Source organism: Neltuma alba, unplaced genomic scaffold, assembly GCF_004799145.2.
Source record: "Neltuma alba isolate B1F8T4 unplaced genomic scaffold, ASM479914v2 tig00013403_pilon, whole genome shotgun sequence".
Lineage (NCBI taxonomy): Eukaryota > Viridiplantae > Streptophyta > Magnoliopsida > Fabales > Fabaceae > Neltuma > Neltuma alba.
Window position 1 is genome coordinate 82,698 of NW_021637661.1, and position 66,653 is coordinate 149,350.

A 66,653-nucleotide genomic window follows, 5' to 3' on the forward strand; every position below is an offset into this window, starting at 1 on the left:
GGGCATATCAGGGGAAAACAAAGAAAAAAGTGGCGTCAAAGGATGCATGATAAGGCGTTCACATCAGAAACTTGAACGATTATAATTTATATCCAATTAATGCATTTATTTTAGAATATAATAATGAAATGAAATGTTTACTTATCCCAGTTTATTTTATCTTTTTTCATAGGTAAAGCGGCTCTAATGCCACCCTCTCTTAATACCCATTGCAATGCTTACGTCTCAAATATTTTTTTTTCTTTTTTTTTATCATTAATTAAATTTTATATCAAAGAAGTGACACTTTAATATCTTGCGGGTATAAAATGGTATAATCTTAAAATTTTTTATAATTTAAAAAAGAGTCTAAGATTATGCAATTTTGATTTATTTTTTAAAGTCCTAAAAATTTTAAATTACAACTGTATCGGAGTTTTGCTCTACACTGGATGACAAAAGAATGATTCAATAAACTTTTGTTTATAATAATAATAATAAAAAAGACAAATCTTTCATGCTCTCACAAAGGACAAGCTAAGATCCTAAAATATCGGGAATTCTTTCATTTTTCTTTGCCTTGTTTTATTTTGGTGATTTTGAGTGATGAAAAATTATAAAATACAAATATCCACTGTAAAAGAGGGGGAAAAAAATCCTAACGCTACTTAGATAAATTATTTGTTGACCAAGACTTCGTTGCCAGTGGATAAAATTACAAATAAAAGAAATCTTCACCGCTCGACAGGATAGCACTCTTCTGATAACGCAAATTAATTGGATAAACTTAAAAAGCTCCTCACATCTACAGATCATTTTAATGAACTTGACCATTTTTCTTGGGGCAGTAAAATATTAATTAGACGTGACCTATATTTATAACAAGAAAGAATATCTAACACATATAACTCAGATCAATTGCCATTATTAAGTAAAGGGGCCATAGAACTTTGATTGGCATGTAACGTCGCCATGTAAACCTTCAATTAATTAATGGATCCAGATTAATAATTTTTTTTTCAACAACCTGTAGTCCTGTTATAGGACTATTTTAATATCTTTCCGCCTAAATTAATTAATATGGGTTAATCAAAGATATTTATGTAAAACATACGGTAATAATTTTAATATACTAGACCATTTAAAAGAAGTCTTATTAAAAAGACTTGGACAGGTCCTCTTGGGATATATTCCTTTGATCTTATTTATAAGTTATTTCCAACATATTTTACACAGATCAAAGAAAACCTTAAATTTCATTAACTCTCATTTAATATTCAACAACTTTTCAACTTTATCTCTATTTAATATGCATTATATCTCATGTAAACAAAGTCAACACAATAATAAATGAAGGGTAAAATTATACATCCATACAAAATTTTCTCTCAGTGTCCTATAAATAGGATTAAAAAAACGTCTTCTCTCTCTACCCTATAAATAGGACCAGAAGAGTATTTCCTAAGTTATCTGGAAATCTAGGTGCACTAAGCTCTTCAATGAAAAAGAATCCCAGCAGGAGTGATGTAAATAGTTTCTTTAGAGCTTGTTTGGATCATGATGATCTAGCAAGTAACTTGTGTTTTTCACAGGCTTATATGTCTGTTATGAGAAATGAAGACAGTGGATGCAGCGAAGTGATTCGAGTCAATATTATTAATAGATGGGCTTGTGCATGGCTTCAGCTGTAAGCTCACAAATGTTCCTCCAGTTATTGCAGAGCTTATTGGTTTCTTATTGCATGGACTTAATTTCTGTTGGACTAAAGGGATTAGAAAAATGTGTTTATATTTAGACTGTATAGAAGCAGTCAACCTTGCTTTTAGAGGTTGTGATAGCGAACATCCTTTTATAGCTGATAATATCAGGTTAGTAGCTAAGAAGGACTGGTGGTAGGTGATATTTTGCCATGCTAACAAGGAATTCATTTCCTCTGCGAAATTTTTTTCTAGGCGTAAAGTTGACTTTCGTTTACTTGATCACTCTTCACCTTTTGAATAGGAATGGACGGTGATGAAGAAGAGTAGTCTTGTTCTCTTTTATTGTAATCTCTGTTTTGATACATTGAATTTCAGTTTTCATTTAAAAAAACTTGGACGCTCGGTGTAATTAAAGAAGGGAGTATCGAATTAATAAAATCAGTGAATTCACACTATCTAAATGTTGCTAGGTGGGATATAGAGATGATTGTGACGGAGCAACGCTTTAAGTATTTAATTATTATTCAATTAATGAGGTGAAATACTCTACTCAAAAAAAGGGTGAAATACTTGATTGGGATTTGGGAGTGCGGGGACACATTTGTGGACAACTTTTTGTTGCTAATACCTTGTCGCTGCTGCTGAAAGACCTTTTAGTGGCTACTAATATGTTGCAGCTGAAAGTCATTTTCAGCAACAACAAAGAAGACGCCGTTGAAAGTTTCGTTGGACAAAAATAGGACTACTGCTGAAGGTCGCCATGTCATCACCAATTGGCAAGTGTCACACGTCTCTCGCCACTTCGCTTGTGCCACGTGTCATCGCTAAAATTTAAAATAAACTTTTTGCAGTGATAAAAGAACATTGCCGCAACATTAGGTCACTGCTGAAAGGACCCTTAAGTGGGTTGTGTCGCCACTGAAAGTGCCATTGAGCAGTGACATTAGGTGTCGCTACTGAGAGTTTGATTTTCAAAAATTGACTGTCAACAGTGATTTTTCAAAATCACTTCTAACACACATTTAAATGGCAACATTGAGGATCTCTGCTAAAAGTAAAACTTCCAGCAGCAACATTTTGAGTCGTCACTTAAAGTCATTTTTTTAGTGATATATGACCTCCTATATATAATATACATTATTTGATAATAATATTAATATTAAACGACCATTTATGTATGTATTATTTTCATGCCAAGCCAACAAAGTCTTCTTCTTTTTTTAAATAAAATCTATTTAAAAATAAAAGTTGACCAATTTTAATTGACAAATTGTAAGGAAAGTTGGTATAGCAAAAAATGAATGCATTCTTGAAATGAATAAATAAATAACACGCTAGTTACAACATCGTCAACTTATTTTCAGACATTTTCAAAGTACAACTTATATTAAAAAAAGGATTATATCCATTAAAAAATTTAAAAATTAAGTTGAAAAAAATAAAGGGATAATTAATCTCTGGGTCCTTATAGTTTTATCTGATTTTTAATCAGGTCCCTATAAATTTTTTTTGAGAAAAGAGCAAATAAAGACTCATCAATATGTGAACTTGCAATTTGGAACCCTCAATTTGGAAAATGACAAACAAAGATCCGGTCCCATATAGCGAATGTGAAATCTTAGGAAAATATCTAAAATGTCTCTCAGTTAAGTTGTAATTTGATCTACTGAAATTGTCATTTGCTAAAGTAAACTTATCATTTTTCATAGTCAACTTGTCATTTAGCATACCCTCAATCAAGTTGTGATTTGGTCTACTAAAATTATCATTCGCTAAAGTAAACTTGTTATTTCCTATAGTCAACTTGTCACTTGGCCGAGAGGCATTTCAGACATTTCACCAAGATTTTATATTTGCAATATGAGACTGAGTCTTTATTTGCCATTTTCCAAATTAAGAATCCCAAATCGTAATTATACATATTGAGGGGTCTTTATTTGCCATTTTCTCTTTTTTTTATCAGATCCTTTCACTTTCATGTATTTTTAATTAGGCCCCTTCATTTTTTTAATCATATCCTTATAGTTTTACTTATTTTTTAATGAGGTCCTTTATAGTTTTAAAAAAATTATTTATTAAATTAATTCTTTAAAATTAATAATTTTATAATTGGACAAAATAATTAATATAATCATTTAGTAATTAATAATTAATCAAATTAATCAATTAAACTTAACTATAAATTATTTATAATTATATTCTAATCTCAGAAATTTTATTATTATAATTTGAATTTTATAATTATAAAAACTGGAATTGAAAAATAAATAATATATATGTTTAACTAAAAATTTAAAAGAATATTAACATAAGATTATTATAATAATGTATTATTATGAAATATTATTATTTATAGAATCAAGAATAAGAAGTAGAAGGACCTAATTAAAAATAAAGTAAAACAATAAGAACCTGATAAAAAAAATTATAAGGACCTAATTAAAAATATGTGAAATTATAAAGACTTGATAAAAAGAAAAAAAAAATGTAGGAACCTAATTAAAAAACAGTTGAAACTGTAAAGATTTTCATATTAATTATCCCAAAAATAAATAAAGGGGAATGGAGATATGAGATTAATCAACAATGCAACAAGTATACATGATATTTGTATAGTGCAAAGATTAGTAAAGGCTGCAAGAGACGGAGACGTTAACAAACTGCACAACGTATTGAAGGAGGATTTTCAAATACTAGAGAAAACATGTTTAGTTTATTTTGCAGAGTCACCTCTTCATGTTGCAGCACTATCAGGGAAAACAGATTTTGTGAACCACATTGTGGCTCGAATGCCTTCATTAGCCACAGAAACAAACCAGCAAGGTATGATAAATAAATCCCACTGCACTTGGCTTCTTTAGAAGGTCATCTTGAGACCGTTAGGGACCTGTTGAAGGCGAAGCTTGATGATGATGGGGTGAATCAATGCCTTTTGAAAGACGATGAAGACTGGACTGCGCTGCACCGTGCATCACAGAAAGGCAAAAGCCGGGTGATGGCGCAAGAGTTAATCAGCAAATGTCCTCAGTGCCGAGAACAAGTGACAACAAAAGGAGAGGCTAATCGATTTGAAGCAGTGAAATTGCCGGCGGAGAGGATTAAAAGGCTTCCAAATTTCCTAACACAGTTGAAGGCCTAGGACCAAAAAAGAAACCTATCAGCTTGCAGCAATAGCAAAGAACAACTCGCAGGTGTATTGAAGAACGAAGGCCATCTGATCAATATAAAAAACAAAGCGTTTAGAAAGCGGCCATGTCATTAAACTGGAAAACTCAAACTACAGATATCAATAATGGGCTCGATCTATTCTGTACACTAGAGGCCCTATTTATAGACTGACAACATGCTAACAGCCCAAAACAAGAATTTCAAGTTCAAGCTGTAATTGAAACTATCACCTAATACAAAACTGGAAACAGCCAAATGTTCACATGATTTTACATAATACCTCATTACTTACACTCCCCCTCAAGTTGGGGATCGAACAGATTGACTGTCCCTAACTTGCCCAAGAGCCTTCTCTGGGTTTCTCCTTAAGATAGCCTTTGTGAGTAGATCAGCTTGTTGATTGCTTGACTTAATATGCTTCATATCAATTTGTCTGGATTGCCACTTTTCTCTAATGAAGTGGCAGTCCACCTCAATATGTTTTGTCCGCTCATGGTAAACTGGGTTGGCAGCAATGTGAATAGCTGCCTGACTATCACAAAAGACATTTACAGCTTGTGAATGTTCAATATCCAAATCCTTTAGCAGCCCCAATGCCCATACTATTTCTGAAGTTGCCATACTTAACGCCCTATATTCCACCTCTGTAGATGACTTTGAGATAGTGTTTTGTTTCCTTGTTTCCCACACGACCAATGAACCTCCAAGTTTCAGTAAATATCTTGTAACTGAACGGCTGGTAATTGCACAAGATGCCCAACCTAAGTCACAAAAACATTCCATCTCCAGCTTCCCTTCTGAGCTTAAAAATATTCCTAATCCTGGAGCTCCCTTTAAGTATCTCACCACTGCTTTAGCTACTGCCATGTGAGCCTTGGTAGGAGTTTGCATAAATTAACTCAAAGTTTGCACAAAAAAAGATATATCAAGGCGAGTCATTGTTAGGTAAATTAGCTTACCAATCAACTGTCTATATCTATCAGGCTTGCTTAAAAGATCTTCCTTCTTTGTCTTTCCTTCCTCATAAGGCATCAGTTTTAAATTTTGTGGCATGGGAATTGACAATGGCTTACAGCCACTCATTCCTGTTTGAGATAATAAATCCAAAACATATTTCCTTTAAAATAGAACTATCCCTTTTTCAGATTTAGATATCTCTATTCCAAGAAAGTATTTCATGTGACCAATGTCTTTGATTCTAAAGTTATTATGCAAAAAAAGTTTTTGTGAATTTAATGCCATTTTCAGAACTACCTGCCAATAGTAAATGATCAACATAAACCAAAATGATTACCACACCATCTGTCAAATGCTTCACAAACAAGGAATAGTCACTTTTACTCTGTCTAAAGCGTCCACTAGTTAAGGTCTTTGAAAGCTTTTGGTCCATTGTCTGGAAGCTTGTTTCAACCCATAAAGTGATTTCTTTAACCTACAAACCATACTCTCCCCTTTGCTTTCAAAGCCTTGATGGATCTTCATGTAGACCTCCTCATTGAGGTCTCCCTTTAAAAAAAGCATTATGCACATCCATCCGGTATAGATTCCATCTATTTACAGCAGCAAATTTAAGCACTAAACGTACAGTAAACATTTTTACAACAAGGAAAAAAGTCTCATGATAGTCTATTCCTTGCTTTTGGTTGTAACCTTTTGCTACTAACCTAGCCTTATATTTATCTATACTCCCATCTGAATTATACTTAATTTTGTAGGCCCATTTACATCCTATAGGTCTCTTACCTTTGGGTAAAGGAACAATGTCCCATGTTCTATTGCTTTCAAGGGCTTCCATTTCATTTTTTTATTGCATTTACCCATCTTTTATCTGTCACAGCCTCTTCATATTTAGTTGGTTCAATATGAGAATCAATAGAGCAAAGAAAATTCATGTAATCAGGGGAAACATTTGAATAGGATATGTAGTTAGCAATGGGATATTAACATTTACTTCCTTGACTTGTTTCTATCTCAAAGGAAAGTAAGGAACAAACATAATCCTTTGACCATATGGAAGGTCTTCTCTTCCTAACTGGTCTATGTTGATTAAGTTCAGTTTCATTACCATTTCCATTTACCTGTTGAGTATCATTCTAAACATTTTCTTGTTCTGGCTGAACATCTCTCGCATTTGTTTGATCTGTCCTGATATGACTTTGGTCTGATTTATACCAGAACATCTCCTTTAACATAGGGCTTACTCCCCCTGGCTCAATGCTCATAGAATCCTTATAAGGAAACCTATCTTCAAAAAAGCTTACATGTCTACTAACCATTATAGCTTTGTTTTTCAGGTCAAGAAGTATGAAACCCTTCTGATTATCAGGGTATCCTAAGAAAACACATGGAATTGCTTTAGGCTTAAATTTATCATACACTCTAAAGATCTGTAGCATAAGCTAGACATCCAAAAACTCTTAGGTTATTCAAATCAAATTTATGCCCGTATACCCTCTCATAAGGAGTCTTGTATCCTATTACCTTAGAGGGAATTCTATTAACTAAGTAAATTTTCATTTTCACACATTCCCCCCAGTATTCAGTAGGTATATTAGACTGCAACATTAGACCCCTAGTTAACTGCATTATAGTTCTGTGTTTTTTTTTTTCCACTACCCCATTTTCCTTAGGAGTATAAGGAAAAGAGGTCTCATGAATTATTCCTTTTTCCTGCAAAAATTCTTTTAACTCTGTGTTTTTTAATTCAGTTCCGTTGTCACTTCTTATCCTTTTTAAGTGTTTATGAAATTAAGTGAAAATGTAAGAAATGAAGTTTTTAATATGAGTAATAGCTTCTAATTCATTCCTCATCATAAAAGCCCAAGTTTCTCTTGAAAAATTATCAACTATAGTAAGGAAATATCTAAAACCTTGATGTGTTGGGGTCCTGTAGGGTCCCCAAATGTCAATATGCAGAAGTTCAAAAGAATTCTTTGTCTTTATACAGCTAGAATTGAAGGGAAACTTGGTCTGTTTAGATTGAACACAAACATCACGTTTTATTTGCAAGAATATTGTCATTGATTAAAAAGTCTAAATGCTGCATTATAAAGAGAGGGGCATGGCCCAACCTTTTGTGCCATAAAGCAATATCAAAAAAATTTTCAAGTTTATAGAGGTTGCCAGCAATATGAACAGAATGAAAACTCTTGCTATTCTTAAGATGTATAAACTGTCCACAACTCTACCAATCAGCTTCATCTTCCCACCTTGAAGGGCATGCACCAAACAAAGATCAAGAAAGAAGGAAGCCATACAGTTATGTTCTTTTGTGAGTCTGGATATTGAGATCAAATTGCATTTAAGTCGGGGGGTCAAATAAAACATTTTCTAGGATAATCTCTTCTAAAATTTTAACTCTACCTATATGAGTTATGGGAGCTCTACTTCCATAAGGTATTTTAATAGCTTGAATTGGCCTATCATAAACTCTATAGTCCAATAACAAATTTAAATTTCTTATCATATGTGTCGTTGCCCTAGAATCCAAAATCCAAGTCACGAAAGAAACATTATAAGTGGAAGGAATTGTCAAACTTGTACCAGTTAATGCATGAGTAGTAACTCTTGTATCCTTCTATATCAGCTCCAAGATCTTTTGGTATTGCTCCTGAGTGAAGCTAGGCGCCATGGTGTTTGTTGAATTTGCAAATATTTCAGATTCATGGTTAGTGTCAAAAGTTTCTTGAGTTGTCTCTTTATTCTACTTCACTCTGTTGCCTTTGAAATTCACTGGATATCCAATTATTTGATAACATTCTCTCAGCTATGCCCTTTTTTTGTGGCAATGGGAACATTCCAAGCCATTCTTACCACATCCGCGGCCTCTGCCTCGTCTATGACCCCTTATCACCATAGCGATTCTTTCACCAAGCGAATTCTTTTCTGCACCGGTGATATATTTTTGAGCTTCATCTTGAATGATCATTAAGAAGGCCTCATTGACTGAGGGCAGAGGATTCATCAACAATATTTGACTCTGGGCTTGTAAGCAGGATTCGTTTAATCCCATCAGGAATTGTAAGAGCTTTTGTTCTTGTATAACCTCTGCATAAGTCCGAGAAGTGGCACAGGTACAAGATGGAAGGATCATCAGTGCTGATTGCTCTTCCCAAAGTTCTTTCAATTTCGAATAATAAGCAGACACAGAAAATTCTGGCCCCATTGTTCTTGTCAAATCTTTCCTTTAAGTCGATCCACACAACATGCGCACTTTGAAAGAAAATTACACCATTAGCGAGCTCCTTAGATATCAAATTTAGGATCCATGAGAGAACGATCGCATTGCATTGTTCCCATTGCTCTTGTAACAAAGCATCTTGATCCTCCTTCTTACAGATTCCAGTGACAAACCCCAATTTGTTTTTCCCCATCAGTGCTATCCTCATTGCTCTGCTCCACAAGTTATAATTTTTCATTGCGGTGAGTAGATGATGCACAATTGAGGTCCCTAGCATGTCTGACAGGTGCAAGAACAATGGATGAGAAAACGGTAGACTCTCTACGGTTGATTTCTCCTCTCCTATGATGCTTCTTGCTGCAGATCACAGAAGTTCTTCGTCTGGTCAAAAAGATTGAACAAGAACAAGGAAAACCCTAGGCTTTGATGCCATGAAGATTGAAGGCCATCTGATCAATATCAAAAACACAGCGTTTGGAAAGGGGCCATTTCATTAAACTGGAAAACTCAAACTATAGATATCAATAATGGGCTCGACCCATTCTGTACACCAGAAGCCCTATTTATAGACTGACAATATGCTAACAGGCCCAAAACAAGAATTTCAGGCCCAAGCCATAACTAAAACTATCACCTAATACAAAACCAAAAACAGCCAAATATTTACATGATTTTACATAACCCCTTATTTCTTACATGTGTGTGTGTGTGTGTGTGTGTGTGAAGAGAAGCATAATATATATGTGCATGTAATTAATGAATATATTTGAATGTTTATATATTCATGCATGGTGATTGGAATATATGAGTGTGGCAGGCAGTAGAGGTTCTAAGGGTAGAAAATAAGGGAGATGAAATAAGCATGAATGTAGAAGGGCAGGGGAGTGAGATTGAAGAATCTGAAAAAAGATGATTATATACCAAGCTTGGGCAAGTCCTCCATCAACCTTTCTCAAAGAAGGCAGCACTAGAATAGACTGGGACTGCCTTAATCAAAGATCACATCAAGCACTGCCTTAATCTGAAGGATCACAGCGACATAGCCAATGAATGCAAAAAAGAAATGTGTTAAAATAAGATGTAATTGAATGCTGTGATGTCTTTCTTTGTATTTCCTGGCCATTTACTAATCATTCATAAGTGATGAGAGTGACTAGATTGGTTTGACACAAATCAGAGAGTTCCTATCTTATACAAATGACTAGAAAATATTATAACATTAGTTCTGAATTTACTGACATGAAATTGTTAATTCTGATAAGGTAGTTGTTAATAGAGTTATTGACAAAAACAAAACGCTTTCCTTTGTCTTTTTACCAGTTATAAAAGACTAATAAATTTCATGAGGCTAAGTTGGAAAATTTGTGTCATTTTATGATGCAGGCACATGCATGTTTGATGGATGCATAAACATACGTGAGTGGAGTTTTGATTTAGTCCAACCTAATTTGTCCTAGCAAATTTTTTGAAGTCTAATGTTGGAACTTATTTCGATTTATTTTATTTTTGAGTCTAGTCTGCATGACGTTGTTTAATTGAATCACTTATTCTGGCTGTTAATATATTCACAAATCATTTGTTTAAAATGGTTATCTATTGACCAAGACTTTATTGCTTGCGTGGTTTATATATCATAGTATCACTAAACCTATAGTTATACTCCTCTGGTCCTTAATATAAGACCTATTTAACTAATTTGATTAGATTAAAGAAGTTAAATTAGTTAGCTAATTATAAGAAATATAACATGTTTTTCCTAAAACACCAAATTATCTTCCTTAATATCATCTCTCCCTCTTCTATTTGATTATAGTTTAGGGGATTCATAGGAATAATTTAGAAAAAAATGATAAATATGAGAAATAGGTATTATATTTAAGATCAAAATTAACTCAATAATTAGGTCCTATATTAAGGACCAGAGTAGTATTAATTTGATCAGGTTTGTAAAGTTGATATACACACTTTAGATTAATTAATGGAGCCCATCTCTATTAAAATTTTTTATATAATACTACCTCCAGTCCTTAATATAAGAGCTAGTTGACTAATTTGAGTATATTAAAAAAAATTAGTTAAACTAGTTATTTGTAATAAATAGATATGTCTTTCTTATAATATCTTTATTAATTTAGTGTATTAGCTACAACTATTATTATTACAAAAATTATCTTAGAAAAAAAATGAATAAATATAAGAGAAAAGTGGATTAAGATCTTATATTTAAGATCAAAATAGAAGCCATATGAGGATTTATATTAAAGAACGGAGGTAGTATTAATCAAGTCAATGACCTCACACCATGTAAGCTCAATCAATTTTCTTTTTTAAATCAAATTAGTTTCTTATCATTTATCAGGTCAGTGAGTTCACACCGTGATGACAATGGTTACATAAAATATATCAATATAAAAAGTTAAGCCAATGAGTTAATATCTTCATCCTAAAATGAACAAATAATTAACACGGTAACGCCGCAAGAGCTGCTGAAAGGTGATGGATCAGATGTTGGTGAAAGCCGCAAGAGATGGAGATGTTAACAGACTGCTCAACCTGTTGGAAGGAGATCCTGAGATACTGGAGAGAGCATCTTCGGGTCATTTTGTAGATTCAGCGCTTCATGTCGCAGCGCTATACGGAAAAGCAGAATTTGTTAAGCAGATTGTGATTCGAATGCCTTCCTTAGCCACAGATCCTAACCAGCAGGGTATGATCCCACTGCACTTGGCTTCTTTGAAAGGTCACGTTCAGACAGTGAGGGAACTTTTGAAGGCAAAGCTTGACGACGATGATGGAGTGAATCAATGCCTTGCGAAGGATGACGAAGGCTGGACTGCGCTGCACTGTGCATCACGGAAAGGCAAAATGAGAGTGATGGAAGAGTTAATGAGCGCATGTCCTGAGTGCTTGGAACAAGTGACAGCAAAAGGAGAGACTGTTCTTCATTTAGCGGTGAAGGCCAATCAATTTGAAGCAGTGAAGAAAGTGCTAGCGGAGAGGATCAAAATGCTTCCAAATTTCCAGGAACTGGTAAAAGCCAGGGACATCAACGGCAAGACCGTCTATGACCTTGCTGCCGCAAAGAAAGAGTTGCAGGTATGTTTGTGTGTGTTGAGTGAAGTATAATTTGCTTATCTCGTCCATGGGCAAAGGGCCTCTAATACCCCACTCTCCAATGCCCCTTGAAATGTACCACACTCTCTAATGCCCCTTGAAATGTTCCAACCTCCTAAATGTCTTTTTCTCTCTCTTTTTTTTTTTTATCATTAGATTCTACTTAAAATGATGATATTTTGATATCTTATGGGCAAAAAATGGCAAAGTTTTGAATTTTATAGGATTTTTTAAAGAAAAATACCCTAAAATAGTGCATTATTTATTTATTTTTTGGAAAAATCATAAAAAAATTCAAAACTTCACTATTTTTTGCTCATAAAATATCCAAATGTTACTTATTTTATGTAGAGTCTGATGATAAAAAGAAAAGAGGAAAAAAAAAAAAAAAGAAGCAAAAGGTTGGGGCATTTCAATGGGCATTAGAGACCCCTTGCCCCTCATGTGGACTGTTTCTGTATGTTGATTGGGAGGTGAGTGTGGCAGGTGCTAGAGATACTGAAAGAAGATGAGGAGGAGGGAGATGAAATAAGAGAGGAAAGTCGTATAAACATGAAGGGGGAGGGGGAGGGGAGTGGCAGTAAAGCATCTGAAGAAGAGCAGAGCAATCCATCTCAACTGCAGGAGGATGCAATACTAGTAGTGGCCACCTTGATCATAACATTGACATACCAAGCTATGGCAAATCCTCCATCACTGGTTTTCAAAGATGGCACTGCAATAGAATGGGGCTGCCTTCGCCTTGGCCTGATATTTGGTCGGACATCTCCAGACAACCTCAAGGACTGTCCAGCCCTGTTGGCTTTTTGGTTCTTGCTTCTCAACACCATCATCTTCGTGACATCAATCATCATCGTGGTTTCCACTTTCCGAGGCCGAGAAACAATCCATTTGCAACTGCTTACGCTGTACTTTGTCTTATGTTATAGTACCTTGCTCACGGCGGTCAACTATAATCTCATATCTTATGTATTTCCCCTTGGAATTATAATGATTGTAGCCTTTGCTTTCTTCAAAATTGTAAAAACCCTAAAATCTACGCAATAATATTTTAATCATTTCGGGGTAAAAATGCAATAAAAGTGAATGGTGGTCTAGTGGGAACTAGTCTCGTTACTCATTTTTATATCTTGGGTTCCATTCCTTCCTTTGTAAACAGAATAATTTTATTTCTTTTTAAATTGTGAAATTTTATCTGAGTTGGGGATCTGAGTCGTGAATGCTTATTCGTCGATTGCCTTCCCTTGTCTGAACTGGGACGTTTGTTGTTTGGGGAATGCTTGAAAGGAAGGCACCGCTTTTCTTATTTGAGTTGGGGATCTAAGTTGAATGATTGCTCGTCTACCGCCTTCCTGATCTGAGCTAGGGCGTTTGGTGTTTGAGGAATGCTTGAAATGAAGGCACCATGCTGGTTTTGTTGCTCAAAGCTCTACCGGTGATGATCATTCTGAGCACTCCATGGCTGTGGGTGGCCCACCGAGAGATGGAAGGAGATCAGGGGAAGAACCTTTGTTTTTTACCCCCGCAAAAAGAGAAAATCAAGGAGAGAGAAAGAAGAGGAAGAGAATGAGGTGATGTGAAGCTGAGTTGGAAAACCCTGAATACATATGGCTATAATGTAGCCCCATATGGTCAATATCAACCGTCAATGTTGGGATGGTTAAATAGGACATTTTTGTTACCAAAATACTCCTCCGGTCCTAATTATAAGACCTAATTGACTTATTTGAGGAGATTAAAGAAGTAAGTTAAGTTGGTTATTTATAATAAATAAGTGTTGTCATTCCTAAAATATCCTTGCTAATTAAGTATATTAGTTAAAACTATCATTATTAAAAGGATTATCTTGGGAAAAAATGCATAAATATAAAAGAGAAAATAGATTGGGTCTTATAATTAGGACCAAATAAAAGGTCAAATTGGGTCTTATAATAAGGACCGGAGGAGTAATTTTTTGTGACATATAAGAACTAAAAAAATTTTTGGATATTGAATGTTCCTAAGTGTAACTTTTAAGATATTTTAGTACCTTATTTCAATAATAAATAAATACATCCTATCAGATCTTTTCCTTAGAAGGTCATGTTGAGACAAAGAGGGAGCTAAAAATAATAATAATAAATATATCCTATCAGATTTCTTCTTTTCCATTCAATGAATCTAAAGGAAAGGAAGACCGACCAAATAAGCTTTGGGAAGAAACAGGGAAAAAATGAAGAGCATCCATCTCCATCTTCCTTTCCGGCATCATTTTTTTCTGTTCGTCTCCAGCACGTGCATGTGAGTTTCCGATCGCTGTGTGGGTGCTGCAGCCGTTGAATTTCTTTTCCTCCTCCCCTGTTTTGACTGACGCTGGATTTACAAATAATCAATGTGATGCCTTGTAAAAAGAACTACAAAACTCCCCAACTAAAAGACTGGAGTACATTGCGTATTATCAACATAGCTGATGCATCATAAAAGGAATCTAATTATAGGGCAGTTTGTAAAAAGTAATAAATATGGGAAATAACCGAATAAGGGAGGCTGAGGTCTTACAGTTTAAACCAAACCAACCCCACCATCTACCTCCTCCATGTAGCACTGGAGGGAGCAACTTCTTTAATATACAGAGATATGCGAGGAAAATCACTTCTTCTTTTTTCTAACAGTGGTTATTAAACAATTAATGTGTATAGTGAATACAATATGGTGGCAGGTAAGAGTAGACAGAGCGAAAGAAGAGGAGAAGGATGAGGCAAAGGAAGAAACTAATATAACCGTGGAGGTGGAACATGGTAGTGATTCTTGTGATGAAGCACCTGAAAATAAAGAGTAGCAGAGTTTCAGAATACAATATTGGTAGTGGCAACGTCAATTATAACGTTGTCATACCAACGTTTGACAAATCCTCCATCAACGCTGTTTCAGACAAGCGCGAAAATAGATTGGAGCTGCATGTCTCGGAGCTATGTTCCACCAAAGTATATGTTATATCCCACCGACAGTACAGACAAGAGCTGTTCACCTTATTTAGCTTTATTGTTCTTGGTGTTTATCTCCATCATCTTCACCCAATCAATCTTCCTTCTGCTTTCGAGCTTTAAGTGGGTCTCATGGGTTCCTCTTGATTCTGCGATTGCTCGCTTTAGTCCTCTCATACAATCACTTTGTTACTGGAGGCTTTAACCTCCTATGCTAAATATTTTACTGCTGCAATTTACTGGCTTTCTACTGTCTTCCTCCTCTACTTACTGTTCAACGAACCTAAGATCAAAGAAAAGCTACGGCAGATCTGGAGGAAACTCAATGCTAAAGGCCTAAAGTTACTTAAGCCCTTTTATCAGAAAAGTTTCAGTTTAGAAAGTAGGTACATTCATAATAAAAAGTTATAACTGTGATAAGAAACGAACTGAAATGTGCTTTTCTTTTTTATTTTCCTCAATTTGATTTGTTTGTTTTTAATTCCACTTAGCTTGTATGCATATCTTAAAAGTTATTTGTTACAGGTTTCTTGTTATTCAAAAATCGAGTTTAAAATGGAAGTTGGTTTATAGTCTTCGTCGTCCCACATTTTTTATTGGAAAATTGATATTTGAGCGTAATTTTTCAGAAGTACAGATTTGACAGAATAAACAAAAACCAGTTGGGTCAAGCAGGAAGAATCTCTCGAGCCTTTTTATGCAATGAAAATAGAGTTGAAAACAGAAATGGAAGCGGAAATCAGGTGGGAATGGTTTTCTAAAATATGTTTGGTGTGTTTACGAAAATTAGACATAATTTTTAATAAAGACCTATATATTTTTATTATCAAAAGACTATAAAGCCCTTGTCAAAATTTTCTCTAAACAATTCATATGAAACTAGTTTTTCTCATTATCAAATAGGAAAATTTCATTTAAGGATCACTGTAGCCAATTAATATCATTCAACCCCCAAAAGATTATGAAATGTCACTACAAGACCAAGGAACCAAATTGAAATTAAATTTTCATTGTAAATACTAAATTTTACTTGTAAATTGTCGAATTTTACTTGTAAATCCATAAATTTCTGTTATAAATCTTTAAATTTCACTTGGTCATTTACACTTAAACACTTGTATTTGGGATTGTGAATTTCATTGTTATTTATAAATTGTCAAATTTTTGTTTTAAATTACTGAATTTCACTTGTGAATTATCGAATTTCACTTGTTCACTTATATTTGGACACTTACGTTTGTTTTGTTATATATATTTTTACTTGCACTACATGATTAAATGGCTTGCTTGGCTTAGTGGTTATCTCACTTTTGGTGTACCAAGGGGTCATGAGTTCAAACCTTCCCTTGGCTACCTTGTTTTAAAAACAAAAAAAACTTTCGGCTATCAGAGCTACAGTAACAGCCACCGGAGGTCCAACCTCTGGCGTGGTCGAAACTCTGACAACCATTAATATTTATTTTTAAAAAAAAATAAAAATGAGAGGTATTATTGTAATTTCACTCTTAAATTTAATTTCAGTTTGATCCCTTGATCCTGCAATGATATTTCAGAATCTTTTGAGGATTGACTGATATTAATTTGTTATAGTGGTCCTTAAATGAAATTTTCTCTCGTCAAATTCAATCAATGCAACAGAGCAGTTCGGGCAAGACAAGCTGAGATAATATCCTTCCCATCACAAGAATTAGATAGAAAGAAACTCCATTGAAATTCTATATGAGGTTCGCATCTCCTTTGTACAACTTTTCTCTTTTGTACATATAAATATATATATATATATATATTTGGGTTTATATATCTTGTCAAATACAAATACAGTGAGCGGGCATAAAATAGCTCTCCTCAATCCCCAGAGGATCCTAATTTAAAAGAATTCGAAGCACAGTTTTAGGATGATACCAAGAGGCACACGGATTATATCCTGGCAAACTCAATAGTTTTCTTCCCATCATGAGGCTTACTGAAGAAATACTTGAAGTAGTCTGAGTACACAACTTGCTTATACTTTGGCTCTTCTCCCTTCTCCAGAACTTCTGGTAAACAGGTAAAGGACCAATAACGGCATCGGGCGCTGGGTTCACAAAAATCGGGATTGAGATCCTGGTTTTGGCTCTGTTTGCAACAGCTTGGTGCTCAATGCTTTTGTACCTCTCATTGCTCATTATTTGCAGCACATCTCCAACGTTGATTACCAATGCACCATCAACAGGAGGTACAAATATCCAGTTATCACCATCACTGGCTTTTACATAAAGCCCACCTATCTCATCTTGGAGTAGGACGGTGATCGATGATATATCAGAATGCCGACCTACACCAACTACAGCCTCAGCATCAGGGCAAGGAGGATAGTAATTGAAGTCAAGTATCATAGCCCCCATTAAGGCATGTTCTCTTTCGTTGTCCATGTCCTTCACGTTGAGGCCTTTAAGGAGCACTTTTAACAGCCTTCTGATGAGAACTTCAGCATGTTTCATATATTCCAGGGATTGTTCTCTGCAAGAATGATAATCAATTTAGGTTGATTTAGACACTAGTTATCATTTCTTGGTAAGCAAACCTATGCAATTATAGCATTATCCAATAGCTATTGAGCCATGTATAAACACAGCAAGCTACATTTGGGATCCTTATGGATATATGACCTTAAAAAACAAAATGCATTCAATGCATTCTATGTTTACACCACTGCAGTACAACAGTTCAAAAGTTTGTGCCCACTTACGCAATATGACACTAAATTACATATGTACATTTCATATTTTGTCATGTTGCAATATCCGTGCCATTTTTTGCAACCATTGACGCTTCCTAAGTTCCTAGCCACTTTTTCAGAAAATCAGTGGGTTCAAATGTGAATTCATGTACAAGACTGACTTCTGGCATGAAGAATAATGCGTTTATTTTCTGTGTTCAAAATTATTTTCAGCAATAAGTTCAACTAATATTTTCTCACTGTCAGCTAGGTCTAAGAAGACTAGGATGCATCAAATGATTCCTTTTGATGAAATGAAATATTAAATCTTCATTATTTACTTTATTCCTTGTTATAGCAAAAACATTATCCTGCGCAAAAACAAGTCAAAACATAAGAGTAAGTTCCTCTATGGCCATGTTGGACTCCTAGAAATACCGTCCCATTCTTGAGCAGCAGGTGAATCTGATACCAACGGCGAAACAGGACATTTTTGGCTAAAGAATTTGAGCATTCGTTGGACTCAAAATACCTTCCTAACTCAAGCCACGCCCCAAATAAACCAGAGAATAAGAACCATGAAAACCGCACACTATGCAGCATTGTATTCACCAGTAATTTAAACAGCCACAATATATTTAACACAAAGGTTCAACCAAATTAAATTCCCACATGCCACATTCACCCAAATTATGATGAAGATAAATTCCAAATTCAAAAAATGAGCTTTTTGTCTCATTTCTATTTCATAGCTCTAAGAATGTCTAACTTTCTCACATGGTATTACAAGCATATTCAGGATTCAACATGTATCTGATGCTTCAAAGAATATAGATTACAAGAACTGTCTCTTACTTGCATATGGCAGGCCAGTGTGCCTGAATTTTCTCCTCCGACGCATACACAAGTTGCAGATAATCTTTCCATTCCAATACTGACTCAGCATGAGGACTAAAACTGGTAGCTAATCGCACAACTTCACTGGGAGAGCTCTCTTTGATATGCTTCTTCTCTTCTGCCGGCAATTCAAAGAACCTATGAACCGAAGCCTTCAGGTCCTCAATAACCTTCATCGGTATACCATGATTAACGATTTGAAAGAACCCCCACTTGATTGCAGCATTGGAAATTGATTCTGCGACATCTGGGTCATCCCAGTTCGTGACATCGATGACGGGTATGGATTCCTGGGAGACCACTTTGCGATTGTCAAACCTCTGGTCGAGGGGTTGGATATATTGATCGGGAACAGCTCGTATGCCCAGATCAGAAAGACCCTTTACTCCATGGCCTCGGCTCACAACGAAATCGATTAGATCGGAGGGGATGGACATGGTTGGAAGTTTGATTCTAGAATTTGAAGAAATAACAACAGCTGGTATAAGAAGAACAGAAGCAAAAATAAAAGATCAGATAAAAGGGAAAACCATTATCGCAGATGGATGAAACAAAGATGCACTGAGGTTTTACCACTTTCCGCTTCCTGCTACAGCTTACTGTATTCGACGCTTACCGTTGAAATTTTCGTTGAAACAATTCAGGGCAAAATTAAACTTGTGACCCTAAGCTTTCTTGATTTGTAATTAAGTCTCTAAAATTTGTTTTGAAAATATGTATGTCACAAAGCTATCGTAAGATAAGAATTTGTTTTAAATAAATGAACTTTTATCAAAATTTTGTAACTTCACTTCTACCGTAAGATAAGAATTTGCAAAAATAGAAATTAACAATCAAGCTCTATTTGTAGAATTAGAAAAATATGATAATCCAAAATTGTTTCCAAATATCATCAACTGCATATCTTAAATTAGACTCTCCAAAGATTAACTCTCTGAAAGTTTAATAATTAATTTTAAATAAATAAAGAATATTAATTCCAAGCCAAGAAATAGGAACAACAAAATATTTATATCTTTATTCTAAAATTTAAATTTTTATGAAAATTTTTAAGAGTAAGTAATTTATGCATAAAAATCTATTTAACTTCCAAATTATCATTTTAAATTTAGATTAACTCGATATAAAATATATATAAAAAATGTTTATCATTCATCCTCATACCCAATAAGGGTAAAGCATGCGCCGCCAAAATGACGTGTGAGTCCATCACGGAATCATCGGCGAGGAATGTTTCCATTGCACATTGTCTCCATTTCCTCTCCATTTAAATGAAACGACGCTGTTTTGTACCCTCCTACCAATCCAAGATATTTTATTCTTTCAGTGATCCCGTTTTGTTGCAAAAAGGTCTGATTCCTACCCTGAAGGTTGAAGCCATGAAATAACGCACTTGAACCTGGGGAAGTGATTTTGTTATATGAGGATTAAGCAGAGAAGGGATATGACAACGAAAGAGTGAAAACAAGGGAAGGTGAGAAAAAAACCCAACTTCCTTGTTGGGGTTCACGGGCTGGGAGTGAGTATCGTGAGTGGAATCTCACCTCTCCAAATGATGATGAGATCTAGGTGAGGACGAGGAGGACCACGTGGTTGACGGCAGTGAATTTCTTTCTTTTTTTTAAATATATAACATCAGACCTGTCTACTACAAAACGGCATCACCGCATGCATAAAAGATGTTGGATTGCTAAAATGTTGCAAAACGGCGTCATTTTATTCAAATGGAGACAAAGTGGAGACAACATGCAATGGAGACATTCCGCTCCGAAACAAAAGCCTTAATGTGAGGTTGGTTTTTTTCTCCCCCTTTTGTTGTGGAAAATACAAAATATTTTTGCTTAAAAGAGCCTTTCTTTTCAACAGTGTCAAACTCAGGACTTTTTAATTTCTGAGTATTAAAGCATTTTAATTTAGTTTTTTTTAATTCCAACGTTTTAGAAATGGACTCGTTCAACTACCATTAATCACATTCGCTTGATTTATCTACCTCTCTTAGCCAACGTCCTTGGCATGTTTGAGTACGCTGCAGGCTCTGAGATTTCGAACTTTTCTCTTTGAGAAAATTACTGTAGAGTCCCACAGAAGAGAATTTACTACCGGAAGGTCCCATGAAATCATAAAATGTATATGAGGTCCCAAGGGACTTTATAGCAAAAAATTTGAAACATGTAATTACTTTCTTGCCCTTTTGATTAAAGAAAGAAACTGAAGCACACGATTGAGAAAAAAACTCCTTTTGGTTGTTATGTTCATGAAATCCGGCACCTGCTCACACTCCACCGCCGTCTCGTTCGTGCTCCATCCTTGTGTGCTCCGATAGCTTGAATCTCCGGCGAGGTCTGTTAGTGTCTACTCAGTACATTGTTGCTCGCTGCTCCGCACTCCGTCACTGTCTGGTCCGATGCCTTCAATCTCCTGCGCGGTCCGTCGGTCTGTGGTCCGTACTCTGTCGGTCTCTGGTCTGCACTCTGTCGGTCTCTGGTCTGCACTCTGTCGGTCTTTAGTCCGCACTCGGTTGGTCTCTGGTCCGCCCTCCGTCGCCATCTGCTCCGACGCATTGAACGCCTTCAATCTCTAGCACGGTCCGGCCGACTCTGCTCCACACTCTGTTGCTGTCTGCTCGGACGCTGTCAATACCTTCAATCTCGGTACGGTCCGGTGGTCTCTCTACTAACGCCCTCAATCTGCAGACAAGTAGTCTCTCTCGGTTAGAATATTTAACAATTTCAAGCTTCTTGCTTATATATTGAAAGATGTTTGGTTTTGAATGTTTGAACATTTAAATTGTTGATTGTTCGTAAATAGATGCTCGATGACCTGAAGTGTGTTAGAATATTTAACAATTTCAAGCTTCTTGCTTATCTTGTTCTTTCGTGTGTTTATATATGGAACCAGTGATAATCTTGACTTGTATTTTCACTCTGATATTAGAAATGTGAAGTGTGTTGATATTACAATGATCTGACATGCGAATCAAAGTTAGGGGCAAAAGTTGGGACTGGCTGGTATTAAGTTATATTAGAGATCAGTTTGAAGAACACCACTTAGAATTGTCAAAAATTTGATTTGCTAGAGCTTTTTAAATGCAGCAATCAGTTATTGTTAATATTGCTGAATAAAAAGAGAAAACTTTATGTAGTTGATTTATTCGGCAATAAAATAATAAAGGTTTTGTTTGGCTTTTTATGGTGGGCTCCATGGTGGAATGTCCCAATAATTTGGCGATGACAGTATTTTTTTTTCCTTTTTGCAGTTGAACAAAATGACTAAAAAAAGTAAGATCAAAGATGGATAAAGGGCTAGGAATTTCTCCGGATACATATTATTTACTGAAGAGTTTTATGAGCAGAACAAGAAGAAGTTTAAGTCTTTTGAAGAGGGCACTGACTCTGTGAAAAAGGCTTGGGGGAAGTTAACAAAAGAGGAGAAAGAACAATATGGTGAGAGGGCTAAAGAAATGAGAGTCCCACCAAAAGAGAAGAATTATATTGTTCCCTTTCACACACGGTGTGCTCCAGGACAATTTATGGAAGTTTGCAAGCAGTTAAAGAAAAGTAAAGATAAGATGGAAAGACTGAAAAGAATTGGTTTTGATAAATTGGTTGACATATGCTGCTCACAAATCTATAGAGATTTTTGTGGTGAATTGATCCATGTGTTTGACCCCGTAAGTAGGCAAATTTCAATTCGAGAGAAGACGTATAAAATGGGGCTCGAAGATGTAAATTAATTTATGGGTCTACCATTTAAGGGGGAAGATATTAAAATAAATGTGGAGAATGAAGATGAAACATTCAAGAAATTAAGGAGTGACTACGGGAAATTGTCATACAAAACAATAGGAAGATGGTTGATTGAAGGAAAAGAGGAAGAAAAGTTTGAATTCCTTTTTGTTATGTAGGCACTAGGAGTCCTCTTGTGTCCTGGCTCTAGTGTATGGATGAGTGATAAAGTGTTGAAAGTCATGGTGGTGACAAAGGATAGTTTAGGACACTATGATTGGAGCAACTTAATTTTCAAAGAACTCTGCAACTCAATTGGAGAGTTCAAGAAAGGAAATAAGAAAGGAAAAGCTGATGGGACGAAAAATGTAGGAGGTTGCTTGTACTTCTTAATGGTAAGTGTGGGTATGATTCATTTACTTTGATGTTAATTGTATTGTCAATGTGCTGTGTATGTTGTCATTGGTTGCTCTGTATGTTATTATTTACTACTCTGTTGTCAATTAGAGAAATGTACGTTGTCAATTGCTTATGTATATGTTGTGATTGGCTGGTGTGAAGGTTGTTATTGTCCTGTGTGCAGGTTGTCATTGGACTGTATTGGTTTGTCACTTGGTTATGTATAGGTTGTAATTGCCTTCTGTTTATGTTGTCATTCAGTTTATCATGGGTTGTCATTGGCTGCTATGCATGTTGTGAATGCCGCAAACATAAGTTGTGATAGGCTTATGTGTAGGTTGTGATTAGACACTGTGTATGTTGTTATTTACTACTCTATGTTGTCAATTAGAGAAATGTACGTTGTGAACTGGTTATGTATATGTTGTGACTAGCTGGTGTGAAGGTTGTTATTGTCCTGTGTGCAGGTTGTCATTGGCCCGTGTTGGTTTGTCACTTGGTTATGTATAGGTTGTAATTGCCTTCTTTTCATGTTGTCATTCGGTTTAGCGTGGGTTGTCATTGGCTGCTGTGCATGTTGTGAATGGTGCAAACGTAGGTTGTGATAGACTTATGTGTAGGTTATGATTGGACACTGTGTATATTGTTATTTACTACTCTGTTGTCAATTGGAGAAATGTACGCTGTGAATTGGTTATGTATATGTTGTGACTGGCTGGTGTGAAGGTTGTTATTGTCCTGTGTGCAGGTTGTCATTGGCCCGTGTTGGTTTGTCACTTGGTTATGTATAGGTTGTAATTGCCTTCTTTTTATGTTGTCATTCGGTTGTGTAGGGGTTGTCATTAGCTGCTATGCATGTTGTGAATGGCGCAAATGTAGGTTGTGATAGGCTTATGTGTAGGTTGTGATTGGACACTGTGTATGTTGTTATTGGACGCTGTGTAGGTTGTGATTGGCTGCTGCTTATGTTGTCAGTGGCCTCTCTGCATGTTGTTATTGTTGTATATCTAAGTTATCGTTTACTTCATATGCAGATTTATTTCCTACAACACTTTCCTCTCAGAAAAGAAAAGGCCGCAAAAAATGAGAATGACATTAGTTATTGGGATGAGGAAAAAGTGAAGGCAAGAGTAAAATCGGAAAAGAATAGTGACAGAGGCATACTACATGGCGTTCCGAGTATCAGTAGGGCTTCAACAAGTGCATCTAACATAGAAATAAAGCTAATCACCCTGTAAGTAAATCATGTCAAGCTTATTTTGGTGCTGTGTACAATTTGGAGTAATGATAACTTTCATTATTGTTGTTTTGTAGGAAATCAAGAGAACGTATGAAAGGTTGATGACCATGGTTGAAGGGTTCGTGTTGACAATTGGAGAAGAGTTGGTTTCCCTGCAGTTGAGGTTAACAGATGAGATTGAGAAGGAAGATGTGGTGGAAGCAGTAAGTAGCGAAGATGAGAAAGAGAAGGCAACTGAAGATGAAGAAACTAGTCAAGAAGGTAAAGGAAGCCCAAAAGATTCAATTCTGTCACAAGAGGAACAACAGAGTGAACCAGAAAGAGATGATAAAGAGAGTCAATCTCAGCCTAAGGAGAAAGGAGAAGGGAGTCACTCTGGATCAGAGGATGATGGAGAAGAAAAAACTGAAGACAAGTCTAGTGATGCAGTAGCAGAAGAGGATAAGGGTGTAGGCGATGATATGGAGGGAAATGATGAAATGGACCAGGAAGCACAAGGGCAAATGGATGTAAGAAAATCAACACGGGTGAGAAGCCGTGCAATCAAATCTCCATGGTTAGAGGAGGTGAAAAAAGCCCGTGGCAAGAGAAAACTTAATGAGAAAGAGGAATTATTCCAAATGTGCACAAGAAGATGTGATCAAGATGAAGGTGCCAAGTAAGTGTTTGGACTGATTGTAATTGGGACAATTTGACTGACAACAATTTTACACATACAACTCTTGTGCTCATTGTTCTTTTTGCTGCAGGTATATTGTAGAGATGTATGGGTACTTCTTGACACGTGGTGAGCTTTGCTGCTTACAAGACAGGAAATGGATGAACGACAGGGTAAGACAATTGTTTATATACATAGAGAACTAGCAATGTCATTTTGATCATGACTAACTATTTGTATTTGTGATATAGTTCATGTCTATGGTGGCGAGAACCTTGGTGGGAGATGAAAAAAAAAAACCACGGTCGTGTCAGTAGGTACATTTTTTCACCCGAGTTAATGCAAACAATGGCCGCTAATCCTCTTAAGTGGAGCCTGGAAAAATATGAACATGAAATCTTGTCAGAGCATATAGGATATAACATTGGAGACTGTGACTTCATATTTGGCCCCACCCTTTTCAATTACCATTGGTTCTGTTATGTGATGGATGTAAGAACCATGCGTTTCTATGCCCTTGACTCCTTGGTGGACAATTTGACGATGTTGAGATTACAAAGAGAGGAAGAAGAAGCAATGAAAACAGGGAAGAAACCACAAAGGAAGCAAAGGAAAAGGAAAGGACAGATAGATCCTAAGCAATTCATGGCAAGAGGGATTGTATGCACAATTTCACACTCATTCTATATCTTGTTAATGCGTTATGGTTACTTGTTTGCTAACTGTCCTAGTTGTTAATGCCTACTGATTACTTGTCATTCGTTACTGTGAAGGTTGTTAATGCTTCTTGATAACTTGTCATTCACAACTGTCAAACTTGTTTCTTCTGTTTGTCTCTTTTTTGCAGAGAGATTGTTTCTGCCAAGTGCTTCATGTGCTGAAGCCATCACTGTTTGCAGAGGAGGACAAGATTGACGAGGAAGTCACATGGGCAAAAGTTCATGTGCAATCTGACACGTGAGTTATTTTTCTGCACAACAAGTACTTGTGTCTCAGCTTTTGGGAGCTAATGTTCATTGATTAAAGTACTTGTTTTTCCTTTATAGGGACTCTTGTGGGGTTCATGTGTTGAGCTAGTTACAAACATGGGACGGCACTGAGTATGGTGACGACGGCTACACAATGCCTAAGTACTCCCTTGAAGAAATCCATGACTTGCAGGTTGGATGTTTGTGGTGGCTCGTGACTCATCGAAACAACCTGCATGTCGATGAAGTGCTGTCTTTGCTGCGAGGAAACCCCCAAAGCAAGAGGAAGAAATAAATGAGGAGTATATATTGTATTTACTTTTATTTATTTGACAGCATAGTAACATCTGAACGTCAAGTTCACATTTTATTCTTTTCTTTGACCATGTAATGACAATTGGATGTTAAAATATGCTAATATGTATTGATATCCTTTACTGGTTATCAAGTTTTTGTAAAGGCATTCATATGTTTTCATCATGTCCAGAAATGCAGACTGAATAAGACTGGATAAACAAATGGTAACCATGGTGACATGATAGGCATATATCAGAGTCCTCTTTGCCACATCTATTTACAACCTCAACAGGGGTTGTTCACAACCGTAACAAAATTTATTAACAACAATGACAGTGCCCCTGACAACTCACTCGGAGGATAACACAGCTCTTAACTAAATTATATTATCAGCACATATAACGACCTTAATAACAAAAATTAGGAGCATTTTAAAGTCATTAATAGCTTTAACTGAACCAAATATGATTACAGCAGATTTTTATTGTAGCAATTCATTTACAACCTCAACAAGGATTGTTGACAACCCAAACAGAATTGGTTAACAACCTTTGCATTGCCCCTGACAACTGATGCTGGGGATACCACAACCTCCACATAACATCAAATTCTAACCAAATCATATCATGTTATGACTTTAACACAACTCGAATGTCTTAAGAAATCACTGAATACTGGAAGTAGGAGAAATTGTCACTTTATATCAGTGACATAATTGAGACTGCCAATGACAACTTGCATGGCATCTAATAACAAGTCCATTACAACCTATTGACCAATACATCAAAAATATAGAAATGAAATTATATCAGATTACAACCAGGTGTCATTTACCACTTGATATATATATGTGCAATGTAACTACACCAAATTTACAACCTATTCAAAAAAGCATACGGATTGCGTGTGTGGATAATGACGGACAACTTGAGGTGTAGGTTATGACATTTACAAAAAACTGCTGTCATAAGTATTCACAAAACGAAATATCAACAAGCCACCAGCAAAGCTCAACTTGGATTGGAGTTCTGGCAAGTCTTCACAGTGTGGCCTGGCTCATGGCATCTTCCACAGTGGTAAAGTTTTTTGCTTTGAAATTGAGATTCAATCCTTCTTTTCTTTGGCCTCCCTAAGGGTCTTTTAGTGATTGGTGGCTGTAAAAATGTTCCCGTCATCATCTGCATAACAGTGAGAGCTTCAGGACGAGAACAATCATGTGTCACAATTGGCCTCATACTACTTGCATATATCTTCTCTTGGGCTGACATCTTATAGCAATTATCTACAAATTTATAAACACTACCATGAAGTAGTTTTATCGCTGCACATGCATGAACACAAGGTACTCCGCTTATTTGCTATGCTAAACAAGTGCATTTGTGTGTTGTGAGATCAACAATGACACAAATTATTCCAGTAGGAGATGTAGTATGAACTTGAACTTGGTTATCTCCATAATATACACTATGCATATTCTTCGCTCTTACTATTTTTTCTTGCAACTTGGACTCAATATTTGGCCCAATACCATTTGTCCAATTTCTCATTGCCATTTTGCTTGCAACCATTTTCTTGGCTAATTTCTCCATATGCTCATGTATGAGAACTAATACATTGTGCTTCCTCTCCTTCAAAATCCAGGCATTAAACAACTCCACAACATTAGTGGTGATGTTATCCCATCGTTTAAACGGAAATTTACTTAAAGCCCACCGATCTACGTCTCCTTGAGTGTCAACCCAATCAACTAATTATGGACAAAATGATCTAAGTTTCCCCATTGCAGCAACATATTCATCCTCAATCCTTGCATAGGTGATTCCATCAAGCATTTTCAATGCGACGTCCTTTGAAGTACTTGAAACTCATCCCCTGCCTCAGTTAATTTTTAAATAATGTGCACTAAAATTTTCTTTCACATGCCTGTAGCAAAAACCATGTCTCTCACCACCAAATACTGTCCGCACAGCACCTATAATGGCATTATTCCGATATGAAACTATCGTTGTCTCCACTAATCTTATGATGTCTTTGACGTTCTGGAGAAACCAAGCCCAATCATCATATGTCTCCCCACTGACTATAGCATATGCTAATAGAAACAGTTCATTGTCCGCATCATATGCATTGGCTGAAATCAATGTTTCCCTGTAAGGACCACTTAGATGACATCCATCTATATAAAGTATATGTCGACACCCTTCTAAAAATCCATTAATTGAGCATCCATAAGCAATGAACACCCTCTCAAATCTGTTACTATCTAACCCTTCCCATAGAGCAATTGTGTTTGGATCAGTTTCAATAAGCCTTTCACAAATCCAGGGAATCACTATGTATGAATCATGTGCACGACCATGTATTTCCCTCAATGCTCTTTCTCTACCCCTGTATGCTTGACTATAATTCAGTCGCACCCCATATTCTTTGTACAAATCTCTTCTAATTTCATTAGCATTCTTGTCTATATTACACCTCAAAGAATCTATCATGATTGATGATGGTAAGTTTGACCTTCCAGAGTGAGATACAACCAAGCTGTCCTGTGCATAATGCACATGCTCACTTCTTAAGGTTCTAATTATTAAGAACTCAGAATTTTGTCTTTTTCCCATTGAGTATGCACCCATATACCATGGGCATCCCTCCGCCATACACTTCACAATGATCTTTTGTTGATTGTTCTTCATAAATTTGTATGAAAACTTCACAGCAATACTGTACTTATATAGTGCTTGTCTAAGGGCCACTGCATTAGGAAAAATTTGTCCTTCTCCAATAACCACACCCTTCCACTTTGTTGAATTCATTTCTGGAATTGGGGTTGGCATCATTTCTGAACCACATGGCAATGATAGTGGGTCTTCACTAACCACATTAGGTGGAGACATGGACAGTGCATCTAAACCTCCAAACAAGTCTTCCATCCTACATAACACAATAGGTCAAGGGGTCGTTAATGACAACCTTCGATCACTATAATAACAACTTATGCACAACAATTGACAATAGTTAATATTACTTCGAAATTTAAATAACACAACTTACACATGTTGCTATTCTATTACAACATCCCTTGTTAGTTGTGAATTTTGATCTCCATTTTCTCCTATATATACATGACCACTGTCACCATTGAAGTTAATCAAATGTTCTACTCCTTCATCATCTACAAGGTCCATAAATATACACTCATCAAAGGTTACTGTGAATTTCATAACCATTCCATTACTTTCTTTTCCCACAATTGATGCTACCATTGTTCTAAATTCTCCATATGATGTCCCTTCTTTTATCATTCTTATTCTCACACCACCTCCAACATACTGCGTTTCACCTTCTAGACCATTAATAAATTGTCCTCCTATATGAAGGTAACAAAACAATTGCTTCCCACTTGAAATTGCCATCCTTGATATCAACCTACCACAATCACTTGTTAATAACAAGTCATACAGTTGTATTAAAAACTTTCGATGTACCCATTAACAACACATTTAACTATTGCATTTGAGGGGTTACAATAATTAATATCTGTTATTTTGCACTCATTTTCATCAGCAACACAGCATCAATGACTGAAAAACAGAGCATCATTCACGAAAAACAGAGCATTGTTTTCTAACCCTAGCCACACAAAACCACACCTAAGATGATTAAAACTGCATATGACTAAAATGAGCCTCCCTTGATATTTCAAGTGAGTTGAACCACATCCTTAATACCCACATATCCACACCCAATCAAATTTTCAGACCAACATTAAACTTGAAACTGGTTGTTAATAACAAGTCATTTAGTTATATTAACAACCTTCGATGTACTCATTAACAACATATTTAACAATTGCATTTCAGGGGTTACAATAATAAATATATGTTATTTTGCATTCATTTTCATCAGCAACACAGCATCAATGACCGAAAAACAGAGCATCATTCACGAAAAACACAGCATTGCTTTCTAACCCTAGCCACACATAGTAAAACCACACCTAAGATGATTACAACCACATATGACTAAAATGAGCCTCTCTTGATATTTCAAGTGAGTTGAATCACATCCTTAATACCCACATATCCACACCCAATCAATTTTTCAGACCAACATTAAACTTGAGACTGGTTGTGTACAAAAGAAGAGAAATGTTGTTAATGATGAGACCTACCAAGAAGATGAAGAAATAATATAGCTTGCCTGCAATGGAGTACCAACGCATACCTCCCTTCTTTCTTTCAGAAGCTTCTCTTCCTCGTGCATGCATAACAAACAAGCGCACTAAATGAAGCCAATCAGCGTCTCTCCCTCTCTTCTTTCCTTTTTCAATGGGTGAGGGCAAGTAGGTAATATCACAATTGAAATTATTTACCCAGAGGTTCCTGGGGACTTAGGAGGAATTTGGGGATTTCATGGGACCTTCTGGTAGTAAATTCTCTTCTGTGGGACTCTACAGTAATTTTCCCTTTCTCTTTCTATTAACATGCCATACACTTTTTTTTTTTTGCTAGAGAGATTCGTTTACATTTAATTTTAAAAGTTACTTCTCCTTTGTGTATAACCTAATTGTTAAATTAATTTGGGTTACAAATATAAGATCTATTTATTATATTTATCATTTTTTTAAAATTATTTCTATTGATACTCCTTCAATCATAATCAAGTAGAAGTGAGAGGAAGATATTGAGAAAGATGATTATGGTATTTAAAAAAATATTATATTTCTTATAATTAACTAATTTATCTAATTTATTTAGTCTAATTAAATTAATTAAATGGATCTTATATTGAGAACCGAAAGAGTATTACATTATATCATTTTTTTTTTTGCTAAAGCATAAGTATCCTCCTATTAGAAGCAATCCTATTTGAGGTACTGTCAGGCACTAAATGTGGGCACCTCTCTTAGAGGGGATTCGAATCTTGATTCATCACGTTGTGAGGGATTAGCCCTTTCTGTTAGACCCAACTCACATTGGTTACGTTATATCATGTTGTTCAATGAAACCGGATATTTCACAACTTCGGCCCACAGTTGTTCAATGCAAGGGGCAAAAGGAAGAAAGTAACTTGGAGATAGCGTGTATAAATTCTTTGACCTCTCATGTAACTTGACCCAGTGTATTTTACGCACCTTCATTGGATCCGTGGCCTTTTAACTCCAAAAAGAATAAAACTCAGAAAAACAAACAATTAGAATTGCAAGAGTATTTTCAAAACAAGATCATTAATAAATCATTGCTAATTTCTCCAAAACAACATAAATTAAAAAGCATGAAATCACTCCCAAAATTTGTCCTATAAATTGAAACAAAGGGAGAGGAATATTTCAGATTTCACTAAAGTTAAGGCTCAATTTTAGCTCAAAAATTTCACGTAAAAATTATAGATATTCATAAGCTTTTTTCATGAGTCAATATCTCCACAAAAGTGTTAAAAAAAGGTGCAAATTTTAATAGTTAATGTGAGAATTTTTGCTCCTTTTTTAATACTTCTGCGATAGTATTGATTCTAAAAATTTTGAATACTTACAGCTCCTATATTTCAATATTGTTTTGTTTGCCTAAAAGAAATTCAATATTTCTTATCTCCTACCCAAAAACTATTTTTGGACTTTCGATGTTGAAATACTCTATAGCTTAGTGTTTTTCACCTTCATTCCATAAGTGTGAAAGCGAAATTTTATTTAAAGAGAAATTTTCTGTGACTTATACATAATGAACTCTTTTCAAAATTTTAGATCATATATGGGACATGGATATGATTCTTTAAAAAAAAAAAAAACAATTCCACTAGTGATGACATGGATGAGGCCCTTGTTTGGTTTGAGGGGAGCGAAAATATATGGACTTACACATACATATGCTCCCTCCACTTTGTTTGGTTAGAAATTTTAAATTTATAAAAAAAGAGTGTAAAACTTTAGAAGTGCCCATTATTTAGTACTACTCATACTTAACAAATGAAGGATATTTTGAGAATAATGTCACTAATTAATCAGTATTTCTTTACAACATTTTATATTGGAAAACTTGAAACCACTAAAAAAAATCCAGTAACAAATACTACATCCGATCCTAATTATAAAAGCTAGTTAACTAATTTGAGGAGATTAAGGAATGCAGTTAAGTTAATCATTTGTAATAAATATGTGTTGTCTTCCCTAAAATATCTTTACCAATCAAGTGTATTGGTTAGAACTACCATTGTTAGAAGGACTACCTTGGAAAAAATGTATAAATATTAGAGACAAAGTGTATTAGAATCTTATATTTATTATCAAAATAAAAGTCAAACGAGGTCTTATATTAAGGATTGAAGGTAGTATCTTGTAAATGGAAATTTATGTATTATTATCTAATATGTTAATATTGTTTTATCTGGCTAGAAGACTTCAATATTGTTGGGCTTAAAAAAAAAATTGTTGGACTTTAGATAGAGAATTACCATGTAGAATAGTTTTTTTTTTGGTCATTCATTAAGAGTGAACAAGAAATTTTTATTGGGAAAGACGCTCATATTTATTACTTTTTCAGTTCTTAATATAAGACCCATTTAATTAATTTGATTAGATTAAGGAAGTTAGATAAGTTTGTTAATTATAAGAAATGTGACACATTTTTCCTAAAACACCATAACCATCTTTCTTAATACCCTCTTTCTCTCTTTTACTTGATTATGGTTGAGGGAGTATCTATAGAGGTAATTTAGAGAAAATTGATAAATATAATAAATGAGTTTTATATTTAGAACCAAAACTAACTTAACAATTAAGTCGTATATATTAAGAACCGGAGGAGTACTTGATAGTAGCTCCAACAAAATTACGTCTAATTAGATAATACATTTTTTTTACAAAAAAAAAAAAGAAAACAAAAAATTTTATGCAAGAGATATTAATTTTTTTCCCGCAATCCAAATATCATCCTTGGCTTGAAATGAGCCTGGGATTTTGAATTCAACTTTGTATTTATCTCATATTGTGCTATCCACCATTTTATTAAAACAAATTGCAAATAGCCCCTTCTTTTTTTCCTAATCTTCAACTGATTATCCTCGTGCCCAATAATAATAAAGCACGTGCCAACAAAATGACAAGCGAATCCATCACGGAATCATCCCCTCGCTTTCCACATTCTCTATTTCTCCGCATCCACAGATTTTAGATTTCAAAAGTATGGCCCACTCTTACGTGTCCATTTCTTAAGGCCTAAGATAAAATATCCAGCTGGGAAATTTCACCTTGCGTGCTCCCTCACTTTACCCCACTAAAGTCAACGGAGACTTTTCGACTGACAATTGTGATTCTGAAATTTGATTGGCGACACGCTGGCAACTTAATGGACTATAAATATTTCCGCCTCACTCGATCCCATCCAACGCGCCAACGTTGACCACTACGAAGCGATCGATTGTACTGTCGCTACTATATAACAAGGGGAAATCAGAAAACTGAATCCACTCTGCGTATTGAATTGAAATTGAATCAAAACGAAAGGGAGATAGAGCGAGGAGAGAAATGGCGGCAATAACCGGTGGTATTCAGGACGTTCCAGGCAGCCAGAACAGCCTTGAGATCGAAAGTCTTGCTCGCTTTGCTGTTGAAGACTACAACAAAAAGGAGGTTCGTTCTTAATCTCATTATTATTGTTACTCCTCCTCCTCCTCCTGCCGATTGGGTTTTCCCTTACTGAAATTCGAGGAGGAAACTGAAATAGGGAGTTATTTTGGAACTGGGTTGGCCGTTGATTATCTGTCTCGGCGTGGATTTGATGGTGTTAAGTTCTTGTTCGAATCAAATTTCTGAATCCAGATTACTCTTGTATTATCCAATTTGTCTGATTGAAGATATTTATATTGTTGGTTCATATTTCTAGTAGCACAATTGGGATTCTCCGTTCTACATTTCACAATTGGAATAAAAGATCACGTAGGTGGAATATTCTCCATTTATATTGTTAGTCTTATTCTATTGCAGAATGCTCTTCTGGAGTTTCAAAAGGTGATAAGTGCAAAAGAGCAGGTGGTTGCTGGCACCATGTACTACATCACGCTGGTGGCAAGCGATGGTGGGAAGAAAAAGGTTTATGAAGCCAAAATTTGGGTTAAGCCATGGCTGAACTTTAAGGAAGTTCAGGAGTTTAAGCTCGTTGGTGATGCCCCTGCTGAGTCTTCTAGCTAGGTATTTGACTGCACTGCACACTGTGCTTTGGTTGGATTTAAAGCTTGAAATGTTTGCTATTATTCATGTTTGTATTCTGAGGGAACCATTTCTGGTTGTTTTCAATATTTGTAACCCTCTGATAACTAGCGTTTGAAGAAAGTTTTAAAGAACGAAAGGCTATGGAATTTGCTATTTTTTTTAATTAATGGAACTGTTATTCTAATGGAACAAACCAAAATTATGCCTTTCACTATAAAAAGTCGTGAAAGCAGAACTCTGTCCTCATACAGAAGACTTGGATGTTCATGACATCGAGAAGAATAACCTTGTCATTTATTATGCCTTTGCTCCATTAAGAACAAGGGAGTAGGATTAGATCGCTAACATACACCTATCTGTTGCATCTTTATGGAACTTGCATAACATATTTAAAATAGGCAAACTATTTTGCTGTTCTTGCTGTGCTAAAGTAGGCATAAGCCTAGAACTCGATCTTGGCATGGCCTTAAGATTGCGAAAAAGGAACAGCTTACGGGATGAATTAGTGTCTACGCCTAAAGATTAATCCTTTTGATGAAGATAAATTGGACAATATGTTTTACACCTACTTCAAATTGAAAGCCTCATTACATGCTCTTAATCACCCATACCTTTGAATGTTTTTCTGCTGCTCAATAACATGACCTGTATGATTTTGCTTTAAACAATATTAGCTCTAATGGCCTTATGTCATGATTTTTGCATTTCATTGCTTTCCTTTGTTTGATTTTCCAATGTCAAGCACTTCGTCGGCCCTTAAGATAGGATTTAATTGGGAAGTTGATATTGGTCCTGTATGTAAAACCTATTTCACATATTTATTAATATTTTTTTTTTTGAATTAACCTTGTTAATATTTCTTAACAATAATCAAGGAGGAGAGGGAGGGGGTAATTAAGAAAGATACTTAGGATACTGATTTAACTAATATCTTTAATTTATTCAAATTAATTAATTAGGTCTTACATTAAGGATCAAATAAGTATAATAATTTTGGTTTTACCATCTTAATTTTATTCATTGCACAAAGAATTTCTGGTTGTAATGGACCTCTCTTTTACATCTGAATTTGGGGTTTGATGTGCCTTCAATGCATCTTGTTTAGTAGGGTTGATTAAAAATGTGCTTTGATTTTTCCCTTTTCAGGTTAATGAAGACTCTGTGTGGCTAACTTGGCTTGAAGGTGGAGTTACCAGGATGTCAAAAGCGTGTAATGTATGGAATAAAAGTGGCTAGGTAGTTGCCTTTGGAATTTATATTCAAGTCCTTGCTTATTATGAAATATGTATGCTTTTGTAATCCTTCTATAGATTCAAGTACAAGAGATATGGTGTATTATGCTTAAATAGTTGTAATTGATGCTCCGTATGTTAGGGGCCACTTCTGTACGTACCATCCATATTATATCACCAGTGGATTTTTTTTTTTTTTGTGTGGGGAAATCCATATGGATATTCCATGTATAATCTGAAATCTTGGAAGAAGTCATATTATGTACAAGTCAGGAACAGTATTTCTCAATCTCTTTGTAGATCTTTGGACCCACTGCCTTAACATTTAAAGGATCTAAATTTAACAAAATTTATAATAAAAAGCTTTAAGAACTCTGTGATTTCTAATGAATAGAATAGACAATACTGTCATTAAACAAAAGGGACAAAGAACAGCTCAATTTTTTATAGTTAGAAAATTTGACGTTCTTGTTATGACTTTTGAGAAATTCAAGGTGTGATTTTCCAATCTCACGAGTTGAGAAGTAATGTGGCAAGAAATTTAGAATTTGTTAATGATAAGTCTAGATTTTTTTTATGGAAATTATGGAGCAAGAACTGTGAAACAATATAATTATAGTATATATTCTTGGAGTTTATGGAAGTATTCGTTTGTAACTTCCTAGTGCTAAAACGATGCAACGTGGCAAGAAACCTAAAATTTGATGGTAATAGACTAATAGATCACCGGAAAAAAAAAATTATAGTGCTAATCTTACTAGACTCTGAAGTTTTAAGATTCTAGGAAGCGTAAGAAATTACGAACTTACATTCTGACCCAAAAAAAAAAAAAGGGTCTGTTTATCCGTGTTTTTGTCCACTGATGGCTAAAATTAAGGGTACCTGGTCCTTGAAAATAATTTGGATTGTTAAGGTCCTTTATAAATTTTATGAAGTTTGGATCATGGAATGTAATTTCCTATGTTTGTCTGAGAGAAAATTTAATTATCAAGTCATTTGCTACTATGAAAGTATTCGGCTTTCTTATTTCTCTATTTGACTTAATATTTAAGCACCTACACATTCAACTTGCCTTTAAACAAGTCACACCTTGTATAATCCAAATTTTCACTGTTTTTAAAGACCTAGACCCAATTTACAGGACTGCATTTTATGAACAGACTTGCTGCTAAACTTAAATAAACACTAACAACAACAATTCTGCAATAGTAATAGTGATGTACAATCATAATCTGCAGCATATAGAATTCACCAACTCATCAAATATTCAAATATTATCCTTCATGGTTGCTCTCCTGAACTGCCAGCCGACTTATATCTCTCATATGCTAGCCTTGCTAGCTTACCAGCTCTGTCATGTGCATAACTGAACATTTTGTGAATAACCTTCTTCACCATTTCAATTGCCAGAATGCAGTAAAGGAAAATGGCCAGTGTGATTAGGTAAAGAATGAGCAAGGACAAAGCATTAGGTGACATAGAAACTGAGAGAGTTATGTAAGTTATCATCATCGAAACAAGAGCAACCGGCAGCAAAACTCTGACATAGGACCCTTTTCCGTAGAAGAATATGAGTAAGACCGCGGCGAAAAACCCGGCTGTGTTGAAAGACATGAATAAATAGTAAGTGATATCTGGACAGGAATGAGATGGGTTGGTTCTGTGGAAGATGCACTTAGGATGGTTCTTCATGTCTTCCTTCCAGATTGTTTGAGGAGGTGAAAGGCCAGCTTGGTAAGTGACTGTGGCTATTAAACTGGCCACAACTAGTACCATTTGGTCTAAACTCTCAAATATGCCCTTCTTAGATTTCTCTTCTGTTTGCCGGGAAGTCACTGTTGTTGTGTCTGCATTATTGCCGTTCTGTGTTGTGGCTTCAGGTGTCTCGAACTTAGTTTCTGATAAAAGGACCTCTAGAGTGTTATTGTCTTTGTTAGTTTTGCCTTTGAATCCCAACAACTCCAGGACCTGCCGAAGTATTTCAAAAAAAAAAAAAAATCAGGACACTGTCAATTAGAAGATGATTATCACTAAAATCACTATGTAGTCTATGTCAATAAACTTCTCAATTACCAAATACTTCCTTTAATCCTAAATATAAGAGTTATTTAAGAGGGTTTGTTTGGTTCTAAATATAAGACTTCAGTTCAATTTGTCTTTCAAATTTATAATTTTTTTCTCTAAACCACCCCTATCATTGCACATATTAAAAGAATTTCTATTAATGAGATATTTTTCAAAGCAAATGATTAAAAAGAGTTTTCCTAACATATATTTTTTTTTACAAATAACTAACTTAACAAATTTCATTAATCTTTACGAATTAGTTATCCAAATCTTATATTTGTGACCAAAGGAAGTATTTGATTATCAAAATCTCTAGCTAGGTGTACCTCCTTAATGACTTGCTATCAATAATAACAGTGTACATTTGTGTCTGTTTGTATATAACTATTTATTTAGCTGGTGCATTGACTATTAGCTGTTGACTTTAAGTTCACCAGTTAGTCAATCTATAAAAACCGAACAATTGCTTTAAGCAAATATTAGTGAGTTGTTCTTTTTGATGTTATTATGATGAAGAACATCGGCAATAAAAAGGAAAAAAATAAAATCATGAAGGTAAATTCAATTCCATATATCTGATTCAGGCCAAAAAAAAAAAATCATCATATTTGTATTATCGAGAAGCTATTTCCATGAATAAGATAGTCCTGTATGTGCTCACATAATCTTAGATTCAGAATCCTTCAATTGAAATCTCTAATTAAACTCATCTAAATTATTCAGCTATAATTTTACTGCATATGAAACAGGATGATGCGGAGCTTGAAAAGAAAAATAGCAATTTTATCATATAATCTTACTTGGAGTTGTTCCGTAGCCATAGCAATCTCCAGGGCTGTTCTTCCATCTTTGTCCCTTGAGCTCATAATCTCATCATCTTCCCCACAAAACTTCATCAAAATCCTAACTGCTTCAAACTGGTGATTCTTCACAGCAAGGTGAAGAGAAGTCTCACCTTGAGCAGTGACTTGTTTGGCTGCATCAGGACAGAAGGATACCAACTCTTGAATCACACCAACCCTTCCTCTTATGGCTGCATGATGAAGTGGGTTCATCCCAAACTTGTCCTTGAGGAGGCACAGGTTAGGCCCAAGCTTCAATGATAATAGCTCTCTCACTACCTCAGTGCTTCCTTTGGCTGCGGCTATGTGCAAAGGAGTGAAGCCATCTTTGTTCAGTTCCTCTGCAAAAGAAGGCTTTAGACTCAGAAGTTCTCTTACATAGTTGGCTCTCCCTGCAAGCGTAGCAATATGCAATGGAGTTTCTGCAATCTGAGATAAAGCAACTCTGTCCAATATCAGGGGATCGCCTTCTAGTAATTCATTAAGCGCGCCTGTGTCTCCCAGTTGAGCGGACTTTACCAATCTTGGATCCATCAGGATAAAACACAGGGAAAAAAAACTATATCTTTCAAAGAATGAGTTCTCTATATATATAATCTCTGGTATCAAGGATATTCTCGAGCTTTGTCAGAAGTTAAAAGTAGTATTTTTCAATTATCTAACAAGATTTTTTTTTTTTTTTTTATGGAGACTATGCATTTAAGATTTTGTTTCTAGAGCTTTCGGAGAAATCAATACGAAATTGATTGAGAGAAAGAAAAATATCGAGGGGGTTAACCCATCTAGATGTCATGTTCAGATTCAGATTAGATCACTGGAAAAATAATTGACTTGCTGGTTGTAGTCAATTCTGCCATTATGCAACAAACAGGCCAAACTTCCAGCAAAAACTGACTTTTTGGTATTTGTTTGTTCTACAAGCACATATTAAAACCACCCTTCAACTACTGTCATCTCCCAGTCTGTAGTTCAAAACATAACAGAAAAAAAAAATCGATATATATAACCAGAACAATTTACTAGCCTCGAATTACTACTGTTGAGTCGTTGTATATATATGTTCTCTCAAAAATGCTTGCAATTTTTATCCCATACTTTGCGAGGGATCTAGGCTTATTGGGTATGATAAGGTTAAATAACCAGAACAATTTTCATTTGTATATTTTATATTTGAAAGATTACGATATGAAATTTTGAATAAATTAAGATATTAAAAGACTAATTTAATCAAATAATACGATGAAAAATATTAGCTCACTTGTGTTACAATTGGGAAAAAAATTTTCGGGTTCAAAACTTCTACTACATTTTGTATGATGATGATCTTATCTTTTTCCTTCAACTCTCCAACGTGGCAAAAATGTTAAACAACTTTTTTTTAATGATAAACAATCAAATCCATTAATGGATGGCTAAACAGTTTATTAATTATAAATGTAACATAAAATTTAAAGAAAAAGAACTTTAACTTCGGAGGGTTACCCTTACACTTTTTGTAAATTTTTATCGTATAGTTTGAAGAAGTTTTTGGTACCAACATCCATCAATAGATTTGATTTGCGGTTTTGAAAACCTTGATATTTTTTCATTCAAATATAACTTCTTAAGTTTGATTCCATAAGAATATTTAACTATAAAATTGTCTATGTTTGACAATAAGAAACCTTCCATATTTTCCATAAATATGGAGGTTTACAAGATACACAAGTTTCAAACATGAGTGAACCACAGGCAAAGTTACACAAGAATGTATGCATGAGTTTGAAGACCCTTTTATTACATGAGCATTTGGTTTTTGCTATCATCACATGACACACAACAAAAAGTTGTACTTTTCAAATCTTAGACCTGTACTGATTATTACAAGAAAATGTACATCAAAACTCAAAGCTATACTAAATTCTATGTTGAAACTATGGAAGCATTCACAATCAGTGAAAAAAGACGATCATGGTATTGGACCTTTTGAAGTGTCCTTGTTGTTATTTGTATCTTGTGTTGTCTGTATGTTTGTGCACCTTGGATGGTGAGAGTTCAAGGATTGAGCAACTCAACGAATTCGGTTAACATTTGAGAATGGCTCAGATCTTGATTTTGGAGCAGGTTTGGTTGCTTCTGGAGCTCCAAACACATTCCAGAATCTCAATGTTTCATCTGCTGCTGCTGATGCCACTGTACAACCATCTGGGCTCTGCAGTGAGTTGAAAGATTTAACATAATCAGAGAAAGGTTTATAATAATAATAATCTTGCAAGATTGAAAAGGATAAAAGTTTTGTGCTTCAAGAAAACCACTATCTGCAAACCCACCTGAGCCAAATAAAGAACTCTAGAAGTATGACCATTGAGCTCAGCCAATTTGACCATTGATGGGTATTTCCAAAGTGTCAGCTGATTCTGAGTAAATCCATGAGAGCTTAGCAACTCCTTCTCATTCTTGTTCCACAACAAGGCACAAACCTGAGACCCAGTGTCAACTGAGTTCAAGCAAGCACCAGTGTGGGTATTCCAGAACTTAATGCATCTATCTCCACTTCCCCCACCAGTAGCGAGCAAGTTTCCTTGGAAAGGGCACCAAGCAAGAGCTTTTACTGCAGATGTGTGTTCTTCTAGTCTGTGAAGCCATTGTGTAGCTGAGTTAGAAGAGGCCATAGCTCTGTCCCATATGAAAAGCAGATTGTCATTTCCTCCGCTGGCTAATTGTTGACCTGATGCTGACCATTTCAGCCCACAAACCTCTTGTTCATGTCCTCTGTAGGTTTCGACAATGTGCGATCTAATTCTTACATCGTTGTTCACAATTCTACCATCCATTCCTCCTGTAGTAAGTATGTGATTGTTCCATGCCAGAGACCCTACTCGCTGCCTATGACCACCTCTCAGAGTTCTCAACTGCAGAAACAAACAAGTGATAACAAGAAAGAAAGTTAGGCCAAGAACAGATATAACATACGAATATGTTATACAAACAAGTGAGATTCTTATTAAGACAAAAACCTGTCGATTTGAAGCGGTGTCCCAAAGTTGCACCTCGGAATTGTTCAAGCCAACAGCGATATGCCTTCCATCTGGAGCCCAGCTAATGCTGGTGATAGGCCCGTTTTCATCATCAGCAGTGACAAGTTCGGAAGTAGATCCGGTACTAGCGTCCCATAAGTACACTGTGTTTCCGAGTGCTATTGCTAGAACATTGCTGCTTCCCCATTCAAGTAAATTCAGGTAATAATCATCCACAAGGTCTGGAGCATCCAATGTCCTCTCGGAACTCTGCATAACCAATAAATATGTCAGAACAGAAACGTGGAATGTGGTTCAGAAAACTCAGACCATCAAATCCACACAACTTGAATAGTATTGAAATACATCCTTTCTCAGGCCCAAAGAACTAGCCCCTTTAACTAGTGAAACGCAAAATTGAGTCTAATAAGTTGCTAGTGTTTCAAAACGAATTGAACTTTTCTGAGGGAGTTTATTCAAGACATACGAGCTCAATTGAAATCTATTGTAGAATAATCAGATCTTAGGAATGTACCTGAGGAATAAACCGTCTGGGCTTAGCGGATTTATCATGAAGAGTTGTGGTGGACTCGCGTGGGATTAATTCAACTGGTTCAGGCGGCTTGTTCTTGAAAGCTAAAATTCGCGTCCGGTTCATGTTCATGGCTTCTGCAAGCTGCTTCTTGTAGGCTGAGGGTGAGGTCGCGCAGGGATTTTCCTTACCTTTTGCCCCTTCTGTGAGCATGTAGTGTGCGTAATCGAAGTCCATGGCTGAACGGTTTGGTATAAATCTATCCAACTGGTGATATTTGCATTAACAAGAAAGCAAAATAAAAAAGCCATTAGAGACTAGAGTTTAACGACAGAAACCCCAGTTTCTTCAAAATCAAACCCTTGATTTAGCGATCGAAAGAAAAACCAAAACAGTTGGTTGAAATTTGGCATCGCAGGAAAAGCAAATGATTCACGGAAAATAACATGTAAAGAAACCCCCAAAATGCGGGAAAGAAGGTTTCTTACATTTTCTCGGGAATTCTTTCTCTGAATAAACTGCTCCTGAAGAGGGCAACGAGATTGTGTTTTTAAATTTGCGGAAGAACTCAAAGATCCTGCATCCATTATTCAAAACACAAAACGAAGCGCAACAAAAACCAAACAGAATATACAATAGAAAAACAAAATAATAAGCAAAAGAAAAAAGAGATCACAAAGATCACGAATCTAGAAGGAGTCCCTGCAAAAACGATGGTTAGAGGAGAAATAACAATAGAAAATGAGAAAAATTGCGAGAACTGATCAAGTGCTGAGAGCGCTGCAGTGAAGAGGGCTGAGAGAAGAATGAATGTGAGAGATGAGAAGGATTCAGTGGGATTATATAGTGAGTGTTTCTGCGTTTCGAGGGAAAAAAAAAAAGACTACTTCCGCAGGCTAGGAAGCTTGATAACGGCTATGTTTCAAGAAAGTAGCCGTTATAATTTGTAATGACCTAAATGTCTTTTTTCTTTTTTCTTTTTTTCCCGAACACACACTCTCTCTCCCAGATTTTGAGATTTCTCCACACAAAAAATTCCAGCTGGAACTTCGGAAAACAATATTATTTTTTCTATTAATTTTTTGAGTTATTTATTATTTTTTATCCTCAGAAAATATCTTGTTTATAATTTTTTTAGTTACAATTTATATCTTCCTCTCCCAGCTTTTGAGATTTTTTTTTTCAATAAAACTCGAGTTGGAACTTTCGAGTTTGGACGGAGATCTCGAAAGCAATATTATGTTTTATACTATTTTTTGTTTGTTGAAGTTAATTCTGCTTTGCTTAAAGTGTAAGACAATAATATAAAAAGCTGTTTCTTCTAAGGAAGTGAGAAAATGAAGAGAATGGACGGGAGCTATTAGCCTATTACATTCAAACGTTCACGGTGAGGGCTGATAAAAAAAGACTTTGGACCTGTTTGACTTATAAGTATATTTCACGTAATTGAGATAAAATTATTCTCACATACTTATATAGTATTCAGTAAATCACGATTGAAAAGTTACTTATAAATTATTCTAAATCAACCATTTGTCTTAAACTTTTAACTACTAATTCTCATCCTTAAGAACTAATTGAATTTGATTCTAAATATAAAACTTCAATCCACTTTTATCGTTCATATTTATTATTGTTTTCCTAAACGATTTTTATTGGTTGTACATGTTCAAAGAGGTGAGTCTCAATACAAATGATTTAAAAGACATTTTAAAGAAAACCAATATACATTTTTTATAAATAACTAAATTAATTTATTTTTTAAATTTATTTAAATTATTTAAGTAGAATTTATATTAAAAATGTGAAGAGGTAGTAGTTTGTAATCTTCTTTTATTAATAGATCTGTTTGTCATTTTTAAAAAAATCCTCAAACATATTATGTCAAAAGCCTTTTCACTAGCTAGTAATTGAAACTAAGTTATTTAGTTTTGTTTATGAGAGGGAGCCTCGCACACACCACTGTCTCTAAGTTGATGCCTTGTTAAAACCATTCTGGGACCAAAGACAAAATATTTGGAGGCTTAAATGTGTTACTATATCTTATCCTTAATATAGATCACTAATTTCACACTTTTAAAAAAATTAATTAAGTTATTTATTTTTAATAAATAAATATTGTTTTTTTTTCAACATACTTTTATTAATCATGTGCATATGTGCATTAAAATTACTTTTTGATGGAAACTTTTTAACATGTGTAGTCACCATATAGATTATTTTGGGAGCCAATGGATAAATACTTGAGACCAAATAAATTGAAGTCTTATATTTATGATGAAATTGAATTCCTGACTAGTTCTTTTTTTTTTTTTAATAAGTCTCAACTAATTCTTATATTAACGATTGGATATAGTATAATCATTATATTCTTATATCAATTCTTTGGTTTTTTTAAGCTGCAAAATTATGATTCACATTGATATTTTAAGAACGATAATACACATAAACTAACATAATTTTTTTTAATATTCACAAATTAATTATATAGTACTTATATTAATAACCAGAGCTAGTATTATTTATTTTATCCATCCTACCTAGATTATTTTTTAAGGATTGATTCTATATCTTCGTTATCCAAACTTTTGTACCTTTTTTTAAAATAGATCCCTTTATGTTTATCATTTATTAATACGCCGTTTTACGAATTTAAATGATGGATAGATAACTAGAGCCAACAAAGCGAGATGAGCCTGTCAAAGGCAGACCTGTTTAAGTAGGTTTATTTTTAGAAATTATTATCAAATCTGAAAAAAAAAATATTAATACTACAAATACTAAAATGTATCAATAAGAAAACTTATTGTCGTTTCTTAGTTTAGAAAATATAACTTGTCATTCACCAGTTTCATGACGTTAGTAATCATATTCCTTTCTTGATACCACATTGTAGATCCCTCCTTTCTTTTTTTTGGGTATTTGACATATGTTATAGCCATTTTGACAATTATACTTAATCAAAATTGTTTACATCCTTTATAAATAACATAAACATAGTGTAGGATTAGCAAGATATTTATGCAACTATGAATATTTCTTCTAGGGACAAATCTAAACTAGAGCATTGTTTGGAAGATCCAATACTTCAACGTGATAATTTTAAAAAAAACATGGTCATTTATGTGGGACATAGTCAACATTGATTTTCAATTTTTTAAGGATAACAACTAATATTTAGTATTGTAATCACTGCAATAGCCGGTGAACCACTTTTTAGCACTGGTTCACATGCTCTTACAAAAAAGAGAAGTTTCCTACTTTCGATTGATGCTTAGGTTCTTATTGATGCTCGTAACTTGTTGAATGATTTTACTATGTAAGGGTAATTTATACTCCTCCAGTCCTTAATATAGGACTCAATTGTTGAGTTGGTTTTGGTCCTAAATATAAGATTCATTTATCATATTTATCAATTTTTTCTAAATTATCCTTATAGATACTCCCTCAACTATAATCAAGTAGAAGAGGGAGATGGGGTATTAAGAAAGATGATTATGGTGTTTTAGGAAAAATGTGTCACTTTTCTTATAATCAACTAACTTACCTAACTTCCTTAATCTAATCAAATTAGTTAAATGGGTCTTATATTAAAGACCAGAGGAGTATTTATTTTGTTATACGCCTGTTACCATGACTACATGATAATTATGGTGAGACACTGTGAGTATGAGATTTTGATTTACTGTTTGTTATAGATTTGGTTTGCTTTTGGATATTTTGATAATAGCTAGCTCAGCACTTTCATTTATTAACATTTAATTATGATTATGATTTGAATTATAAATCTTATAAAATTTATTGTTTCGTTTTTATTTATTTAAAAAGAAGTAAAAATATTGGAAATTTTTAAGAAGGTCTAAAGCCTAAGGGCTAGACTCCAACTATGAGGATGCTTTATGCATAGCTTGGTAGCATGGAATTGAAAAGAGAGGAAGTGGAATTGGAAGGGAAACTTAGCCTTGTGATTGTTTGGCGCGTTAGAAGTGGGTTCTTGATGGAACTCATTTCCATCAAAATCGATGGAAGTCAATTCCATCACTCACCCCATGGAAGGCTTTTTCCCCTCCTCAACTTCTTGCCCTTCAATGCTAACATTTGTTATCAAACCATTTATACAAATTTAAAAATTTTGGAGGTATTTATTATTAATATGCTTTTTTGATTAGATCATATTTGAATATTGTTAAGTTCAATTGATGGTGATCCTCTCATACGCGCATCTTGCATTCACACAAACTCACATTTGGAACGTCATACTTAAGGGTCAAAGCCTCTTCCATTAGGAATTTTTATATAATTTAAAGTTTAAGAGAATTCTGTTTTTAATTTTACTGTTCTTTTTTTGGTTAAGCCTAAGGTATTCACCACTGGTAGTAGTAACTAGTTCTCTCACACTGTAAACTTTCTAAATGGGTTTTAGTACTGACCACAAAATCTTCTCTATACATACCACTAGAAACTGAAACCTTGACTAAATGTTTAAGGAACCCATCAAAGTACCAACTATGTTAGGTTCGTGGCTTTTAATTTTACCGCTAAGAACGAAACCTATTCTTTATTGAGAAATTTAAGAAATAATCTCAATAACGCTCCATGTTCGTGTGAGGCTGCCTATTAGACCTTTTTCCTTTTTGGTTCCAAAAGACCACATATTATTTAGTGAAACTTGGAAATAACGTGTCACGTAAACCAATGTAGCACATGGCCTTCCCACTTAGGCGGCTGATTTTTTTTTTTCTTTTGAACATCTGAGCTCATTAATTCTTCTGTTGCTATTTATGCAATCAATTACTTTTTAGGGTAAAAAACCTCCAGGTGAAGATAATATTTGAGTTGTCTATTTGTGAATATTATTTTGCAGAAGAAAATCTTTTTTTTTTTTAAAAAAGAAAAGCCAACCTTTAAAATAAGGATGAAAGTTGGATACTTCTGTTCTTTCTTCGCGAATGTTCTTCGTGGACACAGATGCTCATTATACGCATAAATTTATACCCAAAAAAACTCTGATTTTTTTTTTATTAAGATAGTTTCAAAAGATAAAAATCTTTTTGAATAAATAGAGCAATATATGAGGGATTGTATACAAAATTTAAAAGCATATTTGGCTTTTGGTAGTTAAAAACCAAGCTAACAATCAGTGATTAGACTACATTCAGTGATTATTGTCCATGTGATTAGACTTGGAGCTTCATTTGCAAGTTATTGCGTAGTGAGACATTAATTAAATATCATATCGATTTCTACTTACCAGGAAAAAAAATATGTTTAGCTACTCTAAGGGGAAAAAAAATATCGATTTTGGGAAAAAAGAGCATGCTCCAATTACTAACAATCATGGGTAAATTAATGCGTTGAAATAAATTAAATAAAATTTACATTGTGCTGATTTATACTAACCAGAAAAAAAATTATGCTTAGTTCTTAAAAAAACTTGATTGTGAAAAAAAAGGAGCATGGACTTGGACCCTTGGTTGAGCGTCATATATGATCCGATACGTAGTATAGGTAGGCATTTCTTTGTTTCTTTTCTATATATATAACATTATATATTCAATAAATTGAAAGGTAATTTAGAAATTCAGAAAGCATATAAATAAAAAGACAAAGTAATTTAGAGGTCCTTGAAGTTTATTTCAGTTTTAAATTAGGTCCCTAAATTTGTTTTTCTTTTTACTGGGTCTTTTCACTTTTTACTGTCAGAGTTGTTAGTCCTTGCCGTTTAAGGGTGTGTTTGGATTAGCAATAAAATGAGTAACTCTTTTTAATATAACTTTTACAAAAGTGAGATTAAATGAAAATCAGATAGTGTAATGTGATTTATGTTTGAATTGTCTTTTGTTAAAAAATCAGTTTGTAAAAATAAAAATTGTTTGGGTTGTTATGGAAAAAGTAACTTTAGTTGTAAAATAACTAAAAAGACATAAATTTTATTAAATAATACATTTATTTTTATTTTTGATATAATATATATTATATTTATTGTCAAAATATATATACTATTATATATATTGTATTTACATAATGTGAAAATTTTAAGAGAAATATGAAAAAAAAACAATAATAGAAAATGGGAAAATCTTCTAGCAGCCACGCACGGTAAATGCCTCTTTATTCCTATCGGTCTCCCTCATCAACATTTTTTTTTGGAAGTAAAAATTATGCAATATTAACATTATCAATTTCAACAAAAAAGGTGCCAGCTAAGATACTACTAATCACCGGGGTTTTTTTCCCCCCGGGGGGGGGGGAGATAGAAGGGCAGCTCCTGTAAATTAATTTTCATAGCGCACTGAATGTTGATAAAATATCTCACCGCACTGTGCCGCGCTCAAAAGCAGGAATATTTGGCTTCATCTTTAAACCGAGCTCTTAGAACAAAAGTCCTTTATTAGCAACACCATCCCAAACATGCAGCTGCTACCTAAAGTAGCTTTTGGAGGGGAACAAGTCAGTTTGCGGCTTTCTAAGGTGATCCCATACACACTGTAAATTTATTAAATAAGTATTGCTACCTTTGAGAATTTCCGTTCAAAGACACGACCGCTTAATAATAAGGAGCCTCCTCTCTCTTTTTGCTCACTCCTCCTCTTCTCTTCCATTCTCTCAACCTGTAAATGGCTCACAATTTCTTCTCATCCCACCATAACACCTCCATGCGGTCACGTCTCTTTCTCCATCCAACTTGAGGCCATTTGAAGCTTCTTTTATTGAATAATGGATGCAACCTCATGAAATTTATTGGAGATCCTTTAACCAAACTAAATAGTATTGTCATAGGAAAGCAAAAAATAGGACCCAAAATCTTGGCCATGCCATGTAGTTGCTTAACAGAATGTTTAAGCACAAAAGTAAAGATGCACTGGTTCTTGGCAACTCTTTGATGCTTCTGAAGGTATTGATGTTTAAATGGCCAAAAGTTGTATGCAACAAAAAAAAAACAACAAGTCTATTTTTATTCAAGCCCCTGTTTTAGTAATAGAAAAACAGAGATCAAGAAGCAATCAAATACTTCTCCAAAGGTAAACTAGACTAAATTCTCAACGAGGTTTAAGTCATTGCCAAGTCAACCACGGTAACCTTTATTAATGAAGAGAATAAATAAAATATACAATAAATGAATAAAAAAGAAAAGGAATATATGAGGGGGATAAAATTAAAAAAACTCATTAAATACTTAGACAAAAATAAATATTATCTTATAAAAGAAATCAAATCCCTCCAACAAAATTTAGTTTACATATTAAACCGGAGGAAGTATTTCACAGATTTAAACTACAGGAACTAACAACTCTAACAGTGAAAAATTAAACAACCCAATAAACAAAATTCAAGGAAGTAAATTATAAGGACTTTCAAATTAATTTTTCCTAAATAAAAATATGTTAAAATGATATCATATAACATAATAAATAAAATCCTGTTATCTTTTATAATTTAGAAATTTAAACAGCACAATTTATTATTACAATTAACTAAAAACAATTTATTTTATTAGAATTTAAAAAGAGAAAAATATTTATTAAATAAAAAAAATAAAAAATAGTGGCCAAAATAGGAGTGAAAGGAAAAACAATAACCCAAACTAAAATAAAAAAGTAAAAACAAAATGCACTTTATTTCCCGTCAATGTGTAAATTTATTTATAAAGTGCTTATAGGTATAAATTTACTTTACACCAAAACCTTTTCTTTTTTAGCGCAAAAATGTATATAAAATTTTTAAAATAATACAAAATATCATGACTGTTAAATAAGTTGATATTGATTATTTAACAAAAATGTTAATAAAAAATTGTGTAAAAATACACGTAAAATTTTTAAAATAATGTAAAAATATCACGCTGATTAAATCAATCAACATTAACTGCTCAACAAATAGTGTTTACAGGCTTTCATGTGTTACATAACATTTTTGCTTCTAGCAGCTCTATCTCCTATTATGCGGTCTTTCACAAGACGTAATGGATGCATCTCGTTACTACTGAAGCTATCCCTTCCCCAGCCAACTCCTCCATTATCATTTTCTTCTTTATTTGTTGTTGATGGTTTTGCTTTAGAACTAACAAGTTGCCAATTAAAGATAACGTCATTATAAATTAGCCAAACACTAGAAGGAGATGAATGGTAGAATGACAAAGAGGAAGTCGAAAATTACTTGTCTATCATCACAAAAATTGACGTGTCCAATTCATTTGACAATATTTATCGATGGTGAAGCAACCAAAGAAAATGAGAGGGTTGTGCGGCTAACGTGTCTTGCAGAGAACCTCACATTCACAGACTGGGCAGCGGGAGCGAAAACGTTATGCAACATATGTGTGTGCTCTTTGCTAAATGGTCAACATAAGATGATTCAACAATCACGGTATTTTTATACCATTTTGAAAATTTCATGTTTATCTTGCACCATTTTCTTGACTAACTTGTTTGTTAGTTCTTGACTAACTTGTTTGTTAAATAGTTAATGTTTAATTTAATAGTTATGATATTTTTACAATATTTTAAAAAATTCATGTACATTTTTGTATCCAAATTAAAGAAAATTTATGATATTAAGTCACCATAACAAAAATACTTTATGGGTATATTTGCATGGTAATCCTTAATTTTATATAAGTTTACACTTTGGCTTTTTAATTTTATAAACTATTTTTCAATCATTTAATTTGTTATTGTTCATCGCATCCTAATCTTGAGATTGACAATTGACAATGGATTACTTTCAGATATTTCGAAACTCCTATGAAAATAAGAAAGGTTGATGTCTAGAATTATATAAATTACAGAAAGGAAATAATTTTCTCCAGATAAAAAAGAGTAAAACATATTAATACACTCATCTTTTTTTTTTTACTAGGCACATGCATGCTCTTATTGAAAGTAATCCTATTAGAGAGACTGTTGAGTGTTAAATATGAGTACTTCTTATATATTAGAGATTCGAATTTTGATTCATATACTCATTTTATTTTTAAAACCCGCAAAAACCTTCATGAAACTCAACAGTTTTTTTGCCGGAGAAAATCAGCAGTTGTGAGTCTGTGTGCGTGTATTGGCCAACCAACAGTTATCTATGTCGTAAATATTTAATCTTTCATTTCTATCCGCCTAATGATTCATTAACTTTGACCCCAAAAAAAATCATTCATTAATTTTTTTGGTATAAATCATTAATTGACTTTTAAATAAATTCACTGCATATGAGAAATGGAAGTGTAATAAACAAAAATTTTTATAATGGAAAATCGCCAAAAAAAAAAACGTTGACAAAAAAATCATTCATTAACTTTTTTTGGGGTTTAAATCATTAATTGACTTTTGAGAAATGGAAGTGTAATAAACAAAAATTATTTAAAATGGGAAAAATGGGAAAAAGAAGGGGAAGGTATTATTAAGACCGGAAATGTATATCTTCCGTTAATAAGACAGTCTGGTGTTTTTTCTCGCAGATCTCCCTTTTCTTCAAAACCCTAATTCTACCAAATTCAGTTTGAGCCTTGAAAGACCTATCTCTCTCTTTACCATATTCCCCTTCCCTACCTTCTAAACGATTTTACCATTCAACAGCGATCTCTGTTTCAATTGTCAACTCTATTTTCTCTCAAACTTCAGGTTGGTTGTTTGCCGTTTCTTCATTCTCTGCGTGGTTATTTTCATTTCCTTGTATTCCGCCTCATGATCTTATGAGAATTAGCCGCTGTATTGATGGTTGGAGCATAGAATTGTGCTTTAGGGTTCGTTTTGTGTGATTGTTTGAATTTAGCGATTTAGATTCTGCATTGCCGTTTGTCGATTTTGCGGCGCGGGAATTGGGACTTTTGGCTCTTTTGCAATGGTTTTCTTGCTTGGACGAAGTGTAATGGATCCTAGAGAGTCTTTGTGGTTTTTATGTTCTTTTAGTTCTTCTTGGATGGTTGCATCTTTTTAATCTTAAGAATATCAATTAAATGCGGATTTTTGGGTTGTCTTATCTAGCAATTATTTGCAATCTCTTCGTTTTTTCTATAAAGCTGTAACTTTCGGGGCATAAACATCCATGTTATGGGCAACTGGTGTCATGGCTGCTTGCGGAATTTTGAAAATTAAGTCAGGAGGGCCGACAATTGTGACATTCTAGAAAATAGTTGGGGCAGAACATTCAGTTTGAGTTTGAGTTGCACTATATTACTCTCTGTATCTATGTCCATCTGCTGTTTGTTTTTCATAATATGACTTTTTTCTTTTTGTCGCTAATTAGAGGTTAGTATTCAACAATGCATTTGGCTTGAGGCTGAATACATGACAGAATTCAGCTCGTCCTTTTTTTATTTTTCACCAGTGCACTTCTGCCTGTCTCTTACAGAGAAACTACTTATATTCAACGTGGTCAGGATTGTAGAGTATTGCATGTCTTTAGTCAATTTTTCCCCCCCTGATTTTAATAGTGTGTGGTGATAATGTGTCATACATTATGCCTGAATGCCCATGGGCCATGGAGCCTAAGAAGAAAAATCTGTGCTATGTATATCTCTTTAAATAAAGGGTGAGGTCGATGTTGAACTTGATTGATATGAAAAGGGTTCTTCATTATTTAGAATATACAAGACTTTCTACATGTAAGGTCTGAAATAATTATGTAATTTTTGGCATCCCTGATGCTTATTCAGTACATATGCTTACAATTGATCAATATTTTGCATTTAAAAGTTTTTACGTTGAGATACTCCTTTTTGTTTAAAGTACATTCATTCTCTAGGTTGCTTATATTATAGCGGCAACATTGGCTTCTGTTTTAACGCCTGACAATCAGAGATATGGAGAAATATTGAATGTGCCACAATCGGTTGAACAAACAATAGACCTTGTTTATTTGATTGTTGGACCTCGTGTTTCTTATGCTTAGAATATGGTCATACAAGTGCGAGCTAGGTCATCTTGAATTGAATGAAATGCAATGCCGCTTTGTTTATTTTCGGTTGAGGGGGCTGATGCATACGAAATTTTGAATGGCTGTTGAGGCAAAATGTGTATTTTGGGAGGTGAAAGCTACTGCCTCTTTGTATGATATGAAGGGGAGCAGTAGATAGGTAAATTATTCTTCGAGAAGAATGGGCATTAAATAAGTTTCTTTTTGTTGTGTGGGCTACTACTTGTATTGCTGTTTGACTTTGTTCAACTGGAAAAATACCACTCTATCTTTCCATCTCCACCAATAACTTTGGGGACTATCTTGAAACTTCAGCTGTTGCATATCTAGCTCTCAACAAAGTACTCTGGGTCTAATTTGGTAACTTGATGTATGATAAGTCATAATGTGAATTTCTATTCCGAAAGAGCAACATAATAAACAATTAAGTTGTAGCTGACTATATGGAACAATGGACAAGCATGATCTATGTGGTTTTCTTTATATGTTACTTGCATGTCAACAGCTTTTTTAAGTAATGTTCATGCTATTGTGTTAACTTTTATCTTCCTTGGATTGTCCTGTTCATGTTTATGTCCTTGCTCTTAATTTAATTTCAGATGCTTTAAACCAGGGTGTTGCTGTCACATTTTGCTCTCTTTTTATACCATACTTTGTACACAATTGTTCTTTTTCATCTTGTAAGTGAACGCTTGATTGGTAATAGAGATCTGTCGACATAGGTTGGTGATGTCAGCCAAATATACATTGTGAAGGAGATAGTTTTGTTTTCTTTTATGGCTGTATTTGCTTGTGATACAATTTAACCCTACCAAATCGAGGGTCCAGTTTCAAAGGGGGGAAGTGCTAATTTATATATCTCATTGTTGTAGGGTCTTATTTGCATTTTAAGGACATGTCTCCTGGATCTCGATCTAAGTCCAAAAAGGGGAGCAAGGAAGCCCAGAAGGCATCTGCTAAATCTCCAGGACCTAATAATGCAGGTACTGGTTTGCCTGCCAGTGCATACAACCCATTATCAGGAACATTCCATACTCTTGAAATTTCACCAGCATCTTCTACCTCTCCTGTTCATTCTAATGGTCGGTTCCGGAACATAGATGAGACAGATGATCATCCTGGGGGTTCAGTGTTAGCTGGTGCTGAGTATGATTCTGTTTCTAATAATGGTAGTTGGTCTGGTGAGTCAGAGGATCATAAAGAAAAAGGTTCTAATCTACCTGTCAGATTAGAAGCAGTACCAGGAGCTGATAATGACAAGCGAGAGAAAATTCGCCAGAAGAATGAGAGAAAACATCAACGGCAGAAGGAAAGGCGAGCTCAAGAATTGCATGAGCGTTGCAGTGGCTATCTAATGTCAAGAAAACTTGAGGTGCTTGCTCAACAGCTTGTGGCAATGGGATTTTCTCATGAACGGGCAACAATGGCACTGATATTGAATGAAGGGAGGGTTGAGGAATCAGTTAACTGGCTGTTTGAGGGCGGTGAAGAAGCAGATAATCAAAAGGATAAACAAATAGGTGGGAGCAGTCTGAAAATTGACATATCTGAAGAGCTTGCTCGGATTGCAGACATGGAAACCAGGTATTGTTGCTCAAAACAAGAGGTTGAAAGAGCAGTTGTTGCATGTGAAGGTGATCTTGATAAAGCTGCAGAGTCCTTGAGAGACTTGAAGCAGGATCCACCATCTGCTCCTCAAAAGCCAGAGGAAACTGGGGATCCACCTACTCTTAATAATGGTAAGCAGTTAGGAGTTGCTAGTCAGAGTGCTAGGCCCCAAACAAAGCCCAGTCTTAACCCCACTCAACTAAAGAAAGATGAAAGGGATTTTAACTATACGAAGTCACCAGTTATGGTTGGAGGATCTTTGGAATCCAGTAATAAAAATATTCAACCTCTAAAGAGAATTCAATCAAAGACAGAGTGGGCAAAACCCCAGCAACCTATTATTGCAGCTGATAAGAGGTGGCCAAGTGCTGGGTCTAATCTTTCCGTGTCATATTCTTCAGCATCACCTTTGCAGGTGTCCCCCACACCTGCTAAGACTGAAGGTCGTTATATGGCTGTTGGAGGTGATTTGAAAAATCTTCAACCTGGAGCAGCTAGGGAACCAGTAGTTGTGATGCAGCGGCCTCAAACTGCAAATGCAAAGCACGTTCCAGCCACAAGTATGAGTTCATCTCCTCCTGGAATAGCTGCCAGTTGGTATCCAACCAATAGTGCGGAAGTAATGAGGTCAAATGGCTTCTTACCCCGCCCTCCCAGCACTAGAAGTCTCAGTCCAAATTATCTCAGTTCAAATCAGATGTATCACCAACTCCAGTATCAACCCCAGCATCAATTTGTCACTGCAAGCAGCCATTCAGTAGATCCCCAAGTAACCAGCCGAGGGAACAGCTTATGTTATAGAGCAAGTACATCTCCAACATTAGCCGCTGCTTCTCTAGGTCTCTTTTCTGGATCAGGATCGGCTGCCACATCAGGGGCGTCATCTCCGGTGGACTGGAGCACTGGTGGATCAATGCACTTTGATTACACCAGCATAGACTGGTCCTTGGATAGAGGGGTATCATCACCGAGGTCAAATGCATTATGGCTTGGTCTTTCACCTTTTACAAAGAATGGTCATAGTCATATTTACGATTCAAATACCTCTGGGATGGTCACTCAGCCGTCAATGAGATCAGTAGCCTCAAATGGTAGCTTAGTCCCCATGCCTGGATTGCAAGATGGTGGGGTAGCTTCTGCAGAATCCTCCAGTGCTGGGTCTCGGGAGTGGAGTTCGCCATTTGAAGGCAAAGATCTTTTTAGTTTACCCAGACAGTTTGTTTCTTCTCCTTCTCTGTAGAATGAGAGTAGCGAGAAGTCTTCTAAATAAAAAATGAAAGGAAGACATTTGAAATGTGTGTGGATTTGATGTTGGTTCTTATGCTTAAAAAAGTCGTTTGTTGGTGATAAACCATCAGCCGAGAACCCTTTTTCTTGCATTCGCACAGAATACGGTTGCCTATAGCAAGTGACTTGCAGTAACGTCAAGTTGTAACAAAGCAAAGAGAACTCATTCAAAAAATGATAAAACCGGTAAATCTGGTTCTCATGAGAAGGCTTAACCTGAAGGATCTGAGAACGGAAATATTATATAATCTCAAGGCTTCAGAATACTTGAGTTAAACCTAAAAAGACGAAGTACGATTTTTTTCCCTCCTTAACAATCGCCTTGTTGAATATGTTAAATGTATTATATTGGGTTCTCAAAGCTGCGTCAATAACGTTCATCATAAAACGGGGCAGCTAAAAAGATAAGCACCTTATCAGGAGTTGACAATATTCTCTATCCTTAGAATTCATATATTGTTTCATTTAAGAATGGGGACAATTAATTTTCATCTTATAATTTTGACCTACTTGTAACTTAATCCTTGATTTTTAACTCAATTCAGTTCCTATAATTTTAATCATTTAAAACTTAGTTCCTATTTAGTCATAAAAAGTTAAAATTCAGAAACCGGACTATTAACCAAGTCACAATTATAAGCACCATTTTTCCACTTGAGATTGGAAGGGTCCTTGAGCATATCGGACCCAGACAAGTTTATAGAATTTACTTCTCACTTTCTTCGCGGGCCATGGTATTGATGCATAATAGTGCCAGCCTCTTGTCTCTTCCAACTTCCAAGTGTTTGCATTTGGGATCCGGATCATCTGCCGCTGCTGTAGAAAAAGGCCAGCGTACTTGTGTACTTTTCTCATGAAATTAAGAAATTAATAATTGCAGCAGCACCGAAGCAAAGCAGCAGAGGATCCAGATCCTTGCATTTTGGCACGAGACGTATCGTTTTCAAGTCGCAGCAATTAAAGCAGAAAAGGCAGCAAAGCTAAGTTTCACATCATTACATCCTTACAAATATGCAGATACTGTATAACCATGAAGAGCCTATGGAAATTGGGGGGGGGGGGGGGAGGAACTAAGCAGTCTGAGAAGAATAGGATGGAGGGGTAGGACTTGAGGTAGGTTCTCTGTACCACTGGTTAGCCTCTCTAGTGAGAAAATAGGCATCTGCAATTTAAAAAGCTTAGGTGAGAGATCCCCAAAAGATCAAATCTATTATTTGAGGAAACAACTAATTTGTAAAACTTCAAAAAGTGTAAGTTTAGCTCCACGTTTATTTTGTTAACCAGGAGTTTTATTAGTGTTTGAAGATTTATGTCCGATGCTAAGTTCACTATTTTCCATGAATAAAGGGCTAAGCTAGTAGTAATGACTAAAGCTTTCTCGTATTTCATTGTCAGCTTCAAAAGTGATAAATGAGAAAAGAGAATCATACTTGTACAAAAATAAGTGCCTCTGGAATGACTAATTATCATAATTTTGCAGTATGCCACACGCAAATCAGAGGGAGTACTTACGCGTACTACTCCATAATTTGATAACCTACCGCCGGAGCTCATTAATTTCATGAGCCGCCATAACATATATGTTCTGTCCCTTTCTTTCAAAATCTAGCATCACTGCCCAGTATATTTGTACGCATTTTTTAAAAATTAGCAGATCTCTCGCTTTTCTTGATAAAATTTTTTGCAGCCACTTATATGTGAATTTAGTTGATGTTTCCAGCTGATTTTAGTTTAATTATGGGATACGCTTTTGGGGTCTGGGCCCTTCAATTTATCACGATAAAGAACGAGAAACAGGGCCCCCTCCCCAAAAAAAAAAAAAAAAAAGAAAGAAATCCTTATCTGATGGGGCATACCTGACAAGAAAACATCTTTGTATGTATCATCGTCATAGACAAATTGTGGAGGATCTGGCGAACCAATGCCAACAATAGTGCTTCCACTGCATGATTAGAAAAGGGATAAGAATAGAGGTTTCAACTTTTGAAGCAAGAACGAGAGGTAATTAATGGTTCCATTATAAGTTGAACCTCAGATGACAAAGAGAAAGCATGAAGAAGAGATATGAAACATGCACTAACAAAGGAGATGCAGAGACCATTGAAATCGATATAGAAGGAAGAAAGTATATCTAGAAATAATTGCAATGCTCCATTTTTATGGCTTTAATATTAATAGCTCTAAACATTCCATTCTAGAGTGTGGTTTGTCTCTCAGATCATCATCAGGAGAGCTGGTACGTTATTTATTTAAACAATAGCTTTTGTCTCACGTTAACTTGGAACTGAGGAAAGGTTTGCAATGTTTAGTGATTCTTCCAAAACCTTTTACTCCTCCTGTCGTTAACACAAGACCCATTTAGCTAATTTGATTAGATTAAGGAAGTTAGGTATATTGGTTAATTATAAGAAATATGACACGTTTTTCTTAAAATACCATAATCATCTTTCTTAATACCCCCTTTTTCTCTTCTACTTGATTTATAGTTGAGGAAGTATCTATAGGAGCAATTTAAAGAAAATTGATAAATATAAGAAATAGATCTTATATTTAGGACCAAAACTAACTCAATAATTGGGTCATATATTAAAAACTGGAGGAGTACTATTTTCAAGCCTTGCAACGTAAATCTAGCTTAATGCACAAGGATAAACTCCGTCCAACCAGCTGAAAGCAAGGAAATGGGGGTTAAAAGATTCTTCCTTCAATTTCATGAACAGCATTGCAAAATCAAGGAGGAATATACTCAAATTTGTTTGATGATTGTTTCTGTGCTTTCATATGTAATATATATATATATATATATGTATATCAAAAAATAAATTATCATGATGTTAGACTAGAAGAATAAATGAGTCAGATCAGCCGCCAAACGCCTTACGCCCTTATCTAGTTTCTAGCCATCTGCCTAGAATTCATCCAAGTGTAATCTCTGGTTATCTTACAACTGGAATCTAGAGAAGAAATTTAATAACTTGTGACAACTATAGATGCTAAAGTATATTTCATGATCAAACGTTTTCTTCAACACGACTTGGTGATTGAAAATTGAAAACAGCTTCATTACTGTATATCAAGTTCAATCGTGCTGACGTTTGAAGAATGCTCAGCCTCACATTGCCCAGACAGACAAGCGCACATAGATTGTATATGTGTGTGCATGCATGATGATCTCTATCACATGATTCACATATATTTAACTTTTAACAAAAGCCAGAAAATTAAGGTTTCCATTTTTATACCTTCCGGACATTAAAACAGCATCATATTCTCCACGACCAGCTGCAATAATTCGCTGCTTCAGTCTTTTAAGAGATGGGAGAACTTCAAATGCTGGGGGTTCTGCAAGAGCAAGGAAAATAATCAAGGAAAAAGTAATGCAGATGAACAAGCGAAAGCACTCAAAGACAACAGTAGATTTTAAGCCTTAACTTATGCTGTGATGCTTCTAAATGTAACTCAGGAACAAACGTAAAGAACTTCCAAAATGTCAACTATAGAAATGAATAATTTGCACTTGCAGTGGTACGACCTAAAACAACCCCTAATCAACGGGCATAACTAAATATTAATGTCAAGTCACAATCCCAATTAATCAAACTGGACTCCAGGTGCCTCCACAATTACACCTCTCAGTAAAATAATGCTCAATAGGGTCAAATAAAAATGTAAAGCTAAAATGAAAAGAGCAAAGAAGGAAAAAAGAAACAGGATTAAAACTTAAAAACACTTAGCAAGAAACATACCCAGATCGTTGATACAAACATCTTGTGATATTCCATTCCTTGATATCTTTTCCAGCAGTGCCAAAGGATCAACATTACTAGCCTGGTCCAATTTTAGACGCTGTCCCATCGAAATTTGTTTAAATTGATCAATACATATATCTATGTGATATTAAAACCTATAGCAAGCCACACTATTTGCAAGTTGTGAATAGTGTGACTTGTTATATGAGGCTTCATTCAGTGCACAAGGTCCACAATCTAATTATAGCAAAAACCAAGAGCGAATTATGGTTTGTCTACTACACCCAGAAATCCTGTACCTTGTAAACTTCTGCTGTTGAACATGCCTCTTGTGGTTTTATGAGAACCATCGGCATATCCAAAGGTATTGGAGGAGGAATATCCTGAACAACCTGTGCATATGAAAGAAAAGTCTTAAATGAAATCACATCGAGGGATATGGCATAAAGCATTGCATAGCCTTCAGTAAACACAAGTTTATGCACAGAGTTTTCAAAGTCTCAAAGATCCAATTGTCCTGAGATTTGTGATAATAATATTTTGTTGCTAGACAAGGAGATGGTTGAGAGCTCAAACTCTCCATAGCCAAGCCTCTTCTCAAAATTTTTTCTGGGAAAGGAAATTGGACAGACCTCACCTCGACCAGTGCAATAGGCTGCTCCCTGAGAGAAAAAGAAAGGGACATCTGATCCAATCTCACTTGACCAATCTTGAAGTTCTTTCTCTGTAGCAAGACAACCACTGAATTGATTTGCTGCCCACAATGCGGTTGCAGCATTGCTACTTCCACCACCTAGCCCTGCCCCACTAGGCACTCGTTTATCAAGATGAATCTGCCAAGAACATGAATATAGGCAGGACAAATTAGGAGGCCGTTTGGTTATTGGAATGGATGAAAATGGAGTGGTGGAAAAGAAATTAAAAAAAAAAAAAAGTGACTAAAATGGAAAGGAAGATAGGTCAACAATGGTTAAAAGGTAAGATGGATAATTTAGTTCAAATGAAAATTCTTGGGGTCAAGAGTCCTGATTCATGAGGTTTTCCACGAGTGTCTTGATTCCCACGTTCGTCACATTGGTCTTTCACGAGAATGAACCAAGATATATGTGCAGCCAACATATTAAAACAAAATGGAGACATCATTCCCATTCTTTAAGTCTTGACCCAAGCAACAAAATGGACCCTAAATATCCTACCATGCACAATGTTTGTTAATAAGCACACACATGCATGCTTGCACTAAATATAAGATAAACAACACGAATTAGATGGGATATCTAGGTCATACCCAAAAAAACTTTTCACTGCCAGTCTTCTTCCTGTAAAGATTAAGCGCCTTAATAATCTGTGGAAAGAGAATAACATAGCACTCACTCTCGGTAGAATATGAACAAGCAATAAAAAGAGGAATGATTTTGAAACCAAAGCATTAGCTTTTGTTATCTTACCAAATTACTATCATCAATGGGCACCCCAGACACATTGGTGGACAAACGGTCCTTTGTTGTTGATGGTGACAAAGAGAACTTAATTGTATCACCAAGACTTATAACCTGAAAATTCGAAAGGAATCTGATATGGTCAAAACTAAATGAAGTCATCTCCCATATATATGACAAAATCTTTCAGAGAAAACATTGAATCATATAATAGAATATGATTACGATTATAATTAACTTACATGGAATAGAGACGCCAAATCATGATATCCATCTACCCTCTTGCTGGTAATCCTCAAGAAAACATTTATCTGTAGTAGACGGTTAACCAGCATCAATATATTGAAACAAATGAGAACTTTGGAGTGCCTCCTAGCAAAAGAACGAAAAATACCTTGCAAGGAGAGAACAAAGTAAGCCTTGAAAGGGGAGCATTCTTGTCCACTTCATCAGCCAGACTGTTCACCCTTTCATCAGGATCATACACAATCTAATTCCGCCAACATTAAAGAAAACAAAAACAAGAACAAATAAATACAAATACAAACCATCCCTTTCATTAAATGCCACACCGGAACTTTAATCCAAAGCATAGCAACCAAAAGGGATAAGAGATAAACCTCTACTCGTCTCCTGGAGGCGTTAGAATCAGAAACCATAGCTTTAAGTTTAAATCTAACGAGCGGGGCTCTTTGAAATTGAATCTTTGAGGCAAAATTGCACGACCCATATCCGAATTGACGTTGATGGTTTCTTCTGAACGAATTTTGAGAAGTAGAGGAGTAGTTACTGCAAAGAAACTGAGAGCAAGCCATGGATAGCCAAGAAATGAGAGAATACTGAGGTCAACCAATGTGCTGCTCTATTGCTTTCAGATGTGTCGATTTGGACTGAAAGAACGAATCTTTGGCTAATTTTCCAACTCTTCCATGTTTAATTTTAATGGAATGTTCACTCCCCTCCTTGGTCATATTCATTTATTCGTGTTCTTCGTGTTTCCCTCTGCCTAAATTCTATTAAAATAGTGCCAAGGTCAATAAAATTAATATTTGTAACAATATACTAAATTTATTAAAAAAGAATATAATAATAAAATATTCTGGTATAAAAATAGAAAAAAATGAATGAAATAAAATTTCTGCATGGAAATTCAATGGCGGCTCAATTATTGTCTACTATATGTGTTTAGTCAAATTTTGACTAAATGAGTTTAATTCATTCGAACAAACATGTTGGGTCATATAATTGGGTCAGTTTTCTAACTGGGCTATAGGAGGCCCAGATGACGCTTTTGATATGTCCAATAATCCAAATCATTGTTTAGAAGTAATGATTTGTTTGATTTCTGCCTCTGAAAAAATATTCATGGTTTGATATTATATATATATATATATATATATATATATTTATATAAGGTTCCTGTTTTTTAGGCCTTGTATAAGGTTCCTGTTTTAGTGATGATAAAATAAAATATACAATGCGATTATTGATGAAGACAAACTAATGTATGATTTTGTTGCCCAAAAAAAAAGTTATGATTTTATTTAATTTTTGTAATTTAAATAATTTTTAATTCAATATTTTTTTTTTTACATTTTATCCCTATAAAATTTTTTTCCGTGCAATGTACATTTTTCAGGGGTACGATAGATATATTCTTATAAATATTTCATATATATTTTCTAGTTTTATTGTCATTAACTTTCTTATCAGTGGGACATTAGCGAAGAGATGGTCAAGACAAGCGAAGAAGACACATAAAAAAATTAAAATAAAATTGTCGTCAGTGATGTAATAGTCAGCTGAAATTTTCATACACACATTCATATAACTGTTTCAAACAAGTTTCATCAATGACTGACGTGGAAATTTAAAAAATTTGTTAATTTATTTATAAAAATGTCGTTGATTATATTTTTACTTTGGGAATTTAGCCATTAAAATAATTATAGTTTGCAGTAGTGAATTAGCTAGAGTGGAGGATGAAGCAGAGACAGAAGGAAGGTGGGAAAGCTTCAATTTTGATCCACCCGCCAGCTGATGAAGAATAAACATATAAGAAAAAATGATTTAATATTGATATTAAATAGAAACAGAAGACTTTGGTATATAACATATTGATGTATAGATTACAAATACACAAAACATTTAAGAATAAAGATAAATAAATAGAGACATAACTCAACGTGGGTGAGCAATTTATTCACATATTTAGTTCTACGTTGAAGAAGAAGACAAACATACCTCATGGTCTAGTGATAAAACAAATTTCATATCTATCTGCCGGACAAAAGAGCTGGCCCAATGGGCTTGGCCCATTTTGATAGCTCTAGCTATGTTGAATGGAGTTATTCCTGTTTAGAAAAGTCACGATGATGTTAGAGAACTCATTTCCAATTTTCTTGGCAGGATTTCAAGACTTGTGCGGTAACATAAACTTAACTGGACAAGCTTTTTCCCCTCTCCATGTAATACAAATAAAACAAGACGTGAGAAAATCAACCTCTCAAAACAATGTCTAGACACCTACTTGTAATGCTGATAAAAATGCGTGAATTATCTCACCATTATGCCATTTAAAAGTTGCTTTATTTATGGGGAAAATTGGGGATGAATCCCTCATTAAAAATTTAATTGGCAAATGGGACTTAAGGACTTTGTACAACTTAACTTCTATTGTGTGCAATTTAACTTCCTTTCTGTGTAACTTAATTTCTCTTTGTGCAAATGAAATTCTCTTATGTGCAACTTATCTTCTTTACATGCAAATTAATCTCCAAATAATGTTTTGTGTAAACCATCTTCCCTTTGTGCAACTTACCTTTCTTTATGTGTAACTAATCTTCTCTTGTGCAATCAATCATCCTAGAGACTATTTGCATTTAAATTTGTAATGAGGAATTTATCCTCAATTTTTCTTTTTTTATGTGACCTGTAATTTTTTTCAAGAAAATAGCCCTTAATTTCAAAAATTAATCCTTAACTCATTTTAAGGATTTTATGCCTCAATTACCTTCTTTACTATCTCAAATGATTATCCTAAAATTTTCAAATTAAATATAAATCTCTAAGCATTTTTCCATAATTTTCTGAAAAGATGAACCATTTTTCTCTTGGAATTATCTATTAAAATTATTTAAGCCAGTTTTAGAGATATAACTCTTCCAAAATATCTCCAAACTTTGAAAATCAATATTCCATAATTTTTCCTAATTTTTTTTGGCCATTAAATAATTTTAATAAATTTTTTTTTTCCTGCTCATCTTAAGTTAGAAAATTCAGTATGTTACGTGAGATGAGGTGCATTTATCGTTACACCAACAGCAGGGGCTTTTACAACGCCTTTCTTCCATATCCTTTTTGGACAATGCCATTAAAGGCTTCTTTACCGAAGCAGACGACGAAGAAGTAGAAGGAGGAAGGTTTTGTGTAGAAGAGGCTTTCGCTGCCGAGTAAGATGATGTTTGACCCCCAAAATTAGTGGAAGGGAATTGAGTCTGGGAAGACCGAAGAGTCCAGGGCAGTCGCGAACCCGCAGCTATATCCTTGCATACGAGCCATCTGCATCATTCTAGCCAGACTCGTTGGCCGAAAAACAGTTACTCATGCTTGGAGATCAGTACGCAACCCTCCTAAGAAATAATGCATCGAAACTTCCTCAGGAATGTACACGCCGGTGAGCAAATCATGAAAAGTCTCAATATACTCATCACCAGAAGAAGTTGCCTGTTGCAACTGTTTAAGCTGGACCATCGGATTAATGTGCTTGATTTCTGTGAAATGAGCTTCCATTTGATCAAAATAATCGCCCCAAGATACTTATTCTTCTTGGCTTTTTTCATAAAATTGAGATACCATTTCAATGCTTTGCCTTCCAAATGGATGCTCAGTAAACGAATACGACGTTCCATAGGTGACCATCGATAGCAAAAAATTGACGGCACCTATATGACCAGCCTCAGAGATCTGATTTGTCAAAGCGCGGAAACTCTATGCAACTCTGTTTAGTCGGTGGCGCATAGGATTGGGAAACATGATGGAAGGTTCCAAACTAGACGTGCTTGTTAAGATTGAAACTACTCGATGAACTACCAGCTTGATCTTCCTGACCGTGATGAATCAAAGGTGTAAGAGACCCATTCAAATCTTGCAAACACGCTTCAATCTTGCTCATGGAACTCTTCAAACCGGCAATATCTGCAGTATTCTGCTCTAAACGTCTCGACCACAGCAGCATTCAACTCTAATCGCTGCTCCAATTCATGATAACGTTCGCTTGATCGAATCTCTAGAGCCATTTGCCAAAGACGCAACTCTGATACCAAATTGGTACAGGCCGGTCGAGAGAGAGAGGGGGGGGGGGGGAGAGAGAAAAGGAAACTGATATCCATACTTTATTCAACAAGTCCCAGTATACACGAACGGCTGTATTTATACAGTGAGCTGTATCTTAACTGATTAGTAACTAAAACACGTGTTATAACCAACTATTACACTCTAACAGATCACTAATGAAAGCAACAATATAATGCCACGTATCATATAGCACTATAAATATCAACGCCCTTATATATTTCGTCACATCAAATGCTCTGTTCCTGCCACAACAAATGCCCATGTGTCCATCATTGATTAATAAATTTTATTTCTTGAATGAATTAAGCAGCGCCTACGTCAATATAATTTTGAATAAATCAAGTTACACATCACAATTAATATGAGAAGCTTTTGGATTAATGAGAATGAACAGGCACAAAACGGATATGGAAGTGACTTTTTCCTTTTATTTTTTCCCCCCTTTTTAATGCTGGAATGTACCATTCATTTATTTTTATGACTTGAGAAAAGAACATGATAGTTATGGGAATATTGTAAAGAGTTGGATATAAACATTGGAGCAGACCAAATTTAAAATCCTCTACCTACCAAGAAATCGATCAAAAAACTATACTTGGTTATTTAAAAAAAAATTACAAACAAAGAAACATTCAGGAACTTTAAGATGTTCTTTTGCCACTGGAGAATTAGAACTTTAACAAACCACCCACATTTTGGTTGGCTCTATCATAATTCTCTAAGAAGAATATAGATTCCATCTGCGTATGTTTCATCACAAGGACAAGAACAAAAGGCCACTGATCAGGGCTGGGGTGTGAGCTATGTCCCCTCGGCTGCCCCTCATTTTTGGGGCCCTTCTCAAGTCTTTTCTTTTTCAATGTCTTCGTATCATTATATTGTACATAAAATGAATGAAATTTTGATATTTTGTCGGCAAAAAATAGATCAGTTTTCAATTTTTTTTAATTTTATTTGAATGGTTTAATATCTCATCAGATGGTTCAGATTCTCATATTGTTCGCAAATATAATAATCTTCACAAGCTTTCCAGACCATTTACTTGCACGAAAATATGGAGGGAATAGATTGCTTAAATTTCATCTGAACAACCAAAAGAATGAACAAGACATGAAGGATTAGTTAAGTAATAAATTGAAGTTGTGAGAAAAGTGAAAGAAATTTAGAAAGCATTAGGCAGGACTTCATCAAAAACACGAAAAATTTGGCTAGCTCAATCATGATTCTCCAAGAAGAATGCAGATACCATTTGCATATGTTCACAAGAATTTCAAGTCATCATTTTCCATATCATTCGTGAAGAACAATATTGACAGGCGGGCTACACTAATCCTAAAGTATTGCTGATCAAATGACAATCCCCTCTAACCCGTCCTATTATTCTGGTCATCATTAGCAGAATGGAAAATATCGTGATAGTGGATTTCTCCTTCCTTGGTTCTGTCTCCTTG

At 34.9% G+C, this 66,653-nt stretch overlaps 8 protein-coding genes and 1 pseudogene across 9 annotated transcripts; 4 read left to right on the forward strand and 5 right to left on the reverse strand.

The window, feature by feature from the left end:
• The first annotated feature begins 4,249 nt into the window (after positions 1–4,249).
• On the forward strand, positions 4,250–4,818 carry LOC114737077 (uncharacterized). The gene is made up of 2 exons (XM_028924973.1): positions 4,250–4,502; positions 4,544–4,818. Exons 1-2 carry the CDS (start codon positions 4,250–4,252, stop codon positions 4,816–4,818), a joined length of 528 nt encoding a protein of 175 aa, XP_028780806.1.
• A 6,705-nt stretch (positions 4,819–11,523) lies between these two features.
• LOC114737078 (ankyrin repeat-containing protein BDA1-like) lies at positions 11,524–13,716 on the forward strand. Its single transcript, XM_028924974.1, has 3 exons — positions 11,524–12,123; positions 12,628–13,049; positions 13,542–13,716. The coding sequence occupies exons 1-3, from the start codon at positions 11,524–11,526 to the stop codon at positions 13,714–13,716; spliced, it is 1,197 nt and encodes a 398-aa protein (XP_028780807.1).
• Positions 13,717–16,998: 3,282 nt separating this feature from the next.
• LOC114737063 (feruloyl CoA ortho-hydroxylase 1-like) lies at positions 16,999–19,136 on the reverse strand (annotated as a pseudogene).
• Positions 19,137–33,437: 14,301 nt separating this feature from the next.
• On the forward strand, positions 33,438–35,620 carry LOC114737065 (cysteine proteinase inhibitor). Its single transcript, XM_028924961.1, has 3 exons — positions 33,438–33,607; positions 33,962–34,165; positions 35,333–35,620. Exons 1-2 carry the CDS (start codon positions 33,503–33,505, stop codon positions 34,163–34,165), a joined length of 309 nt encoding a protein of 102 aa, XP_028780794.1. The 5' UTR covers positions 33,438–33,502; the 3' UTR covers positions 35,333–35,620.
• Positions 35,621–36,699: 1,079 nt separating this feature from the next.
• On the reverse strand, positions 36,700–37,849 carry LOC114737079 (uncharacterized). The gene is made up of 2 exons (XM_028924975.1): positions 37,841–37,849; positions 36,700–37,386 (listed from the first exon to the last, which is right to left on the reverse strand). Exons 1-2 carry the CDS (start codon positions 37,847–37,849, stop codon positions 36,700–36,702), a joined length of 696 nt encoding a protein of 231 aa, XP_028780808.1.
• On the reverse strand, positions 37,711–38,867 carry LOC114737083 (ankyrin repeat-containing protein BDA1-like). Its single transcript, XM_028924979.1, has one exon. It carries the CDS (start codon positions 38,859–38,861, stop codon positions 38,217–38,219), a length of 645 nt encoding a protein of 214 aa, XP_028780812.1. The 5' UTR covers positions 38,862–38,867; the 3' UTR covers positions 37,711–38,216.
• Positions 38,868–40,077: 1,210 nt separating this feature from the next.
• On the reverse strand, positions 40,078–42,641 carry LOC114737067 (cell division cycle 20.1, cofactor of APC complex). The gene is made up of 5 exons (XM_028924964.1): positions 42,344–42,641; positions 41,859–42,122; positions 41,324–41,593; positions 40,637–41,218; positions 40,078–40,518 (listed from the first exon to the last, which is right to left on the reverse strand). The coding sequence occupies exons 1-5, from the start codon at positions 42,440–42,442 to the stop codon at positions 40,378–40,380; spliced, it is 1,356 nt and encodes a 451-aa protein (XP_028780797.1). The 5' UTR covers positions 42,443–42,641; the 3' UTR covers positions 40,078–40,377.
• An 8,674-nt stretch (positions 42,642–51,315) lies between these two features.
• On the forward strand, positions 51,316–55,696 carry LOC114737066 (uncharacterized). Of its 2 annotated transcripts, none has more exons than XM_028924962.1 (2): positions 51,316–51,469; positions 53,636–55,696. In XM_028924962.1, exon 2 carries the CDS (start codon positions 53,659–53,661, stop codon positions 55,609–55,611), a length of 1,953 nt encoding a protein of 650 aa, XP_028780795.1. In that variant the 5' UTR covers positions 51,316–51,469; positions 53,636–53,658; the 3' UTR covers positions 55,612–55,696. The 2 variants fall into 2 exon arrangements, with proteins under 2 accessions (XP_028780795.1, XP_028780796.1); XM_028924963.1 differs by lacking the exon at positions 51,316–51,469 and adding an exon at positions 52,903–52,923.
• A 1,032-nt stretch (positions 55,697–56,728) lies between these two features.
• Positions 56,729–61,795, reverse strand: LOC114737068 (4-diphosphocytidyl-2-C-methyl-D-erythritol kinase, chloroplastic-like). Its single transcript, XM_028924965.1, has 11 exons — positions 61,467–61,795; positions 61,241–61,336; positions 61,089–61,157; positions 60,856–60,960; positions 60,696–60,752; positions 60,040–60,240; positions 59,707–59,799; positions 59,405–59,504; positions 58,901–59,000; positions 57,515–57,600; positions 56,729–56,820 (listed from the first exon to the last, which is right to left on the reverse strand). The coding sequence occupies exons 1-11, from the start codon at positions 61,659–61,661 to the stop codon at positions 56,729–56,731; spliced, it is 1,194 nt and encodes a 397-aa protein (XP_028780798.1). The 5' UTR covers positions 61,662–61,795.
• Between the last annotated feature and the right edge of the window lie 4,858 nt (positions 61,796–66,653).

Excerpts from the sequence above, each read along its gene's own strand:
- LOC114737077 (XM_028924973.1), top strand. The coding sequence starts at position 4,250 with ATGAGATTAATCAACAATGCAACAAGTATACATGATATTTGTATAGTG. Across the intron at positions 4,503-4,543 it reads CACAGAAACAAACCAGCAAG|GTCATCTTGAGACCGTTAGG; the intron begins GTATGATAAATA and ends CTTCTTTAGAAG.
- LOC114737078 (XM_028924974.1), top strand. The coding sequence starts at position 11,524 with ATGGATCAGATGTTGGTGAAAGCCGCAAGAGATGGAGATGTTAACAGA. Across the intron at positions 12,124-12,627 it reads CCGCAAAGAAAGAGTTGCAG|GTGCTAGAGATACTGAAAGA; the intron begins GTATGTTTGTGT and ends TGAGTGTGGCAG. Across the intron at positions 13,050-13,541 it reads CATTTGCAACTGCTTACGCT|GCACCATGCTGGTTTTGTTG; the intron begins GTACTTTGTCTT and ends CTTGAAATGAAG.
- LOC114737065 (XM_028924961.1), top strand. The coding sequence starts at position 33,503 with ATGGCGGCAATAACCGGTGGTATTCAGGACGTTCCAGGCAGCCAGAAC. Across the intron at positions 33,608-33,961 it reads AAGACTACAACAAAAAGGAG|AATGCTCTTCTGGAGTTTCA; the intron begins GTTCGTTCTTAA and ends ATTCTATTGCAG.
- LOC114737083 (XM_028924979.1), bottom strand. The coding sequence starts at position 38,861 with ATGGATCCAAGATTGGTAAAGTCCGCTCAACTGGGAGACACAGGCGCG.
- LOC114737067 (XM_028924964.1), bottom strand. The coding sequence starts at position 42,442 with ATGGATGCAGGATCTTTGAGTTCTTCCGCAAATTTAAAAACACAATCT. Across the intron at positions 42,123-42,343 it reads GAAAGAATTCCCGAGAAAAT|TTGGATAGATTTATACCAAA; the intron begins GTAAGAAACCTT and ends AAATATCACCAG. Across the intron at positions 40,519-40,636 it reads GAGTTCTTTATTTGGCTCAG|AGCCCAGATGGTTGTACAGT; the intron begins GTGGGTTTGCAG and ends AACTCACTGCAG.
- LOC114737066 (XM_028924962.1), top strand. The coding sequence starts at position 53,659 with ATGTCTCCTGGATCTCGATCTAAGTCCAAAAAGGGGAGCAAGGAAGCC.
- LOC114737068 (XM_028924965.1), bottom strand. The coding sequence starts at position 61,661 with ATGGCTTGCTCTCAGTTTCTTTGCAGTAACTACTCCTCTACTTCTCAA. Across the intron at positions 59,800-60,039 it reads ATTGCACTGGTCGAGGTGAG|GTTGTTCAGGATATTCCTCC; the intron begins GTCTGTCCAATT and ends TCATATGCACAG. Across the intron at positions 56,821-57,514 it reads CAAAGATGTTTTCTTGTCAG|ATGCCTATTTTCTCACTAGA; the intron begins GTATGCCCCATC and ends TTTAAATTGCAG.